The sequence below is a fragment of the Mya arenaria genome, chromosome 9 (assembly GCF_026914265.1).
Source record: "Mya arenaria isolate MELC-2E11 chromosome 9, ASM2691426v1".
Classification (NCBI taxonomy): Eukaryota; Metazoa; Mollusca; class Bivalvia; order Myida; family Myidae; genus Mya; species Mya arenaria.
In genome coordinates, this window is record NC_069130.1 from 50,532,199 (window position 1) to 50,604,287 (window position 72,089).

Below are 72,089 nucleotides of genomic sequence, written 5' to 3' on the forward strand. Positions count from 1 at the left end.
TGTGGGATTGTTGGCATTTTCGGGCATATGAACGCAGTTGGGCTTTTAAATGTACGCGTGGAGTCCTTCAAACCCTATTACCAGCACAGCCGCGATCATACCCCGATAAAAACACCAATCCCAGAATTAATTTCTTAAATATACCGGTAAATACACAAATACCCATCTATAAGAAGCAAGAGAAAGCGTTCCAGTCTTAATCCGTCTTTTGTTAGTCATGTAACCAACCTGTTTCCTACTTGTGAAAGTCGGTTAACATTCTGTCCTTTATTGCATTAAATCTATTAACCATCTTTGCATAGACGAATTATAGAGATGAATACGACTTTGGTGTCTTATTCGAAAATAACTGGCTCTGTACGTCTGATGCAAGTCAATAATTACAATAATCATGTCAGCGTTTGCAGACTAAATTGTGAATGCTATCTAATTATATATTAATCAGCATCATTCAATTCAAAACACATTTGACCGTATTCCACCTAGTGCAATACGGTTGTTTTATGACCTATCAAGTATCTTTGAACAGAGTTACTTTACGTCATTAATTTTGATTTATTTTTATTTCACCGGTCTAGCGCCTTGTGCAATCCGAATCAATATAATTTCACTCGAAATTCATTAAACCATCTGTATGCAAACGAAATATAAATTGTACTGTAATTTGTCTCACAACGTCTGATATGAGCTATGTTTATCCGCTGTAATTAATATTTCAAATTAAATTTAACCAGTTCTTGCCTGTCTTACCTGAATAACGTGTACTATTAGTTACACTGTTAGTAGCTGGGAGGGGGGGGGGGTGCTCTCGCATGGTATGAATCCACTGGGGGTGTACAACACATACCCCCCCCCTCCAGCTTCTTACAGTGTAACGAATATATCTCACCGAGTACCTTTAATAATAAGAGTATATTAAGATATAATGTATTTGTTTTGAAAATGTTCAGTAACGCTTAAATAATTATTGTCTCAAAATAATATTTTAAGAAATACAAAACGTTTATGTAATCAAGTTTATTTGGAATAAATACAGTAACAATGTAAATACAGTAATTACATTGTTTGACAACATATATATTTTCTCAGTAAGGTTAGATTAAATTATAACTGTACAATAAAGATGTATAACAGTCAATAAATGTAATACTAAGAAAAACAACAACAGTTAACTGTTTTTAAAACTTATTTTTTAACAATTTCTTGAAGGTATCCCTAAGCATATTTGCAGATTTCTTGTTGCATCGAAGCGTCTCTTCTGAATTTAATTTAATTCTAATCTTTTCTGAGAGATTCGTCACTCGTTGTGCTTTTTAACCGTTTTTAGTCGCCATTTTGTAACTATTGTCTCATGCAAACAGTCGGTTTCACACAAGAGATTGCTTGAATACAATGAATATTCACTAACGTGAATGAGTTAGCTCCCCTACGGTGAAAAGATCATTTGAGAGAGAAGTTACAAATTTTTCGGCCGCCATTTTATTATGTCTTTTGCGGAGTATCACAGTTACAGGGGTGGTATGAAACATACTGGAAATTACAGGGGCGGGAGGGGGGGGGGCGTAATGAATTATACACGTTGTGCACGTGACCGATCTAGGCCAATCGGATAGCGTCATCCATGTAGGAGGTGAGATATACATCTATACTATATATATATGTGAAGCTATTTCCAGTCATAACATCAAGAAGCCAGTCAAAATTAATAATATTGGTGGTATGTTTTATAATAATTAGAAATGCGACAGCTAGTTCTATTTTAGTATTTATTTAAGATGTTCTTATTTGACATATATTTAGAGAGTTATTTTTAAAAAAAACACGGATGGTAATACAAAGTTGGATTGTAGGTGTCGTAAAAACAGACGGGAATGTAAATCAGTTTGCCGATATTGTCTTAAAGTCTGCACGGGAAAAGAGGTATTGCTATTTTTTAATATTAATATGATGAAAATGTGAAATGAGGAGAGAAATATAATTTGACTTCACGTTGAGTTCTCGAACAAAAACATTACGTTTACTGCCGTGACTCACGTTAATCCTTACAGTGACAGGCGGAGAGATTCAAATCTTGAAAATGATGGAATTACGATGATAACGTCGAAACGACAGAGGGATGCAGCCAATGAGACAAAAACCATTGAAGCGACCGTGGACAATACCAATCAAAGTGAATACGTGGTTGTTTGTTGTTACCGTTGTTTTCTTCTTGTTGCGCTTTGTCTGGTTGGCTCATGGGGTTGTAAGCGATAAAGTTTTACCTCGTGATGTTCTGCATGCATTTTGTATTCATACTGCGAATCCTTTCATTTACGCATTCATGAACAAGTCATTTAGAGACGACATTGGATAGGTTCTAAAGTGCCAGAGCATACCCTTGGTCCGTTGAACATTCTACAAAAAATTCAGCACTTGTTTCTGCATAACAATCATGTAACATAATACATTGAAACACAAATAAACGAATATTTAAATTATTAAATTTCAATACAATATCATTAAATATCATATGCATATTATGTTTATTACTTTTTCAAACCCAGACATGATGTATTTCCATCTCAAAAGATGCCCTTCATACCTAATGCTTTTGTTTAATGGATAACTACATTGACAATTATCTGTCTTTTTAGTATATGCATATGTTTCATAACACAACCACTAAATGAAGTTTAATGTTTTTTTGCTCCAGAATTAAGGGAAATGAAGTCATCCAATATAAAACAAACTGTTCTGCATTGTTTGCGTTCACATTTTTATAGATAAAAGGGTTTAAGACAGTATAGACAATGAAATAATATTTTGACAAACTCCATGTTTATAAGAAAATATTATTTTTCTATACGGTGCTGCAAACTGCATAGACTGAACAGATTTCATGGAAGTAGACGGGTTATTCTCACGGTATTGCAAGATTTTCCATGTGTCTGAGTGTAGATTTATGTGGCTATAGCTGTAAATTGCGGCAAAGTTATTGTCTGCATTAACTGGTTCGCAGGAATAGTGGTGTTATTTAATTTCTGGACGAGGTATTTTAAAGCGCTAGATTAAGCCCAGATTTCTTCGCCGTTTATTTCGTCGTGGGGTTGAGTTTGTTGACACAGACAGGATTTTAACCTCGGTCAACAGCACTTTTGCCGTATATTGACTTTTACAAATATATCAACCGACGGCACGTGTCTTTACGCTTTTGACAGCGCGTATGAATACATTTTCTGCAATGCCGTAACCTTATTTGCCTATTTACTTCATTTGTTATAAATAAACACATATATTGCATGGGTTTTATTTCACTTCAGCGTCGTAAGTTATGTTTTAAAAGTTTTAAATAATAAATTTCCCCAACAAATCTTCAATCAAAACCTGATTCAATAATACTAGTTTTGAATGAATACACTTTGTTTAGGAGCGCATTACGTTAAAACTAAGTTAAGAGTGTTTACCCGATGCTAAATTTGCATCAGTAAGCAATATATCAGTATATACTGTTATTAAACGGATATCTCTGTGTTACAAGCGAGATGTCTGAAAGCATTTACAGCGAACGCTGATGCAGACAAAAGACTCAAGGAAGTTTATATAAAAATATCAGACAGACGTTGTTGATCTCAGATCTCAACAATGAAAATCCCGGCAATGGTTTCAGATATGGAAATGCTTTCGCTGTTTTCTATTTGAGAAACAATTATAAAATTCACTCGTTCTTTACATTTACTCGCATAAAAAAGTCGACCGCGGTCATATTCATCATGAGCCTTGCAGGAACTAACATACTAACTTGTTTGTTAGTTATGCCCTTTACAAGAGCTGTCGTTTACCTAAATTAGATGGTTCGATTTGACGTTGCCAGGAAAATTTACATGTTCTTTATAAAATGCAATGTCAAAATCGCTTTGTTCAAAACGATGGCAATTGCAATTGACAGATATGTCGTCGTTATCGTGTCGTGCATCTACATTTGGAATTATCACATCAAACTGTCATACGGTACTCCTACGCGCTGAGTGCATCTTATCAAATCCTTGCTAGCCGAAGTGCAACTATGATTTTCAAGTGAAAACTATATCCAAAACGACACATTTACTGCTGGTAAGAACCGTGTGTGTAAAAATTGCTCAATGGAATTATGGACAATCATGGGGAGGTTCATGTACATAACAACAACACAACAGACACACTGGATACAACCTTTTTCATACTGTGATAACAGAATGGGCGCGAAAGTATTACTGTAAGATTTTGTTAAAATGAGTATGTTTTAGCAATTATGAAATGAAAAGATTAACTATTGGTGAAAACAATGAGTAATGAATTGTGGGATTGTTGGCATTTTCGGGCATATGAACGCAGTTGGGCTTTTAAATGTACGCGTGGAGTCCTTCAAACACTATTACCAGCACAGCCGCGATCATACCCCGATAAAAACACCAATCCTAGAATCAATTTCTTAAATATACCGGGTAATACACAAATACCCATCTATAAGAAGCAAGAGAAAGCGTTCCAGTCTTAATCCGTCTTTTGTTAGTCGTGTAACCAACCTGTTTCCTACTTGTGAAAGTCGGTTAACATTCTGTCCTTTATTGCTTTAAATCTATTAACCATCTTTGCATAGACGAATAATAGAGATGAATACGACTTTGGTGTCTTATTCGAAAATAACTGGCTCTGTACGTCTGATGCAAGTCAATAATTACAATAATCATGTCAGAGTTTGCAGACTAAATTGTGAATGCTATCTTATTATATATTAATCAGCATCATTCAATTCAAAACACATTTGACCGTATTCCACCTAGTGCAATACGGTTGTTTTACGACCTATCAAGTATCTTTGAACAGAGTTACTTTACGTCATTAATTTTGATTTATTTTTATTTCACCGGTCTAGCGCCTTGTGCAATCCGAATCAGTATAATTTCACTCGAAATTTATTAAACCATCTGTATGCAAAATAAATATAAATTGTACTTAATTTGTCTCACAATGTCTGATATAAGCTATGTTTATCCGCTTTAATTAATATTTTAAATTATATTTAACCAGTTCTTGCCTGTCGTACCTGAATAACGTGTAATATTAGTTACACTGTTAGTAGCTGGGAGGGCTCTCGCATGGTATGAATCCACTGGGGGTGTACATCACATACCCCCCCCCCCCTCCAGCTTCTTACAGTGTAACGAATATATCTCACCGAGTACCTTTAATAATAAGAGTATATTAAGATATAATGTATTTGTTTTGAAAATATTCAGTGACGCTTAAATAATTTTGTCTCAAAATAATATTTTAAGAAATAAAAAACGTGTATGTAATCAAGTTTATTTGGAATAAATACAGTAACAATGTAAATACAGTAATAACATTGTTTGACAACATATATATTTTCTCAGTAAAGTTAGATTAAATTATGACTGTACAAGAAAGATGTATCACAGTCAATAAATGTAAAACAACAACAGTTTACTGTTTTTAAAACTTATTTTTAAACAATTTCTTGAAGGTATCCCTAAGCCCATTTGCAGATTTCTTGTTGCATCGAAGCGTCTCTTCTGAATTTAATTTAATTTTAATCTTTTCTGAGAGATTCGTCACTCGTTGTGCTTCTAAACCGTTTTTAGTCGCCATTTTGTAACCATTATCTCATGTAAACAGTCGGTTACACACAACAGAATACAATGGATATTCACTAACGTGCATGAGTTAGCTCCCCTACAGTGAAAAGATCATTTGAGAGAGAAGTTACAAATTTTTCGGCCGCCATTTTATTATGTCTTTTGCGGAGTATCACAGTTACAGGGGTGGTATGAAACATACTGGAAATTACAGGGGCGGGAGGGGGGGGGGTAATGAATTATACACGTTGTGCACGTGACCGATCTAGGCCAATCGGATAGCGTCATCCATGTAGGAGGTGAGATATACATCTATAATATATATATATATATATATATATATATGTGAAGCTATTTCCAGTCATAACATCAAGAAGCTAGTCAAAATTAATAATATTGGTGATATGTTTTATAATAATTAGAAATGCGACAGCTAGTTCTATTTTAGTATTTATTTAAGATGTTCTTATTTGACATATATTTAGAGAGTTATTTAAAAAAAAAACACGACTAGTAATACAAAGTTGGATTGTAGGTGTCGTAAAAACAGACGGGAATGTAAATCAGTTTGCCTATATTGTCTTAAAGTCTGCACGGGAAAAGAGGTATTGCTATTTTTTAATAATAATATGATGAAAATGTGAAATGAGGAGAGAAATATATTTTGACTTCACGTTGAGTTCTCGAACAAAAACATTACGTTTACTGCAGTGACTCACGTTAATCCTTACAGTGACAGGCGGAGAGATTCAAATCTTGAAAATGATGGAATTACGATGATAACGTCAATACGACCGAGGGATGCAGCCAATGAGACAAAAAACCATGGAAGCGACCGTGGACAGTACCAATCAAAGTGAATACGTGATTGACAAATATTAAGACAGCTGTCATGTTGTTTGTTGTTACCGTTGTTTTTTTCTTGTTGCGCTTTGTCTGGTTGGCTCATGGGGTTGTAAGCGATAGAGTTTTACCTCGTGATGTTCTGCATGCATTTTGTATTCATACTGCGAATCCTTTCATTTACGCATTCATGAACAAGTCATTTAGAGACGACATTGGGTAGGTTCTCGAGTGCCAGAGCATACCCTTTGTTCTTTGAACATTCTACAAAAAACTCAGCACTTGTTTCTGCATAACAATCATGTAACATAAACACAAATAAATGAATATTTAAATTATAAAATTTCAATACAATATCATTGAATATCATATGCATATTATGTTTATTACTTTTGCAAACCCAGACATGATGTATTTCCATCTCAAAAGATGTATAATGGATAACTACATTGACAATTATCTGTCTTTTTAGTATATGCATATGTTTCATAACACAACCACTAAATGAAATTTAATGTTTTTTTTGCTCCAAAATTAAGGGAAATGAAGTCATCCAATATAAAACAAACTGTTCTGCATTGTTTGCGTTCACATTTTAATAGATAAAAGGGCTTAAGACAGTATAGACAATGAAATAATATTTTGACAAACTCCATGTTTATAAGAAAATTTTATTTTTCTATACGGTGCTGCAAACTGCATAGACTGAACAGATTTCATGGAAGTAGACGGGTTATTCTCACGGTATTGCAGGATTTTCCATGTGTCTGAGTGTAGATTTATGTGGCTATAGCTGTAAATTGCGGCAAAGTTATTGTCTGCATTAACTGGTTCGCAGGAATAGTGGTGTTATTTAATTTCTGGACGAGGTATTTTAAAGCGCTAGATTAAGCCCAGATTTCTTCGCCGTTTATTTCGTCGTGGGGTTGAGTTTGTTGACACAGACAGGATTTTAACCTCGGTCAACAGCACTTTTGCCGTATATTGACTTTTACAAATATATCAACCGACGGCACGTGTCTTTACGCTTTTGACAGCGCGTATGAATACATTTTCTGCAATGCCGTAACCTTATTTGCCTATTTACTTCATTTGTTATAAATAAACACATATATTGCATGGGTTTTATTTCACTTCAGCGTCGTAAGTTATGTTTTAAAAGTTTTAAATAATAAATTTCCCCAACAAATCTTCAATCAAAACCTGATTCAATAATACTAGTTTTGAATGAATACTCTTTGTTTAGGAGAGCATTACGTTAAAACTAAGTTAAGAGTGTTTACCCGATGCTAAATTTGCATCAGTAAGCAATATATCAGTATATACTGTTATTAAACGGATATCTCTGTGTTACGTAAAACATTAATATGACTGTATCGATGGTGATAAGTCTAATTTATGATAACATATATGTGATGTATTGTAACAGAACATAAAACCTCACAAAATGTTCTGACAACTGTCAGACTTGAAGCACTACGATGTCAAAGGTCGTAAAAGATTATCACAAGAAATCACGGTAAATATCTAGTAACCTCACAGCAAGTGGCCTGGATCAAACGTTTCAAACGGTATTATTTGGGTTGTTCCATACGTTACCTTGCCTCATGGTTTGTAGAACAACTTCTTGTTATTTGTTGTATCCATCAATCTAACAAGATTTGTTCTTGTGTATTTAAGCACATGGAATGTACGAAACCGACATAAATATATTGATTGCCATCCCGGTTGAAACCCGCTAGTGGTCATCCGACATTATGTTAAGTGTTAAATGTCTTATCATTTTAAAGATACGTTTATTAAATCCACGTCGAATAAACAATGTTATCCGGAATAGAAATGAAAGTAATGCTCACTCCAACCACTACCCGAATGGTTTTAAATATGCACCGCTTGAACATTCTATGCAAGATTTATTTCACGAGGGTTGTTTGAGCAATTGCAAAATCAAGATCGATGATGCGAGAGCTTTTATTTATTGTAGCAGAACAGGTCATTTAACATTACATTCTGTCAAGTAGCAGGCTAAAAACAGTAATTGTAGTTATCGCAGAAAAATTTAATGATACGAATCTGCAGATCGTGGCCATTGCCAAGAGTGTTGGCAATAACTGTTTGAATGATTTGATAGGGCAGCATTAAAACAGATGGGATTTCTAGTTCGAATTACATTCTGTTAACGCACCTTGTACTTAAATTGCACATCAGTGTTGGAGAACAAAGAGCATGTCATTGTATTATTGAAAATATCACTGCCATTACATTATAAATACATGCATTGTGTTATGAATTCGACTGTTATGCACACACAGTGTTTTCACACCACGAGAATTATAATACACTCTGATTGTAAATCACATAAACTCTCTTCTTCTCCCTGTGCAAATATAGCATTTCACCTTCTTTCTTTGAACTTGAAGGCACAACCGTGCTTGCTTAAACTTTCATCGTGAAATAATTTTACTTAAGTTCTAATATAATCTTAAGGCCCCAATTCTACTTAATATCCAAAAATTGGAAAAACTAAAAGTCAGTATATAAATATGATAAAGCATCATATAATGTATGATGAACTCCGGGTGTTCACACGATGCTTAATGAAAATGAAATGTATGGGAAATACCAACGAAATTCTTAACAGGACCACTGACTCGATATACGTCTATGAGGTAGATCAGTGGGCGGAGCATTGCTTGAACAATGCTTGAAAAAAGACAGGATTAGACTGGAAAAAAAAACTCGGGAATTACTGAACATTTCCAAATGCTATTTCACACAAAATAAAATTTTAGGCTGATTGAAGAAGGACAATTTTTGGATTAAATACTTCACCTTTCCCCAAATCACTGATGATACAGGCAAAAAATTAGAACTTCCTAATTAACAAGGACTGTGAAATCACTTAAACAAAAATATATTAATCGCTCTCGTTAGTAAGGGTTTGTCTTTTTATTGAGTACTTGGAGTTATCCTGCTTGTCCAGTTTGATGACCACACACCAAATGCTCATCCTTCATGGCTAGGAATCCAAGGCGTCCGTGTCATGCAAAAACTTTATACATAGAAAGTAATATAAGGATTAATAATTGAAAGAAATGTTACAAACGTAATTGAATTTAGGAATATAAAATAAAGATATTCGTCCTCCATGATATTTCAGGAATGTGATTCTTATTAAACAAATTTCATGATATATTTAATAATACCAGATACATTTACGTCATTGAATTGTTTATTTATTTTAAATCGCTCCCGGATGTTCATTAACTATTTCGAAAACAATACGACCTGCATGTAAGTCAATGTTAATCATATCATCTTACTTCAATTCAATGCATTCATTTACTAAACTATATCTAAATTACAATTATACTTTGGCCTTTTCATGTTCGTGTTTTTTTATAGCGTTAAAGTCTCTTTAATAACCATTCATACAGGAGAAATAAGCATATGCCATATAAGGTTGTTTGCGTAGAGTTTTGTTTCCGCAAGTAGTATGCATAACCAGCATAACAATGAATGATAAACATATATAGCAACTTTTGTATTCATTCCAAAAGCGTTAACTTTTTATATTTCTTCAAGCGAAAAACATACTCGATAGCGCCACCACTAGGGCAACAGCGCCACCACTTTTATAAATATGTGCGTTTTTCTTTTTAAGAAGTGCTTATCAGTTTTGTTGTGTTCGGCATAGGTACTATACATAACAGTTGTGTTTGCATGCGTGAGAATGTTCTTACGGGGTGTGAAAGCACCGAAATGTACTTGCTTTGCAATCAGATCTCAAAATATGCACAAGTCCGATTCGGGAGAAAAGCTGCTGGCACCACAGTTTGCACAATGTTTAAACGAAATAGTAACCAGCCTGCAGTAGAAGTGTTTTTACACGGTACCACATTCTCCGATTGTCGAAATATGTCCGTTAAATGAAATTATCAAATAAAATATAAATCATACTCACGTTTGTTCATGTAAACATAGGGCACAGCTCCACCACGGAAGTGTCGACAGCTCTTTTTCTTTGCACCACCGTTAGGTGGTGGAGCTGGCGTTTAGAGGCCGTGCACCAAGCTGGACAACTGAATTTCCTCCCTGTATTTTGTTCCCCTACAGCACATGACCACATTCTAGCAATTAATATAATGTTTTATTAAGTTTTTTAAACAATCTTTTTAAAATATATTAATATCAACTGAACTGTTTTGGTGAAATGCGAACACATAACTCAAATAAATTGGATTATAAAAATAAAAACAACACTTGTTATATAGTTCGTAATTGTATGCGCTGCGCCGATAGTGAAAGGGAGGAAGACTGCGTATATATGTTTGACAAAAGTTTTACTTTGTTCCAAACCTCTAAGTCTTTGATTTGTTATTAAAACTTTAGTGGTTTAGACAATTTGCCAGATTTAATTTTATGTGCAATATGTGATTGATGAAAACCGTATTTCAAGACATAATATAATATGATATAATTTAATTTAAAATGTATCGATTTATTTCAGAGTCTGACAAGCGAAATGTCTGAAAGCATTCACAGCGCTCGCTGATGCAAACAAACGTCTCAGGGAAGTTTATATATATATATATATATTAAGCAAACGTTATTGATCGCACATCTCAACATTGAACGAACCTGCAATGGTAACAGTTATGATGATGTTTTCTATTTGCGGAACACTCGGAAAATCACTCGTTTATTACATCTACTCGCATAAAAAAGAGAAGTCGACCGCGGGGATATTCATTATGAGCCTTGCAGGAACGGACAGGTTCACTTGTTTGTTAGTTATGTCCTTTACAGAAACTGTTGTGTTACCTGAATTAAATGGATTGATATAGCGATGCCTGCAAAATTTACATGTTCTTTATAAAATACAATATCCCAATCGCTGCGTTCATAATGATGGCAATTACAATTGACAGTTACTTGTGCATATGACATCCATTTCTACACGTGGTCAATGTATTTCGGCCAAAAGTTATCGTGTTTTGCTTACTGCTGTTTGCATCAACATTTGGAGTATCTCTGTCATATGTTGTTAACACCTACGAGTGCATCCTCAAGAAAACCAAGCTAGCGAAGTGCAACTAACGACACAATTGTAGCTGGTGAAAACCGTGTGCGTACAAATTGCTCAAAGGTATTATGAACAATGGATGATGCGGGGGAGGGGGGGGGGGTCAGGTATATAACGTCAACACAGTAGACAGGCACACTGGATACAACCTTTATTATAGAGGGATATACGCTCTAATGATGCACGCAATTTCCTCGTATATGTTTGGCTCGCGGGTCATCACATACCAATATACTTGTAATTTGAAAATTGTTGATCTTGTTATTAACTGAACTGTGTTAGTTGCTCCGAAAAAAAATTAACATGTTAAACTGTTGATCTATCATATCTTAAATGTATTGTTGTCATTAGTGGCTCAATTTGATATATAACAGATATTTGAAATGATTGATTTTCCGCGTTTTTTTTACGTCATTTGATAAACTGTTATCGGTTATAGTCCTTTTGTTCATTTGCAAAAATGGGTGAAAAAAAATTACTGTACGTTTTTTTAAATGAAATGAAGTATATATTTTAACGATTTTGGAATGAAAAAATAAACTACTGGTGAAAATATAAGTAATGAATTGTGGTATTGATGTCATTATCGGGGATCTGAACGCAGTTGGACTGGTTTAAGTACGCGTGGAGTCCTTCAAACACTATTACCAGCACAACTGCATTCATACCCCGATAATAATATCAATCCCAGAATTTATTCCGGAAGTATACCGATCTATACACAAACACCCATCTATAAGAAGTAAGAGAAAACGTTCCAGTCTTTATCAGTCTGGTGTTAGTCATGTAATTAGTCTGTTTCCCACTTGTGAAAGTCGGTTAACATTCTATCGTTAATTGCTTTAGATTTATTAACCAGCTTTGCATAGACGAATAATAGGGTTGAATACGACTTGAGTGTCTTATTCTAATTTTACTGGCTCTGTACGACTAATGGAAGTAAATAATTACAATAATCATGTCAGCGTTTGCAGACGAAATTGTGAATGCTTCGTATTATATATTACTCATCAATCAATTCAAAAAACAATAGACCGTATTCCATCTAGTGCAATACTGTTGTTTTACGCCCTATCAATACCATTGAACAGAGTTAATTTACGTCATTAATTTTGATTCATTTTTATTTCACTGGTCTAGGGCCTTGTGCAATCCGAATTCGTATGATTTCACTCGAAATTTATTAAACCATCTGTATGCAAACGCAATATAAATTCTACTAAATAATTGTCAGAAGCCATTCGTATATGGGTATATATGTACCAATATCCTTTAGTTTTATACATACTTTCACGAAAATATTCACTTATGTGCCATGCAAGTAGGATATATGAACGCTGACATTTTAAAGAGCAAAGTATGAGCACAAATATGAAAGGTAAATACAAGATAGTGTTGTTTTCAATTTAGTGTGTTGGGCATAATCGAATATGTATTTGTGTGGACATATAACAAAGAACGATATATTTTGCGAAGATTCAGCAGGTTAATTTTGGTTAATGGTAAAGGTAAACGTGTTTATCATGTTAACCTATCGAAGTCATATTCACTGTCAGATATTACTGTTGTAATGATCCAGTTAAGGTCAATGCAATAAAAACCAACCTAAATGTCTATCTACTGGTCATGGCCAATCCGATTCACAAATTATTGCAATTAATTGGTCGAAAACCGTTGGACAGACGGATAGATTGTCCGATATAAATATGGCAAAAAATGCCTCCCTTTGTTGACATAAATATAAGAAACTTTCGTTCAAACCTCTCGGGAACTAAAAAGAACTAAAAAGAATAAATAATAATAAACGAACCATGCGAAGCGTCATGAAATTTGCATTCCAACATATAATTATGATAACAATAACAATGATAACAATGATAACAATAATAATAATAATAATAATAATAATAATCATAATAATAATAATAATAATAATAATAATAATAATATTAATAATAAGATTAATAACAAAGATAATAATAATAATAATAATAATAATAATAATAATAATAATAATAATAATTATAATAATAATAATAATAATAATAATAATAATAATAATAATAATTATAATAATAAAAATAATAATAATAATAATAATAATAATGATAATAATAATAATAATAATAATAATTATAATAATAAAAATAATAAAAAATAATAAAAAATACAATATTAATAATAATATTAGTTATAAAATAATAAGGACAAAAAATAATAAGGATTTTAATGATAAAATAATTTTTATTAATTTCTGATACTTTCATAATTGAATCGACTTGAACTTTAAAAAATACAAAGCTTTTTGGGTTTTTTAAAGACCTAAAATATAGCAAAAAATCGCATATTTATAATTTTGCAAACTGTTTGGTAGTACAGGTTTAGAAAACATACGCATACGTTATACTAACATATACGTATAAGGCATGAGTTATTTAAGTGGGAAAAGGAATTCGTAATATATTTTGCGACCCCTATATCGTAAAAAATCTTGCAGGGCTTTTCATGTATTTTGTAATTAGCTAAAACGATAATTTTTTGAATCAAGTAAATGTTTCCCCCGACATATGTTTCGAATCTTATTAATCATTTTATGCATTTCTTTATAAGCTTAATGTTTGTTATAATGTTTGGAATCCAGTAAATATTGATCCTCTGACATATGTTACAAATGCATTAGTACCGCCCCTGTGTTTGTTTCATCAGCAAGTGCTTGTTAATGGATATACCAACATAAACTTATAACAAAGTTTCAGCTTTAGTGTTATTTGTCTGAGGCATACTGTGGCGTTGTGTGTCTCGTAACTTGTTTGATATTTAACTGTTAAAATCATCACTGTTGTTCCGATTGGTCTATATATAGTTTTGCTTGAATATGTATACATTTTGCACACGACACTTTGTTAAAACTAGTTTCGTTTGCCAGTTGGCCTGTCCTTAAACCTACATCATTGCATTTTACTTGTAGTCCTTTGGTATTGAAAGTAATCTTTTTGCTCTGAGTTGTATAGTGATTTTTTCACTGTATTACATATTTCATACCTATTGAAGTGTGCATTGTTTCCTGACCTACTGGTTTTAATTATGCCCTTCGTTTAATCTTTGTTTTAATCTTCAAATGTCTACAGGCGTGCGTTAGCCCAACTGGAAAGTTCACAGGCAGTGAATTTGATTTATCTGTTTCATTGCTTATTAATGTTGTTTTCTGTATTAATCCTTGTGTGATCATCAGACAATGAGATAAGTAATATAAACACGAACTAACGGATGTTATACTTTATAACTTTATCCAAAGAGCATAATAGAAACATTAGCATTTTGAGGTTATTTCTTTTTTTAAATTGATAATGATACCAATTGGTATGGTCACGTAATCGTGTGTAAATGAAACTACGCTTTTAACCTTTTGTTTCGTTTAATATTTGAACAACGCATTAGATTGCTAATTCACATATTTGTATTTGGGTCTAAGTGTTCATGACTTTGTCTGAGCTTTATTTGTTTTGTTTTTTAAATTTATTTTCTTATAAACATATCATGTAATAAGGGATTTTAACAACCCAGAAATACATTCGATATGATCTTCGGAAGAAACGTGTTGTTGGAAAATATGCCCAACAACAAATACCAGGTTTCAATATCGGTCGGGATATGCATTTGGCCGATGAAAAACGAAAACATAGAAAATACAAATATAACATCAATTTACTAATACATATAAATGCCTTTACATTATATTAGAAAAAAACCTCTATTTATGGAAGTAACACAATGACATGAGTGCATCGTTCAAAAAGCTTTATGCAGCCATCAACTTTGTCTTAATCCCTAAACATAAGCGAATTAGCAAACCGAGAGTGTGGTTTTTTTTTGTATATTTTCAAATTGATGTTGACATTGATTAAGCTTCTTCTGTCTCTGTACTTCTTCAATAAAAAGACAGTGGATGCACGTGAACATTTTGGTCTTTAAACAAAGTAGTTTTCCAAGGTACCTCATTTAATGGACTATATTATACTACCATCGAGTTCCACATAACCAAATTTATTTTCTTATATGAGTGCGAAGAAATGTTAAAGCAAATTGGATTATTCGAGCAAGCTGTAAGCAATAACCAAACAAAATAAGCCAAAGCTAGCATCCAAGTTCAAAGCATTCAACATGATAATTCCTAAGATGGTGGACATCCCTGTAAATTCACATAGAACCCGTTTGTTGGACAAACACATTTTTGCCGAAGATTGTTTTAATACTTATGTACATGTTAGACATTATTTCGGGAGATTACAGTTGACTGTTGGCACTTCGTTGTATTGCAGGTATTTGGCATTGAATACTTGTAGCAGAACGAAGACTTTTAAAAAGCCTGGACTACTGTGGTGCAACTCAAAACGGATGAGTTTGTGATTTAACAAGTAAATAAAATAAGTATATGAGAGTATGCAAGTCCTCCAATTGACGCTGTTGTACCTTTAATTCAAACAAACGCTTGACGTAAGCAAACATCGCATTCGGGAAAAAGGTTAACAAACAGTGTGTAGAAAAGTATTGATTATTACTGAGTGCTTAGTTTAAAGTTTATTTGGCTTATTTTCGGACTGTGTAAATACCCCTTCTCGACTAGTCAAGGGCTTATGGCCTATCACCATGGTTAAACAAGCAATCAGCAAGTAAATGACTGATTTGCAAACTCATTACAAAATATCAAATATTAATATCATTCATTTCAATATAATTATATTTTGTCACGAATTGCCCTTTCAGTAGTATCAGACCTGGAAAATGATTGATCATGTATTCACTTAACATAATATAAGCATCCTATCATGCGAAATGAAACTGAATATTATTTACTGAATTTGACTACCGTTCAACAGAAATGGCACGTACGCACTTAATAAAAGTTGAATGTAAAGGTATGTATGTGTTATATATGATATTCATACCCTTAGGTACATTGTGTTTTGCATTGTACATGAGACTAACGACACGCATGGATGAATATGTTTTTCAGACATAACACACAAATATACAAAATACCCAGTGAAAAATATATTGTACGAGTAATAATCGCCTGGCAGCAAGTACAGTGCAAAAACGAACTGACGCGAAATATCGAGCCACCCGTCGTATTTCATCGATGTTCTGTGGGATTCATTCTGTAAACAACTTGGTTTCTGCAATGAGTCCCGAGACAAACATTACGTCCAGTTCATCCTGAGAGGTGCATTTTAATAACCCGTATTGTATTTAAAACTAGGCGCACTCCGATGTGGTATGATCTTGGAAGTGGCAATTGAAAAGAGCCACGAAATATATGCGTATCTTTTCCAGTTTTTGCAAAAGTTTGACCATAGAGTGATTTATACCTAGACAAAAAAATAACAGCAGACCTTTGAAATATATTGTCATGATCAAGAATAAAAATACTAACTACACATATGCAATGAACTTGACCTGATAATCTGCCCCTTTTCAGGTACAAATATACATCCTGACCATCCAGGAGACAGGTATTCTGATAAAAGAGTTGGTAAGAAGCAGATTTGTTTAATTTTTAGCTTCTCATGCGCTGTAAAATTAAACGACAGCAAAAGAATCACGTAACGATCAAAAGGCGATTTACATGTTGTGTAACACATTTTCTCATGCAATGAGTAAAGTATTGTTTTTCCGCGTTTTCACTAAGTAAATGAGTAACTTCAAATTAATATTAAATTCGTGGCACATCTGGGTTTGCTGCTGTACTTTTTTATGCGCTGACGAATGCTGAAAGTACTATGTGTTAATCTATGGTAACAATTCCAAGACTAATCGCTCGTTCTATCGTTCTATTACTGGAAACAATCATAATTAACAAACAAACAAAAAACAGCAACATAACGTCGTCTAATAAAAGAATTATAGAAGGTTACAGAAACGGGAAGTAGTATAAGCAGGGAAATATAGGCGCTCCGATGTTTTACCCATTATATATCCAAACGTACATAGCTTATCCACTAGCTCTTTGATATTCATGCCCAGCAAAAAATGGTGGTCGTTCAAGTAAATTTATATTCTCGAAGACAGATGGTATAAAGACTTCAAGTAAACAGGTGCAAAAGTTGAAATATAATGTAAAAGAAACGTATGTTTGACGTAATTTTCTGTTGTGTTCCCAAATTGTACAAATTTGGTAGCACGCGTGCTTGTTTGCACCATGTTGTTGTGGGTTTTTTGTGTACTGCCTAGCTTGATCCTTTACAAATTTTGACATGTTTGAGACACTACCCAAGTATAATTTTGATTCAGATACTTTTGTGAAAAACTACAGAATCAAGCTCAGTAGCCTAAAGATTAAACATAAACCCTGTTTAATGGCACAGGGTAAACGCGAAAGACACAAAAACAAAAAGTCAGAGACAATAAACATGGAACAACAGCACAAATCTCCACAAATAACACAGTGCAAATATACTATATAAAAATCAAGGTATGTTAATCAAGGATTGTTAGGTACCGCCGTCACAGTTGTTGTTTCTCAGTTTGTTCGTTAACCACATTTCGGTAATTATACTCGTATTTGGTGGTTGATTATTTTCAATTCTTTTTTTCAAATTATTTGAAGAAATACGAGGCAATCGAATACGAGCCAACGCGAATGTACTTTATTGCCGTGTACAGTTTTGTCTAAAAATGAAAAAAAAAATATTGTTTTTTTTTATAAATATAAGTAAGGAGTGTATCGTTTTGCATCATGTTTACCAATACTCAACATAAAGGTATACATTTTAAATATTGAAAGATTCATAAAGTTATGCAAAGCTTAGATAAATATTGTTCTTGGAAATAATTCGTATATTTCATATAAATCTAGACAAAGGCATCAGTATTGAATGCAATATCTGATATCAATAAGCGTTGGTAAAATTATGCAAATTTCCTATATAACCATTTCTCACAATCTTCAAACTACACTCTCGAACACAAAAATCTTTAAAATGACAAATGAACTTTTTTAAGAAAATTAAACAGAAATGGGCTCTGAGAGCAAAGTGTTATCGGCAATAAATTAAAGGTTTTTAAATACAGCGTAAATAGTGGTACCTTTGCTGTGAAAAGAACTGTTCAATGTAAAAGATAAGATAAGCCGTACTGACCTTCTTGTTACCATTACCACGGTTAAGCATGTAAAATTGAATGTGTTTTATCGGTATTGATAATGTTTTTATGACTGTTTTACAAATGCAACGTAAACTCTTACATCATAGTTTTTGAATATTCAACTTTACTATCATACTGGATGTTTGTGTGTTTTGACAGATTGGTACTTCTGAAACAGTTACGTTTGTTGGTGCAATATAAATGTTATTTGGATTACCGCGCAATTTAGATATATTAAACTTAGATAAATATAATCGTTAATGTTGAAAACTGTAGCTTTACTTTATAGCTCGTTTTCAAATGATTTGGAAATATATTTCTTTAAATGCATACAAATCTCGATATTCTTAGAATAATCAAGCTAGATTCAGTATTTTTAAAAATCTTCTTCTTAAACGACAAAGCAGTATTTTTTATTCTGATGTCTTATCTTCGCGAGTTTTGTTGTTTTATATTTGATTTGATTTTCTCACGAAAAATGGTCAAATTAACTGCGAGACAATAACAATAAATCTTTTGTATGATTATTTACAAGCTGTACACATACGTGAAAGAAATGCAAAAAAATCGATCATTAAACATTTGTAAGTTGGGTATATTTGATATTAAGGAAAACAATTATGTGCGATATTTTAGTCATATTGATAACAACCACACCAACCATGTATATTGTAGCCCATTGGCAAAGATATAACCAGGTAGCTAATTCAACAGTGTAATTAACTTCATCTTAACTAAAATTTAATTAATATATGTCAAATATCTAACAAATTATCATTATAGTGGGGTACTAATTGACGTAAAATATGTACTTAGAATAGCTGTTGATATTGTATTACGTTATTTTTTGTTATAAAACGGAATTAAACACTATGCAATAAATAGTTGAGGTTTCCAATCCTTAAATAATAAAACAATCGTAAGCTGTTGTTTTTCCGTTTTAACGTAAATTTATCCGATAACGTTTGGAATAAAATAAATGATCTTAATCTGACATATATTTTTAAATGTACAAGTTAGGCCCCTGTTTTTGCTGCATCATCAGACGCTAATTCATGTATAGGTCAAATTAATTTAATGTTTAATTTTATATGCATGTGTCATGTTGTTTTGTTGTGTGTCTCCCGACTCGTTTACTTTGTGACCGCCAGACGTCGTAAAGCTTGTATCATGTTGTGACCTTTGGATATATTTGCATCTAAGACATTATTTTGTCTTAAAACCATGCTGTACTTTTGCTCTATAGTTTGTCACTACACATTCCTTTAAGACTATAATCTAGTGGTCCTTTTGTGTTGAAGCTGGTCTTTACTTGGTGACCTTGGCATAAGGATTTCTAGATTTCTTTACTTGTTTCATAATTTGTTTTAATTATCTATTTTGCCTGCACTTCTGTTTTCATTACGACGTTCATTAATATTCTAATGAATACGAACGTTCACTATCTCCACAGGGATTTTACATGCCGTGCATTGCATTGCTTGTTTATTTGATCGTTGAATGAATCTCTTTGTTGTAAGCAGACTGTAAAGTTGTTACCAGAAACAAGATCTAATTTGTTTGTTATGTGCAAAATTGATTACTAAGGACCGAAACCATCGCAAAATGATCATCGTAATGAAAGGTTGAGCGACGGAAGATTTTATCCAATGTTGACTCATTATTAACATTCTTTCTGAAAATAATGTCGTCAATATAAAAAAGTTTTAAAGTTTAAGAACAGAATTCATATGTCACTGTTTTTATCCTGTACCTTGCATACCAAGCGATTAATTAAAAACGCTGTGTTAAATTTGCTTCAAGAGAATAGTTGACAACGTGTTATTTATCTAAAATTAGTTGGTCACATGTCCGCGAAAACGGACTTCTTGTCTATTCCGAAATGTCAGAGAAAAAGCGCAAAACGTCCTGCTGAATCGTATCAATAGTTCATAAACAATCGACATTAACAGTCACTCGCCAAGTACGTCCTATCACTTTTCATGAAAATGACACTCACAAAGAAAATATGCATAGAAATATGCATGTGTACCTACCCCTACCAAATACTGAACATATTGCCGCATTCAACGAAAGTTAATTCCATTTATCTAGTGAATGACAACATCTCACTTGCAACATAATTGAACAAAAGCTCTACCAGTGTAGTTTTGAGCATTCATCACGTTATTCTCATATGAACCCGAATAAAATATACTGAAAAAGTCGATTGTTTGTAAATATACTCGTGTCCTTGAACTTGAACCATGTCCCTGACCTGCGGAAGGATTGATACACGAATAAATTATTTAAATTTAATTAAATTAAAATCGATCAACATCGGTTAACAATAGTGTTTGAAACACTACAGCGGATTAAAGATACTATAGCTTATCGCAGTTACTTTCGCCAATTGAAAAGAAAATGTATTACACTCAAATCTTTAAATAATTTCTAACAATTAATTAATTTTCTTTATTTTGGATGAAAATTGACCATTGTATTTTTGAATCCATATTCACAAAAAAACAAATAATCAAATAGTTTGAAGGCAAACTCCAATATTTCATTGATAACGATTTTTGGTGTATGTAACCTATTCTGTGTGTTATAATAATGAATCGGGCGTCTCGTTGAATGCTTTGTTCCTCAAGTACGCAAGAAACCTCAAAGGTTACAGCATTTGCTTCTTCCCTGTAGTTTCAATGGTTGTTGAATTCAAAGCGGAACAAAGATACATAGCAACTTAGTTGTACCTTTATTGTCTCTTTTAAAGATATTTCGTTATAACACATGTTGCTTCTTTGTAACTTGTATGATCTACAACTGACCGATTTGTTTTATGGTGAAGGTAACTACAAGGTTTGCAAACAGTGCAATATTCATTATTATATGAACATCTCTAGTTTATCATGGTTTAGTGCTTATTTACTTTTTGATGCCATTTCAAAGCAAATTCTCTGTAAATAACCGCACTTGGATAGGATTTTAGCGCATTTATTTGGGTTTTTTGTAACATACCTCAAATGTTAGTATTTGTTAAGTTGGTTTTCATATATTTATACTCATGCATTGTTTAATATTGAATTGCTATTCTGTTGATATGTCATATTTACCAACTGATACTCTTGATTTGCTTATTGTTATACAAATGAATTTCTCTATTTGTATATCTTTTCAATGAGAACCCGTAAGGGCTTAAGTCGAACAAATTGCGAGTAGGCTTATAAATACAACCGCTATCGAGGGTTAGATTTTTAAGGAAACCTTTGTATAGTAATTTGTAATTCGATTATTCTGACGGCACAATAGTTAAATGGTGTTCTAATTATTGTGTGGCCGGAAATGACTCACTGATTTATCAATTAATAATATCAGAGTGTCTTTTCAATTAATACAAAATTGCTTTTGAAGATATTTGGAAGTTATTTTTATCTTTCTTACCACCATATGAACTTAAATAAAGAACAGCTTTTGACTTATACATGTGGGTTTTAGGCTTCTTTATGAATGTAATTGTTTATTGAGTAAGCAGACAATATACTCCAACATAAATGTCCCTTATGGACCACATCTCTGATAGCCCAAGGAAAAACCAGCTGCGGTAAATGTCACAACACTATAAGTGTAAACCATTGCAACATTTACAGCCACCGTCCAATGTCCTCAAACCAAAAAGTATATATTTTTTGGTATTAGTCTAGTGGGTACAACAGACCGGCTATTTATTTATTAAGAATAACATACATGTATATTCTGTCAAGTTCATGAACATTGCAAACACATAAAATGAACTAACTATATTTATTTTGTATGAATAACAGCTTATCTTAAGCAAACATGACACAACATGTTTAATAAACTTGATATATACATGTTATACAAACATGAATACCAGTATGTTGAACATTTATGAAAAATAACTTTGTACAACAAAAAGAAGAGAATGTAGTATGCCAAATTACATATATTAAAATGCAAGTCATATTCTCAAATCTTTCACTCGGCATTAGCAACTACAGGACAACTAATGACAAATATCTACTAAACTTATAAAGGGAACAACATTTTTTTTTACATCAAGATACATCTTCATTATAAGATTTTACATTTATAATGATAAAATACACAATACAGGTGAAACCACTCGTCTTTTAACTTAAAATTTAAGAAATAAATAATTAACGTCTGTATACGGCTGTACCCAAAGGCTGAATGGAGATAACACGCTACAAATGCACGAAATCCTCGTGCTTTTCCTGTATAAAACTAGCGACACATATCAGAGGCATACAAACAAGGGAAATAAATTTTTGTCTAATTCGTAAACTTAAACGACAAAAATTACATTTTCCTTATGGACCACACCTCTGATAGCCCAAGGACAAACCAGCTGCGGTAAATGTCACAACACTATAAGTGTAAACCATTGCAACATTTACCGCCACCGTCCAATGTCCTCAAACCAAAAACAAAACAAAAAAAGTATATATTTTTTGGTATTAGCCTAGTGGGTGCAACAGATCGGCTGAACATAAAAGAACGGGCAAATGTAGTATGAATGAATCAAACTATATGTAATACTAAAAATCTTTGCCCTTATAGTCCTAATGACTTAGACACTATTACGGCATTCTCAGACCGCCATCTGCCATGGCGCTTAAACAATCTATCAGGTATACCACGATTAGAAGCAGATGTAGCACCTGCACTCCTTAGAGAATGTAAACAATATTGACTTGTATCCTTAACATGAGGTCTTAATGCATATAAAAATAAACTTCTAAGGTTACTGTATGGCAAATGTTTACTATCATTTCTAACTTTGTAACCCGATTTAGTTGCTGTTAAGTGACAAAAAATAAACGTATCGGAATCACAATGAATGTTCGCCCATGAAAAATATCTTTCTAGATTCATAACTGGGCACAAAATAGTATCAGTTCTAGCAATAAGAATACACGCACCATCGTGATATTCATCGGTTTTACTAGACTCTATGAACAAACTCATGTAAACAGGATTAAACACAACATCGTGTCTACGTAACTGTAACAGCGCTACGTAAAATGCCAGCATACGCTAAAAGAAATGCACAAATTGTCCTCTGATTTTAACATTGCCCTCCACAAATAATGTTTCATAAATCTTAGTTAACAAATCAATAGTAACCGGCTCTTTTTTAATAACTGGTTTAGCAAGCTTCCTCTTTGCTGCTTCTAGGATGTTTTTTACTAAGCTAGAATCCGTTGGAGAATGGAAATCAAACAGATCATGAAACCATTTTATACTATAGTATGCTTGAACAATCGGACTAGGTGTATTTGCTTACTGAACTAAAGAAGCTAAATACAAAGCCACATGAAACGTCTTAGCAGGCAAGGTCTTCTTACTGTTAAGTCCGTTACTCAAAGCCCATTTTGTCCAGCGTTTAAAACCTCTAGTGTAATGGGAACACGTATTTCTTGCTCGAGACTCTTTGAATAAATCCGCCAGCAAGGATATCTTGTCCACCAAGACGTCAGGTAACCCTTCAATATCTTCCGCATAACACTGAAAAAATAAATGTAAAAAAGAAAAGAAACAAATTAGTATTTCATAGACGAAATTAAGAGTTATACATTATGTGTACAAAAGGTAATAATATCAAATTAAACAACTGTTTCGCTTTATTACATTCATTACTTTATGAATAATTCATTATCTCAATACAATGCATAGATACCCACTCATAATAACCAATGTGCCGATACCAGCTCATGGTAATAATTTAGCAAACGCCCTGATTTATAAAACGAATTGATTCATACATCTCATAAAAAGTATATACATGTACATCTCAGCATATAATAATCCAACAAAATACACTAGATTCACACTATGTGCAGATACCCGCTCATAGTAAACCAATGTGCCGATACCAGCTCATTGCGAAAAATTCGACATACATCTTTCAGAAAAGTTCACTAAACTGTATTGCATCTATAAAAGCCAGAGCAGCCTTACAAGTCACGTTAAAACTGGTAACTGATCACGTGAATTTAATTCTCAGGGCCAACATATTGAACTTTAGGTTTTCATTCCCGAAAATACCTACTCCGTTTCTACAAGGAGTATAATATGTCTTATCAGTGGGCAAGAACATCCAATGCTGGACAATTGACCTGAAAATCCCGGACTTATCACATATCAAAGGCCAGTAACTTGCCGATTTCCATGCAGGGACAATCAGAAAACCACTTGCTTTGTAACTGCGCATTTTTATAAGCACCCTGGCAAGAATTATGACAGGTAGAACAAATAAGCCAAAAACCGAGCCCCAGTCATAAGTAAATGCATCAACACCTGATGATTTATAACACCCAAATCTAGAATAAAAGACTGGCAACTTAGCAATGTATTCCGAGGCGAACAAATCTACATCTAACATTCCCCACCTAGCCTGAATCATAGATAAAATGGTATAACTGATACCCCAATCATCTTTCTCGATAACCCTTGACAATAATCGGCCCTTTCATTCTCATTACGGGGAATCCATTCTAATTCTAAGTGAATAGAATGCCTTGAAGTGATGTTAAAAATCTTCATTGCCAAATCTTGCAAATCTTCTTTCATGGTTCCCTTCTGAACTATACTGCAAACGCTAGTATCATCAGTGAGCCATTTAATTCTCTGATTACTAAAATTATGTGCCCTTGATCTAAGCACCCTGTAAACAGCACACAATTCTTTCCATGTCGAAGATCGAACACTCTCCTCTACAGACCATGTACCATGGGATACCCCATTTACTGTGCCAACTTCAAAACCGGCATAACCTGTTCCTGACGAATCACTATATACAATTTTCGAACATACACCCGAATGATCAAGACTTTTAGTATTCAAAACCTTAATGATATTCTCCCAAAATTCTAACTGTAAAATGCTATCCAGCGATAATTTGATGTATGAATTCCAGGTTCGAGCTTGCAAAACATCCATGCTTAAATACCTGGTCATAATTTGAGACACCGGACCAATAACTATGGTCATGGAAATTATCTGGCCTATAAAACTAGCAACAGTCCGAACAGGGACACGTGACCGATGATTAATCTCATTTAGTGTGACCAAGGCATTATCTATTCTCCGCTGCGGAACACAGATTGTATATTCAATCATGTTGAAAATTGCATCTAACCATTCAAGAATCTGCACTGGTTCCCAGATCGACTTATCAAATCTGGGCACAAGGCCGGAGTCCAGCAGATCTTGTTTTATATCAAAAGCTAACTGTCTAGTACTACCCAAATTACCTGAAGTTCCAAAACCGTCATCTAAGAACATAATCACCTTTTTTCCCTCGCCCCGCCATTTTGCTATTAGGGGACGAGTAAATTTTGTATATGAATAGGGTGCCACACCTAATCCAAATGGTAAAACTAAAAATTGTAGTTTGAGGTATCACCATTTTCATCGGTGAATGAAAATCCTAAATATTCTGTATGCTCAGAATAAATATCTAAAAAGTGATATGCAGAATGTATATCAAATTTAATCATCCAGCTACCCTTTTCTAAATACATCAAAGCAAGCCTGAGATCTTCATATTTGATAGATTGTTTCCATACATGTTTATTCACCATTCTTAAATCAAGAATTAAACGTTTTTTACCGTTATTTTGAACGGATACAGAAAGAGGGTTTACAACAGTAGGTACATGCAAGGATTTTTTAATCAAATTCCTATTCAATCAATCATTAATTGCTTGTGCAACAAACGCACTCTCTTTCAATGCCGACGCATTATTTCTCATTATTGATTTTATAGGTAAAGAACAAATGGAATTTTGTGACCAAACAATATAGTGTCTAGAATAAACTGGCTTGCTCCTATACTCTCCCATAATTTAAAATGCTCTTTTAACCTATTTCTAACTATGATTTCTTTTTGACCTTTCTCGTAAACAAAAAAGTCATCCGTAATACGGTCCCGATCATAAGTAAAAGTTCTTAAAATAGAATACTCATCTTGAATCTCACTGTCAGGATTTCTTGGTATATGGGACGTCTCACTTTCTAGCGGGTAGTTCAGGTTGGCTGCTCCTATTGGTGTATGGACAATTTCGTCTTATGTGGTTGGCTTCTCCGCAAGCGAAACAGGGTCCGTAGGAGCATCGAAATGAATAAGGCTTCCCCCCGTACTGCTGTGTAGACTGTTGAAGAAACGGAAGCCCGGTTCCGGTGACCTGTGAACCAAGCACTCTACTAGACCCAGTGCTATCAGAATAACCATAAGCAACAGCAGGTTTGGATTTAATCTTCTTGATGGACTTGTTCTTCCTCTTTTTGATGGCTTCCGTGTCACTTGCGAGAGGGTGCTACTCGTATTCACACACGGTCGTCCAACCGCCCTCACTTCCGTCGACAATGCGAATGTGTTTGTTCCGGACACGAAGCTTCTCAAGTACCTCAGAAAGGAGTTCCGAAGCATATTCGAGTTAAATATTTTTAACAGACCAATCCAACTGCTTAATGTAATCGTCAATTGCCGAGTTAGATTCGTACTGCAAACGGTTTCCTTCAAACCTCCAATTAATGTCTTTTTCGGTTTTCAACTTTTTTAAATCACTTGCTGAGACATGATTTTCACGAACCTCGTCTTTCAATGACGAAAGGTCCCTTTTAAGTCCTCGCAACTCTATCAAAATTCCGTGTGAACTATCGTTTCTACCACGTGTTGGAGTTTCACCACCGTCTTGCTCCATTATCGATAAGCAAAACATTAACGTCTGTATACGGCTGTACCCAAAGGGTGAATGGAGATAACACGCTACAAATGCACGAAATTCTCGTGTTTTTCCTGTACAAAACTAGCGACACCTATCAGAGGCATACAAACAAGGGATATAAATTTTTGTCTAATTCGTAAACTTAAACGACAAAAAATTTCATTATGTATATGTGTGTATGTGACATCAGATAAGTATGTTTGCGAACTGCTCTTTGTTATTAGTCAATATGTCAGAAAATCAATTATGGCGTCATTGTTTAAAGATACTGTCAATAGTATAACCAATTGAGGAAAGTCAACATGGTTTTTCTAGCACGATTTCATGAAACACAGATGAGATTTCCTAGTTTATTGTGTATTACGGCATTTTTCTTTACAACATGTTTACATAACATAATCATATTTCAGTTTTCAGAGAAACGTGTCAGGTTTAATTGCAACAACTTGGTTTAATACAGGTTACCAAATGTAAGTGCCAGTTTGCTTTATAGTCTACTTCATTTTTTGAAGAAGATAGCATAATGAATATAACTTAAAGAACTGTGCTTTCTTAATGGAATACTGCATTATTTATGTAAAGATGTGCAATCTACTGTTTCTCAAACAGCATGATTTGGAAAACAACATCATCTAGCAATAAAAAAAAATCAAATGAGTAGCCTGCTAACTCACTGCTGAGTGCACGCCTAAAGTCATAAGAATATTAAATGAAGGATATAATGAACAACAATAACTTCCTGACGTTTTGCATTAATCGTTTAATTTCATTATAGTTATTGTTTGTCCTGTTTTAACGATGCTATTATATGAATTGTTTTGTACGCGACGGTATGATTATACATCCCAAGGGAGGTATATATTAACCTAACCGTCTGTCCGTATCACCAAAGGTTTATTTTTTAAGCAGTCCAGTCATGACAAACAGGTTCACCCTTTTGAGTTTGCGGTCATTTTGTCAAACTTCAAGGTCGTGGGACCTTGATATGAAAAGCCGTTTTCGATAACAAAAATGAAGAACGCTGCGGACGTGGAACACAAACTTCGTAGGCATGTTGGTTTTGACCATCATATAAACTGTATTGACTTTGGGAGCAGTTGTCCAACGGTTGATGTCAACTGATGAACGCTTGGCCTTTAGCTTACTTCGTACGCAGTCTTGACACTGCAAGCTGATGAAAACTTCCCAATAATTCTGAGGAAAGCAAACGGAGCCTTCATTGTCTTCTTAAAACAGTTGCCTTAATTTGCAATTTAATAGGATCATCACAACAGTCATACTTGATTTAATGCTTAGTACAATGTACTTATATTTCAATACGGTATACATGATCAAAGTAGTTTACCTACATTATTCACTTATGATTTATCAAGTGCAGGATTTCTGCAGATACATACCTAATATAGGGTAAAATGTCCACGTAAATGAATAATCAGTTATGTCAAACAATCGCATATAATAGTTCATGAATTAACATCCACTACATTATGTGGTCATTTGATATATTCGTTTTCATACTTTGCTCTTTAAAATTCTAAGCTATCGATATGTCCAACATGCATGGCACCTTAGGGAAGGTTGTCGTAAACACATGTAATATACCAGAGGCTGAATGACCATATCCGTCCAAATACGAATTGTTATCTGTCCAACGAGGCCTTTCAAATTCTCCTATGATATATCAAATACCAAATTTATGTTCCTAAATGAATCATGGATGGAATCAGCAATAAAGGCAACAAAAAAACATCCAATCGCGGCTGTTTAGCGGCTTCAATTGAAATACAAGACGTAATAAATATTCAATAATTTCCACACCATTTCATTTTTTCAATTAAATTTGAAATAAATAGTTGTAACATATTATATGAAGAATTAGTCGGCTCTTCAGGGATGCACTTTAATTGCAATATCATCCGGGCGAATATTTCAACATCAAACTTTAATGTCATACTATTTCTCCAGTTGATAAGTCCTGCGATTGATTTTCATATATTTTAATATTACATTTGATCTCGTACTTCTAAATTTACCATTTTGTATGTTGGTCATTTGGAATCGAAGAATAGTAATGGCGCTCCCCTTTCTTTGATCAAATATGTGGAAATGCGTTTACGGATGAACGTTCGTTTTCAATTGTAAATATTTCCCTAAATACTGAGCGTATCACATCTATAACTGTATTCCTATACATCATTAGAAAAAGTAGAAACTGTGTTTTGACTTTATTCTGTTGTAAGTGAAAACATTCAGTTTAACAAGTTTCAATTTAGGTATAAAATTTGTTCTATTGCAATATTGGTTTAAATACATTGATTTTGAGTACTCAAAAAGTATCATTTAAAATTAAAAACAAATCTCAGCTGGTTGTGATTAAAGATATTTTCATTCTGCATGAGGATTGTAAGACGCTGAATTTTATTTTGTAGTTATCTATTGTATCGACTCTGATTTCTTTCTGATAAAATTTCACAAGCCTCTGAGTTTCTCACGAAGGTATCCTGTTAAAAGCGTCACAGTGGGTAATAACTGCATCAGAGGGATCATCATCAATGACAATGACAAACAAACGTACCAAATATATGGGTTACTTTTGGAAATAAACAATAAACTAATACATAAAGTAAAACTAACAAGTGACATAGAATTATAAACTGAATGATGAAATGTAAATACTCTCATGGGCCTGCCTATGCAATTCTAGACAAAAAACTTACTTCTGGAACCAACCAGTCATACCAAAAAGCTATTTAACTCGTTTAAAGAATAATATGAATACAACAAAAGTATGGCGAATTGTGTATTCCAGAAAATAAATAACTACAGTGCATTTTGATTGGCGAAAGAAGGTGTTAGAATTAACAAATGTTGTAAAGTATGAATAAAGTTTCAAAACATTTAAATGGCAAGAGCACTATAGAGATTCAACAAACAAATTCATAAAATGACCACTATTTTACTATTGACATTAAATTGATTTTAAAACGATATTGTCCATAATTGAGTCACTTGTTGTACTTGTTATTATGCATGGCTTCGAAGTATTGAAGTATCTGACAAAGTTAATATGCTGCACTAAAGTGTTTGAAAATTGCTCTTAGGTTCGCCCCAGACGTGCATCTGTTTTGGTCGAGCTGGGTTGATTCCCATGATTTTGTATATGTAAAGAAGGGTTTTGAGCAGATAATAAAAAAAACGCAATATTTACTTATGTACAGCAATAACATTGAATAATGCAATTTGTATAAGGAAATATAAAACATTGTCATTGACGACCGTTGGGGTTTTACCGCTACATTCATCACATCAAGTCAAGTCAACATTTGTTAATTGTTGGATGTCAAATAAACAACATAATACGCATATGCATTGTGGTTTAAACCCTTTAACCGAAACGAGTGCATACTATAGTGAAGCGAATATCACATTTGTCCAACTATACTACGTACAATTAATGATTTAAAAAACCCCAACTAAAACACAGTAGTTTTATTACCGATACAATAAAAACAATGCCAATTAAATTGTTTGAAATAAAAAACATTTTTAAGTCAACATTTTACATTGGTTTGCATCGCATCTCGTATAATTATGTTTAAGGAATAAACATATCAGTTTTATAAGATAATATTTCCAAATACCACACATAATAGTATATATACTCTTTAATCAATTCCGAAATTATCAGTTTTCTACCGGTTCCTTGTATACCACATTGAATCGCTATCATATTATGAGACAACCCTGATATTGTCTATAATTAAATAACAAACAACAAACTCTCGAAACTCTGACATCAGGATAAATGTAAAGGCGTCGTCGTTTCTGTGGATAATGCTTAAAAGCTTTCGTAAAAAGTGTTATTTGAAAGAATAAGACACATAAAAAATATGGATAATTACATTACCTTACTAAATTGATACGTTGTATAGCGTGATTCCTTTGAAACAGCTGTAGCAATAGTGAAATACAATCATTAATTCTAAGGTCTACTAGAAACAGCACAAAGAAATTTACCAGACTGCTGTTACTGAAAACAGAACCTTTATTTCGAGAGACATAGCAAATGAGAAACTTGCTGAAATAATACAATACCGTGTGGTTGACACATTTAAAGAAAATCACGCTGTCAGTCTGCATCTTGGCTATTCTTTAGTATTGACACTTAGTGCTTAAACAATACGAAACAAATAGAACAGCATCACTAACCTTTATTATTGAATACCTTAAAAGGATAATTGATTATAATAATATCATCACATACACACAATAGATCGGCCACACAATACATACAGGCAAGGTCGAATGATTGCTATTCGTGCATACACATGGTTACAGTAGGACAACATTATTATTTTTCCTTGGTACGAATATATGGATACCATTTTATCTTGATAGCTTGAAGGAAATATAACAAATATATGAGTCAAGTGTTTTGTGTGATGTTACAATAAGCACATTTGAAATATATCTGATCGTCGTGTATATAGGAGTTTCTTGTTTTAAAATCAAGTAAGTTTGGTCATTGGGTAATTCTGATGCAACAAAAAACGGCACAAAAAACTAGGATTGCACAAACGAGGACATCTAGACATATGGTTGATCACACATATTGCGTATATTCTAAATGTTGACTTTTGGAGAAACAATTGATAAAATTTGTGTACTTTTTTGACAAAATTGCACATTGACCATCTCACAGATGTCAAAATAAAAATAAAACTTACTGCAATACACCATTACCCTAATATTCTGAAATGTTCAAATATTAAAGCAAATAGCATTAGCACCTAACACGTGCAAAAGTTGCTTTCAAATCACGATTAAAATTGAATTGGAATTTGTGAAAAGCTCCAACAGTATCACAGAATAATTAGGATGTTTCAAAATACTTTCTCATACACTTTCTATTTTCCAGATTTTACTCAAAAAACATAAATGAATTATATCCAGAATTGTTGTATGCCATTGTAGTTAATCTGTTTTATTTATTTTTTATTTCATTATATTCTCAGAAGTCAATTGTTTGTGCGAACACTTTCACCTGGTAAAGCAAACAAACTGTTTCTTTCTGTCGATATATCCAATGAATATCAAGACATTAAGACGGTTATTGCGAGTCCTTTGAAACCGAATACACTAAAGACCTTAACTCGTTTTCTGATTAACGTTTAAATGAGTTAAGTATGATGCATATTACAAAAGTGTATTCATTTGACTTTAAAGGCGAGAATACTGCTCAGTTTGTATTGCATTCATCACTGGAATAGATATGTTTCTGAATTTGCTAAAGATATTATGTTCCTTAGCTCCCGTTTTGTTTTGCAAAATGCATTCCTGTAGCGAAATGTTGAAATAACGTGTTTTATAGATCTAAAATGAATATTGGTAGATTTGAGCAGAGTATGAACTTTCCGGTAGTTTATATGTTGATCTTTCTCAAGGGATTCTATTCAGCCTTGTTTCGAGAGCTGTGTGAAACTTGCATATAATTCGCTGTTTAAGTTTTACATATTTCTCAAGGAAATTGCTAGTATTGGTTATATGCTGATTATGTTTAAACTTTCGGTTGCTGTGCTTGCTTGGTGAGTTTATTTTTATATAATATTGATCAATCATTCGACAAGCAAGCGATATTTTAAAATAATAGCGTGTTCATTATTTTAAATGCTACAGTCTGTTGTTTCTGCTTCATTACATACATACGTTCAGTTTTTTACTGTTTTTGTTACCAGCGTACGAGTGCAAAGCTTGTTCTTGTTGAAGACTGTGAGTTGTATCGATTCCGGACAATATTAAAACCAGAATGACTTAATCCACTGTGTATAGGTAGTTTACGCCATTTACCTTTTTTTTTTGGCTCCACATTCAGAGGCCTGTTTGAATATTTGTGATTTGTCATAGCATGGAAAATAAAATGCACCTCTTGTTGACCCACCTACATTGAATTGCATTTTTTGTTTTTTTAGTTGGTTTTTAAAATAAAATAGTGTTAGAGACTGAATATATTATGTTTGGTATAAAAGAAATAAAATCAACAGCATAACATTATTAAGGCTTTATGTAACCAAATTAATTTTCATCTAACTAAACGTCGTTTTACAACATTGTAGACTGATTCATTGCTTAATGGTTTAAGGTCTAGCGGAATATGATGAGACTTAATTTTAATAATTATTTTAAGACTTATTTTGAAATACCAATCATTCTAAAGATTCTTGTGGAACTTGATATTTTGTTTGATAAAAGGTTGTTTGAAGATATTATATTACATTGTTCTAAGATACAGCGCAGATGTAACATCAAACACATTCGTTGACAACTTAGTGTCGGCTTCTCCCAGAAAATGTAAAATACTATTTGCGTTATATTGCGACAACAAATTCAGTAATAAATAAAGTCGCGTTAACAACGTTATATTTTAGCCTAATACAAAGACAAAAAGGTAGCAACACAGTTCCCAAAGTTTTCATATAAAGAAAATATAAATCCTAGAAAGGCTACGAGACATAATGGCGGCTGTATGGAATCCTTATTCTTAACAATCAGGGCAGGCCTGCTCTCCATGTCTCAGTCGAGGTATAACAAATGCACGCTTTATCGTAGCTGACACTATCTGAATTACTAATGTACTTAAAATTGTTAAAACAAAAGTTTTCATACGTTAAGGCAGAAATCAGAAAAAGTAGAAAAATGAAAATATTTCACATAATACAATACTTATATGTCAAAAACACAAATGATGCATTAAATGCTTATTTGAGAAACAGCCCTGTGAATATATGAAATACTCTTACTAAGTTAAAGTTCCGTTCTTTTGAATTTGAACTCTGAGATATAATTAATAAGGACATGCCTGACTCGGTTAAGTTCTGATCATATTGATTCAGAGTTGAATGAAATAATTTCAATAGGATGAGATCATCATGTTAACACGCAGAAAGTACTTATACAATTTAAAACATAGTTATACACGAATAAACGACATAAAAGTGCAATTATCTGCACCAGGCCTCCCATAGTGCTTGCGCGCACATGAAGCTTTCCCGTTGTCCCCTTCAAGTAATCGGACCTTATCATACGAACATCTGTATAGTACAGCTGCTCCTCCACTTTACCGCAAACAATATTATAGTGTATGTGTACAATGAAAAGTCAACGTTCCTGTCAAATTGTTTGCCCTCCTGTTATCAGTATTAGGACTTTAAATGTCAGGTTGAATGTTTCAGTATGAGTTATGCAAACGCATATTCGGTGTAATGGTTTTTGTCATGGCTTTAAATGAGATATGAAACGTGAATAGGGACACTAAATTGAGTTTCAATATCTTCCAAATCTAACTTCCTGATTCAGAGACAGAAATTGCAAATAGCATGTATGTATTATTTATTTTCTCTCGACAAGTTCAACACTTGTTTCTTCTTTGTTGATGTTCGGCACCTTGCATATGCATTATGAGAGCAACCAGCGTTTTTCTTCATTCCTTCATGGTCATTCCTTGCAAACTGAAATATTTCATCCATACTCTCTTTTTTAGCACGTTCAGTAAACGTCAATCTTATTGTACTTTATTATTTCGTTTGATTGGGTTAACATTCGCAAATGATATGAGTCTAATCCGGTAACACAAACTCATTCACAGTTTGGAAGTTAAGCGCCGATGTGTATGCGAAATGTTATGGAGACATTTGTTTTGTTTTTCAGTTTACGACTTGATTATTGAGCTGTTATGGAAGCTACCTATTAATCATTGATATGACATAAAGGCATTTGATTAGCAATATTGAAATGGATTACGGTGTAAAGAAGCGATTATCACCTATCAATGTTCTTGAAATCGACGTGTCTCGTAATCGATGTTATCAGGACCATTACCTTTGTACATATGGACAATCAGAAAACGGGTGTGCAACATCTGTAAAACGATGAAAACGGGATTATTTGACAGTGATTAATAGTACGGATTATAATCAGTATCATTGATGTTAAACTCAACTCATGGCAGAGCAGGAACAATGCATATCTATAAAATTCAATATATATCAAGAGGTTGCTTAACTGTATTGTATTAGTTCAATACTACTCAGGCATGACCAGTAGGCGAACACACAAACTAATGACTTGATTAAACTTCATTAAACCGGATCACACTAATGCGTATGCCAAAAGCTGTAAAAGTGTATCAATAAAGCATTCTACATGGAAAGTACTTCTTCTGACTCGGATGCAAAAGTTAACACTCGCTTGAACTAGTTTAAAATCGTTGTGTAATTTTGCTATGGAAGTATCATAAGTTGTATATCATTGTGATTGGATGTTTTTATAAAATGTTTAATTATTAGTTTTGTGTTGGAAGACCTCAATTAAAATAACGTTTCTCTAACAAAACTGTAGTATATACGAATAATTACTGAGTTAAACACATTGTCACTGTCTTCAAAATCGAATGAAATAAATTTAAATGAACCTAAACTCTGAATTCTAAACCAGACCTTCAGATGGAGCTGATTTTGCGTGTATTTATGTTTGTAGGACTAATCGAAAGTGTTTTGCATACAAAATGAAAGGACGGGTTTACTTGACTGGTTTCTCAAAATCAAATCACCGAAAGTGCTGATAAATTAGAAAAATGGTAATGGTGTCGAGACTGATCCCGCATGGCATTGAATAGGTTCGAAAACGGTTTTTAATACATACATGATATCCAATTAATTTCATTCGATGTGGTTATATAACTAATTGCTCTGAATTAAATTTTGTAATGAATAGTACTTCACATTCTGGAAGTGAAACGGTGACAATAAATTCTCGTTAACGATTTGGTTATTGATTTGAATTGGAATATACATATTAATATTTTATATCAAGAGACAATCACCTGATAAGCAGTCGTGTAGTGCATTTAAGTGTTAATAGACGATACATTGATATTACATGTTTTTGAAGTTGGCGTGTTTTGAAATCGATGTTGTCAGTGCCAAGGGCTAGCTCTTTACATATTCGCGACTGTTCTCCAGAAATAAAAACACTAGAAGTGCGCAGAGACATAGGAAATGGTAAAGGACTTGTCGAGACTGACTTTGATGACGCAAAACATTGATTGCGTGATGCAAGTGCTTTCCACTGACAAAATGTGCTAAGGAGATGCTAAAGTGCATAGCGATCATATCAACATTAAACCAAAAAAATAAATGTACAAATCGACGCGAAAAACCGTTGCTCGTGAGAGTCATTGTGGTTTCGCGACTAGGACAGAAACTTTACTGTTACTATAATTGCAGAGCATCTCTATTTAATATCAAGACAACAACAAAACACAAAAATCAACCGTTAAAGACACGTTTATTCAATAACATCAAGCATAAAGCACAACATTTATAAGCGAATGATATGTATTAGAATACATCACCTACTGTTTCTAAATACAAAATTAGTAAAGTTTGTTATATTATACACAGTACTTATATATAAAACGTTAAGTAAATTTGAATTGGATCAGTACGTACGTGAAAAGAAATTTGGATATTTTTATTATAAATACGTATCATACATAACACTTATGATAACTTGTGCCAATATATAATAGTAATATGGAAAACCAGGAATGAATTAATTCACGATGTTCAAACCGACCTTGATACGTATAATCTTCCATTTACCGTTTGCCTTTTGCCTTTGGTTTGCAATATATAAACCTTTTATATCAAATCACATTGAATACAAAGTACATTCATTATTTCGGGCATTTATTTTATGAGAAAGAAAGACAATGTTGAAAGAGTAATAAACAAGATGTGTATTTCTCAGTTATTGAAAATGTGTTGAATGTTTATAACAATATATATGCGTTATCGCTTGTTCTTTGTGTATTCTATCAAAGTCGATAGCAGATTGCAGAAAACGTGTAAAAAAGATTAAAAAAATGTTTACCGAACAAGAGGTATACTCTGGCACTTGAGAACTTTTCCAAGGTCGTCTCGAAAAGACTTGTTCATGAATGCGTAAATGAAAGGATTTGCAGTATGATATACAAAATACATGTAGAAAATCACGGCGTTAAACTCCATTGCTTGTAATCCCATAAGCCAAGCAGGCAAAAATGCAATCAGAAAAACAACTGTAACAACAAACAACATGACAGCTGTTCGAATATTGGCCAATAATGTTTTCTCCTTGATTGATATTGCCCGCGGTCCCTTTCTCGGCTTTGGTCTCATTGGCTGCAGCTCAACATTCGTTTCGACGTCAAAGTCATCATTTTCACCATTTTCAAGATTTAAATCTCTCCGTCGGCCAATGTGAGGATTAACGTGTGTCACCGCTGTAAATTGGGTTTCAACATTCGAGAACTCAATCTGAAGATAAATTAGAAAAAAAATAAAAGATACTAAATTACATGAAATGATGCGAAATATAACGAAGCTATATCCAGACATTCAGCTCATTACTAAATGGCTTACAGTGACAAATTAGCATTGGCAGTTTATAACCAATCCCATCTTTTCAGTTATTTTACCGATAGTCCTATAATATGCAAGGAAGGTTATGTAAATCAGGACGCTGTTGGGCGAACGCCAACGCACGTATTTTGTATTAATTTTGAGAAGTACTTAGTATATTTCAATACATATGTTGTTTTCAAAAATGGCCATGGTTCACATTGCACTTTGACGACACCGATGACGTCACCGACGAAACCATAAAAACACAAAGGTAATGACAATACATGGATTTCTCCTGAAAACCAGAAGACCTAAAAAATGAATTTTAATTATAACTGTTTCAATGAGACACTTCTCTCATGTTTCGCTCATGTTTCTGCTACTACCTTATGATAGAGGAATACTCATATTCTAAAATATCACTATTGATTAAAATATAATGGCACATGTATTATACTTAGCCTTATTTTGATATGCTTTAACACGTTTGTTTCAGCTGCCGGTTATTGTAATACGTATGAAACATTTAACTGGCATTGTAAACGTTGCCTTGCTTTTTGATATAATGATGAAGATTGGACACGCCTCTACTTGAACTATTTTCTTGCGTTGTATAAGTATACCAGCTTTATAAGAGACAGTCACGAATGGGTAACTTTTAATTTAACAGATAAATAACACGGGTAAACACCTATATAAACAACCCACTTAAATCGAAATCTTCGATAACATCTGCAAACGTCGAAGTTTACATTCTTGATCAAATTGCAACACTATTATTCTGTTTAATCGGTAACAATTATTTGGGAAAAACGTACTTACATTGATGTATTATTGCTATTTCGTTTTATGAACTTTTATTAACATTTCTTAATGATAATTGAATACAACCGTATTGTATTAAGTTTACTTAAGACAATTTCTTTGGCAATTTGAATTGATTACTAATTCGTATGCAATCAAATAGCTTACACAATTTAATCGTCATAATTTTACTTAGGAAATGATTTCTTTTCAATGATGATATACCTTTAGTATTTTACAATGGACGGAGCCAGTTATATTTGACTCAGTCAAGCAAGACGGTTTGATCCCTTTGTCCATACCAAGCTGTTTAGAATACTTGAAGCAGTAAGATACAGAATGTTCACCGACTTACACAAGGTTGATCGAGATTGGTAACATGACTTACGCCAGACGGATAAAGACTGGAACGTTTTCTCTTGCTTCTTTTCGCTCGATGCTTGTATATTGACCGGTAAATTAGGCCATATAGAACGAACACGATGACAAAAGATAGCAGGTATGTCCCAGCGTACACACGTTGATAGATATTTAGAAACTGAGGGCCAGTCAGAATATAACTTGGAGCGCATAGACCTGTATACAGTAGGTCGTATCCAGCGTGCACTTCTGTTTTGTTGTTGTATACATGAAGCTTCCCTAATAATTCCTTTGAGCAATTTGCACACACGCGGTGGCCGACGGCAATAAATGTTACATTTTGGCCATAGTTTTCACTTTCGTTATACATCATTGTTTCACTTAGACTGGCAAGGGTTTTATTAGTAGGCACTATCTGTTCGTAGGAGTAAACACCGTATGACAGAGATGTGATAACTCCAAATGTAGATGCAACCAGCAGTAAGCACACCACGATAACTTTTGCCCGAAATATATTGAGCAAATGTAGAAATGGATGGCAAATACAAAAGTACCTGTCAATTGCAATTGCCACCATTATAAACGCGGCGAACGGTACATTGCATGTGATGAAGAACATATAAATCTTGCAGACAACGTCATATCTAACCATGTAATTCAGGTACACTACAGCCTCTGTGAAGGGCATAACTAACACACAGGTGAAAAGGTCAGTTTCTGCAAGGCTCATAATGAAAATTCCCGCGGTCGACTTTTCCTTTTTATGTGAATAGATGTAAAGAACGAGTGAATTTCCGATTGTTCCGCAAATAGAAAACAGTGATAGCATCATCATAACGGTAACTACTGCCGGATCTTCCATTGTTGAGATTCTAAGATTATGGCCGTCTGTCTGATATTGTTATATCTTTTTTCTTGCGTCGGTTGTCTGCATTAGCGATAACTTTCAATTATTTAAGATACCTCGCTTTTCAGACTCTGAAAATAAATAAATGCGACCGTTATGCATTGAATAACAGTTTATTTTACAAACTATCATCCATCAAGTATTTAACATTTAATTCCTTTCTTGCAAATTGTGTAAATTACTCAAGGCGGTAGACGAATATCCCGGAAGATTTAATAAAAGCAATTCAGTACAATTCAAACACGCTGATATTTTGCAACCAGACGCACTTAGTAATACGATAACAACATATTTTCATTTTCAGAACGAAGTAAAGCTTTTGTCAGTAATTAAATCCCCCAGCCCACCTCTCTCTCACCCTCGTCGCAACGCATGCAATAATTAAATATTTTTATTAGTGTGTTTCTACTCTTAAAATTAATTAAATCGAACTTTGTCTCCGACTCTCGCCAGAACAATTGCTGCTTTGATCCCATCCAGGGGTACTTCCTTATGATGTATCTAATGGGTGACCAGTACTGGTCTTTACTCAAGACACGCATTCATGACTGATTCATATCAGCGCCCGGGCATACTCACAATGGAGCTTACATAAAGTAGTAAATGAATTGAACGCAAATCATTCACTCCATGGCGTTATTTTGCTGGTAAATGTATAAGTCTAGCCAATGGTTTCAATCTCTAACTTTACACCTTCTGTGAAGTTTGTTATAGAACGATGTTTTAATAATATTCTTTGACATTTGCAATTTTTTCCTCATATTTTTAAATATGGATAGTATGCATGATATTTCGACTTACATTTGTTCTTTTGTAAGACCATTCAAATCTCATTATTTCAACAATTGACAGAGCTAAAGAAACAATATATCAGAAAAAATATTTTCTAAGGCAAACCAGTAGCCATACAAATAATAATTGCTGTAGGAACCTCAAGGAAAATTATCCGCACTTTATCTAGTGCACAATACACTTGGCTACTGTTCTGATATGAAAATAAAGAGAAAAGAAATATACGTAAAATATATATATAGCATTGCTGTTGTTATGTAAAATAAACACTATGGATTATCGGCCATCAGATAGGATTGTGTTCTACATCTAAAAAATAATTAATAAAGAAAAAATAAAATTACTCCTTTTGAATTAATAGCTGTAGAAATATCACCAACATATTATTTGAGATTAAATCCAACAGCTAATTAATAAAGCAAAGATCAAATTACTTCTTTAGACTTAATAGCTGTAGAAATATCACCAACAGATTATTAGAGATTATATCCAACAAAGTATGCACGTAATTACAAGCTATTAAATAAACACATTATACATGGCCTAAATATCTGATGACATGTAAGGCAGTTATTAATCGCTGATTAAATGATAACAAATAATGATATGCTCCATGATAAGATACGTTAACAAATATGTACATAATATATTCGTTTTCAGGATGTTATAGGTCCAAGAATGTTAAATAATAGTTGAAACCGGCAAATGTAAGATTTTACTGACTGTCGTAAAGGTTGTCACATTAACAATAAATATCGAGGCACCATTTGTCCTCCAGTTACGCAGACAATAGAAATATAAAGCAGAATAAAAAAAACTGAATTACTTGAAAACGTTACAAGCACATCTACGGATCGTTTTGCATGTAGAAAATCATGTTTTCTATGTATGTAAATATGTACATATGTTATATGAAGCAATAAAAGAACCAACTAAATTTGCTATTTTGTTGTGTTATGTCACTTGCGTAATATCAAATGTCTTGTTAAACTGTTTTTCTTTCTTGCAACACATTCTAATTAAGTTTTACAGTTTGCCCGTAACTGTTTGCAAATGAAGTCACTTCATTGCGTTAATTGACTTTTCATAAAATACCCAGACGCTTTGATGTGGGGGAAAATAAGTCATTTTATTATTTAAGTTATTTTCCTGTATACGGTCTACATGTTCAGACTCATTTGCGTATGTGATGAAATATGTCAAACTGTAAATTTCTCATCGTCAATTGTTTTAGTTCTATTAAACATAACACGGCGCTAGCTACGCTATTGATATACACGAACACTGAAAACTTATGAAAAGACCCCTATTTTTTAGATAGTTTAGAAACAGAATCCATAAAACTTAAATATATCATTAACTGTACTTTTACCATTCTGAAGGCCATGGTATTATCGAACACGTGTGCGGACATCTTGGAATGTGTTTGCATAACCAATTTAATGAAGAAATTGTATATGGCATTTACTAAAATAACATAAAATGTAGTTAATTAGGAAAATACATTCCTGAAATATTATGAGTTGGTGCAGATCCATATTTTCTTTTCTATAATCAATTTTCATCGGTTACGCTTGCAATTATTGTGTCTGTTTTCATCTTTTTATGTGTATTTATGTTATATGTCGTCCACAGTCACGGACGGCTTCGATTCCTAACCTTCAATGTTGTTTTGCCTAATAAATAATGTTGCAATAACGTTTTTACAATCGTTGTAAAAATACAAAAAAATAATAAATCTTTGTCGGTACCATCAGTGGTTCGAGTTTAGGTGAACAATTTAGGGCTTAAATAGTTCTTTTGAAATCAGCCTTTAATCCAATTTTTATATACAGTGACACATAATTCATTACTATGAAGGCATTGTCATAGACACAACATGGGATTGATTGAGTCATATATAACCAAACACTTTACATATATTGAGGTTTCGTATACTTTTGGACAGCGTCTAATAATGTATTATTTCAATGGGAATGCATCTGTAGATGCTATTTAGGTTTTAAAACGTATAAACTACTAATTTAGACTTTTCCAGGAGTCAATTTAGGCCTTTATTTGCTGTGTCCTATCTTCCAATCACTTTCTTTTACAGAACGTTAAGACTAATGGTTCAACGTGTATAAATACTCCTCAAAAGTTGTTTTTAATATACAGTAAACATCATCATTACAATTAAATTTAATTTTAACATTCACTTGAATTTTTTGTTTTAAATAAATGCAGATTTAACTAAAAAGTCCACATTCTTGTATCGGCCTTGCTAAAACGGCAATCGTCTCACCTGACGACTTTGATCTCCACACCTTTGCAATACCATTTTATGAAATATCCTGACCTCTGAAGGTTCTCATTTGTAGTTGGTGTTTCCAAGCAACAGGTTATCAGCTAACGCACATTTTATATTTGTCATTACTTGTTGAAGAATAATTCAGTGCTTGATTTGGTCGCCTTCTCAAGCTGCAAAATAATTTAAAAAACATGGCCGACAACCACTTCTCGCATACCTTCTAAATATATTTTGGACAGTCCTTAACACACACACCCCGCAATTTGTTCCTTAGGAATATTTTATATTCTAGATTCAAATTCCACAAGGACCTTAATATCTAGAACAAGACTAAAGTATGAAATATATAATGCAGTAATGTTGTTGTTTCTGGCCTGTCAGAATTATTCAAATAAAAAATGTTATTGACATCTCGCCTATTTTACACGCGAGTAATGACACCGCTTTAAAACGTTTATTTTGTTCATTTCCATATTAATATGAAAACTTTAGATAGTGAAACAGATGCTATTGTAGCGACTATTTTTGTGATGTTGCGGCAATAGAGTAATTGTTACAATGTATTGATAGCTTCTAATGTTATGTATGTGTTGTATTTAGTCTGTCTAATAGAAAGACAGTAAACAGTAACCAAACTATGTATCGTTTGCAATGCAAAGTATATAATCAGATTCCTTGGAATGTAATAAAGCGTACCAGTGTTTCGATTGCAAGACTGCAAATATAATATTTTCAACGTGAGGATTTTATTTTAATGAGCATTTATTTATTGTTCTTATTATCCTTAACAACGTTAGATATTTTTTTTTTAAATATTTCAATTTATTAAGTAACTGTCCTAAACATATTTGTTTATTCATACATTTTTTGAACTTGTTAATTTTTAGTGATTTTATATAGCGTTCATACTTATAAACATTTTCACCATGTTCAAATAAATTAAACCAAATATTAGCACATAATTTACAAAAATAATTCCTACGAAAACGTATAAATTTGAAAACGAACATGTTATTTATATAATACACACGTTTTGCGATTTCTAATTAATAAATACAAATGAAATTTGTGTTACCGTCATAAATTAATCCAAGGCAAAATCCATAAGCTCTCTGAAATTGACGGCATATAGCCACAGTTATTAAACCCAAGTGTTGAAGCATTCCACGTCACTGCTGTGCATTTATCCGACAACAACTAGAACAGTAAAACATGCTTGTTCCCAGGCACTGCTAGGAACCGATTTTCAATATCTGCCAACCGCAACGCTGTCGCGCTAGGTAAATGATTCTGGTCCAATACAGAAAACACTACATTGTGACTGCAAGGAATTTTCAAAAAGGTTAGTCTCTAAATGATATTAGTAATGATATTATCGGAATGAAACAAACATTTCTTTGTATCATTTCAAAAAAGGATTGCTTTAGCTAAGATTTTGTATTTAACTGTAAAAATCAAGCCAATACAAACAGAATCGCAAAAGTATTTTGGCTGCTATCCATTTTTTTACATTGCGTAATTGTTATTCATTAGCTAAAGGAAATAATGGTCCTTAACGAATCAATATCGTTAATCAAATGCAATATACTCTCAGATAGATTAATTTAATTCTAAACTAATACCGGTTTAATCTAAAACAAAGTAGTTCATGAACAATAACATTACATACATATGCGAATTGAAATAGTTTAGATGTGGGATGCCTGTCTTGCTGTGTATGTTGTGGGTTGTGCGATTAAATCAAGCACCAACATTGGGATTTTAGAGCTGTGGCAAATGTGTACATCAGTATGTAGCTACAAATATATCATATAGAATTTCATTTGAACTTAAAATTCGTGTCCAAAACAATGCTTTTATAACGTGTACGTTAAGGCGTAATACTATTTGCAGAGAAACTTGCTCACGTGCTTTTGAACATATCTTTTGATACATGAACAATCTTCAAGTAAATTAATTATGTATTGCTTACCAAACCCTCTTTCTCTCTCTCTTTTTCTCTTAGAAGTGTTGGTCCCGGCTCCATTTAAGGCCTTCCACAATACTGAGTGAGCGGTTAACGGAAATATTTTCAATAAAGCATTTTAATTTTTGGGCTTAGGGTTAATCCTCTTCTTTGCCTCATGCTTCGAAGTATTTAGAAGTTTAGCTACATTACGAAGACATTAAGCATAACTGAATTGACTGTATCTGCATTCAAAGCTAAATATCGACACTTGTAACATTTCGGCACCTGCATGTATAACTAATTTTGTATCATCCTGCGTTCGTATGCAACTACTTTTGGAACCAACTTATATTAATTTGTCTATATATTTTCAAATGTGTTTTTTTTTACTTAAAACGTTGCAAATAAGTATAAATCCTTTGACTATTTGGCTCACAGGAAATGACGAAGGAAAGGGATAAAACGTTTACATGACTGCTTTGATTATCGTTAAAGATACAGAAAATCAATGATATGCACTTTATTTCTCGTCAAAACAGGTAAGCATTTTGATTTTAATTTGAAACATTATTGTTCTATCAAAAACTGCGTCTCAAAAACTGTATTTTAGCCAACGTCCCATTATCATAGTTGGTTTAAGACTTTAAATAGTTCTCTTTTCTATGGTGTTGAATTGGCTTTTTTAGATTATGCAAGGCCACAAAAGTCCATTTGTAAATAGGCAGTAAATACAAATATTGAGGGATTTATACTGACAGCGTTTTGTACAACTGACACAATTGTTAATACATATGTTAACGGTTAAATTCCAGAAGCCTTCCGAAGACACCTTGAAGATGTAAATCACGTAGTTTAGACAGGATATAATTATAATTGTAATTAAAGTCTTTGAAAATAAGAAAGTTCTTTACAACTGAGACAAAATAACACCTTTCCGTTAAGCGTCGAATTATTTCTCCAATGAATAAGTAATAGATTTGCGAAATGAGTAATAAATTTAATTATTTTACGATTTTCCGGACATGACAAAATTGGTAGGAATTTAGAAGCAACACAGTAAACAGACGCTGCGGGCGGCAAAAACAGACAAACAGTCACATACTTCGACAACAAAGGCGCATGGATCCACTGGTTCAGCAGAAAAAAATGTTAGTAGTTACCATAGCATCATACTGTCATCATGGCTCAGCGACCCAAGCATGTTTGTCATAACAACATATCTAGTCGTCACTCTCGGACAAGAAGTGACGTGTGCGGTACACGTGACAAGCGCAAATCGTCTAAATACCAAACACAGTGTATACTAAAATCAGTTTCAGAGCTCTGCTATATAAGGTGCTCATTCTTGGAAAGAAAAGTGTACTGAAGGATTTCGAACGGTACACAATTGTGTGCATTAATAGTTGCAAATCCCATGCCGAGCGCCTCTTACAACGAAACGCCAGAACGCTCCTATGTCAATTTTTGCAAGGTAGTAACGATAACTTGATGCCTATAGCACGGACCGGGCATGCTGCAGCCTGCAGCGACTTTATAGAATAAATTTTACACTAGTACAATACCTTCAGAGTAGCTCAGATCAATAAACTGCATTCTCTAACGCGGATAGTTAATAATAGAGGATAAAGCATTATTATTGTATGCACTCCGATAGTCTATAGATATCTACCAGTGAAATAAAAAAAAATGATATTCAATTGTTTCAAACATTTTTATTATTTTTATTTTTTTTATTTAGCCCGCTTTCAATTCCAAATCAAACGTCAGTGCTTGGACACATAACGAACAATGCAATTTTCGAAATGACGTTACGTTCGCATATTATTATACGCGTTTCTTTTAAAAAACTACGACAACATGTCGTTTCATTTAAAATCTGTTATCACATATAATTAAAGAATGAAAATCAAAAAAATAATGGGTAAATAACATTTTTCTAATTAGTTCTGCTGCACACACTTAGCTCTTGATGTGTGCTTGCCTTAATTATCAGACCCAGAACGTATGAGCGTTATCTAACAAAGATTTTGAGGACAACATTGGACGTTATCCTTAACTTGATTATCAATCTAAATAAGTTAAATGCAGCCTTTAGTTTGTTTTGTTAATTCCCTTTATTTGTTCCAATTTGACTTCCATGACTTAAACAAGACTGTTGAGAAGCATTGTCTACTTGGATTGTCGGTATTCTTTCGATTAAACTTTAACTTTACTGCGACGCCTGCTATATTTCTGCCGTTTATGTATTTTTAGACAGTAAAACGATTCGTTAGACGACTTAGAAATTACAGGGTTAGCGATATTTCCGTCTTTCATACTGCCAACAACTGTTGTAAAGCTGTCATTATTGTGTCTCTGTTTTCGATAGCAAATGCTTTTGCCATCGTTCGAACGAGGTCATTATGTACACTGTTAGTATATTAAATGTATTTCCAACATAGCTTATTATTCCGCTAAAAACAGAGAACTTGTTGTTTTAGTAAATACGGTTTGACCGTAAAACTGCACGGGGATTTGAAATGTAGCCAAATAACATTTCGAGAAGAACTAAATCGCTCTGTGATATTAACCGTAGTGGTGGCTGTGACGAACATAAATAGATATATCAAGCTAAATTTTAATTTATGTATACATAGCTTTTTAGTGTCTGTTTGTTCAAACACGTATGTAAAATACTTTAAGTTTAATTTGTTTTTTTATAAACGGGAATTTAACATTGGCATGTCACATGAGGTTTAGTAACATTATGTTTTTAGTGTTCGTTGCTAACGCCGCAGCAGACATACACATTCCCGGGTTAACATTATATGCCATCACCCCATACGGCATCTGGTATTTTAATACCGTTTCTAGGTTTGTTCACACTTCACTATATGTTGACAAAAATAATGTTGATGTCACAAAGTAAAATGTTCCATTATATTAAGTATTAAATGCAATCAAACATTCCGAAAACACACGAGTTTTCATAAAGAATGATGATGCAAGATTACTAAATAAGACTTAATTAGCGATATCAAAGTTACTAAATTGCCGAGCTCCAGTAATTCAATAATATATAAAGCATACTGTTTCAGAATAATTATGTGCTATCCAAGTTGTTAATAATTCATGTTACAGAAATCCACTAACTTGTTTACACTGTATACTCTGAATATTAGACATTTATCTAAGTAGATAAATCCTTGTTTAAAGATGCTGCATATTTTTTTTTATTGCACACAAATCTGTCAGACGATTTGAAAATTCATAATTTTGTAACCCCGATAAAAGCATTGACTCATGATTTAAGCCCCCTTAAGCCGTAATTCTGCATAAACATGGCAACTGTAATAGAGAAGACGCGCTCACTGCGGATACCTCCACTATTTTCTGAAAGGTTTACAGCCAATCGAGGCTTGTGACACTGCAATATGTTTAAGACACAATAGCAACTATAGCAATTGTTTTCCCTAATCGTTTTATTTTAAATGGAGGAGATTGAGATAAAATGCATCAGGAATATGCAGAATGTAATAGAACAACTCGATTAAGTCTCCGATGAGAGGATGGACAAAATTAAAGGGTTTAAGACTAAATTTTTTTTTTTTAAATCAGCTTCGTTCAAATCACTTGACACACCCTAGCAATCTCTCTTACCGTTCTATCGATGCAAAACATGTCCCAATGGGGAATGTAGCAAAACATATCTATGATTGATATGTCTTCATTGTATCCGTCACGTTCGTCCGTTACTTTTGTTTTTATTATTTGAAGAAAAAGGAATTGAAGTTTTTTTTTGTCTTGGCATCACGAATTGTTACAAATCAAGCGTGCCGTTTTTTGCGAATGTACAAAGCAATGTGTAATGCACATTGTAAAATTTCTTTATATCAGCTATAATAAAACATAACATAGCGTAGCAAACATTGCATATATATATATATATATATAAGATGAAGGTCGTATTTTCGTTTTATATTCATTTTCATCATATATTGCAAAGAGCTGAGGCCGAGCCAAAGTAGCCTCAGGACAGTATTACTAATTGTGTTACCTGCAAATAATTTGGTTGGAGTTTTCATGGCGACGCGATAAATTTGCAGCAATACGATTTATTACGTAGCAAAATATAGTGTACAATGGGTGTTGCATAGCATAGCATGGCAAAAATAGCATAACGTATATAATAACAAAACAAGTCTTGAAGCTTTCATTCCTTAAGATTTCTGAAGGTCATGTATATGGTAACAGTTGTTAAAGACCATCACTGTGTAGTTAAGAGACTTTGTATTTCATTGGTTGTCCAATATGCTTTTACATGCTTTTTATTGTGGTTGTTTATATTTCTTGCACAAAAGTGTTTCACAACAAGGCACTTCAAAGTAAAATAGTTGAAGTTTGGTTCTAATAGAAATATATGAAGCTGGCGTGACAGTCAGTTATTTGCAAAACGCAATGGAATATATGTGGAAGTTGAAATGCCCGCGCCGTATTATGCAAATTAATATAAGTTATTTGGACTTATTTGGTACACTAATGATTAGTATTGTTTCAACCAGTTTTATTAAAATGTTACATTCATATTGTTTTGTGAAGGCGTTCAGCCGTGCAGTTTTTAGTATTACTGTTTAAAGAAGTTTAAGTTAAACATAAAACGGTCAATGAAAATAAACACAACACAATACAAGAATATTTTAACAAACAGAGCAATCTTTTATCAAATATATATTGCAGCATAGAATAGTGTAAGTTTTCTTTAAGATACATTTTGCGTTAACTTGCTGTACCGTTATGTGAATGGTTGATGTATATCCTTTGAGAGACAAATACATACAACGCTTGTTAATTGTTTAAGAAGATGCAGAGAAAATCGTTATTACAAATCGTGTCATTTTTAAACTTCATAGGTCGAAGCAATTTAGAGATGTTGCTTTTATATCCATGCAAAATGGTATTTGAATTTGACTAGACAACAGACTGAAGACACAGAGCGATTTTGTTGCATCAACAATATGGCACGCCCCTGCTCGGGATGTGGTGGAGGCAAACCGTCACGTGAAAAACGTGGGCTAAAAATAATCGAAATTTTGTTTCTTCTTTCAAATCGATAAATTAAAGATTCGATTCGAACTGGTCGATGATTTGATCTTCTGTGATGAACATCAGTGTTAACCCTGTAATGCGATGCTATGAGACTCAGTATATTACTTTATCATTTTCTCGGTCGCTTTGGAAAGTATAATTCGGATGCAGATATATTCAGTATATCAATAATGACAAAAAAACTGTCTTACACAATGCAAACCAGTTTATAATGTGGATACACCAATTAAGTTTTTTTGCAGACAAACTAGTTAACCAAGAGAACGATCATACATTTCGATATGTCTACAGTTAATTGGCATCGTCAACAATTCCGAATAATGCAACAAATGTATATGTTGAAAGAAATGTAGCTTCTTCATATGTTCATATCCTTTAATCTTCCTTCATCCCTCAATTCCGATTTCTGCTTTAACGGCTACCTTAATTATTGCAATTGCATTCCACTACCCCTAAAAATGTTTAGTTGTGTTTTTGAACCTATTCTGATACAGTGTACATTATCCACTGTTTGTTGAAACTCTAGACCACTGTCCTGAAATACAACAACAGTGTTTCAGAACTATATTTAATCATTTTTAAGAGTACATAATTATTGGCATTGTATTACTATGTATAGGTTTCGAGGATGTATTGCTAATTTTGGATTCTCTTCGCATTACAATGCCATTTAAACAGGCCGACATTCTGGTATTGCTAGAGATTAGTTATTTTGTTTATATTGTAATATCCTTGTAAAGGATTTATTCCATTATGTTGTCAAATATATCGTACATTGTATAAGGATTTGCGAGAAGATTATTCATCAATAAATATTGTGCAAGTCCTTGTTTACTTTTGCTTACTGCATCTGAGAATGAGACAACTGTTAAGAAATTGTACATGTACTTGTTATATATGCTGTTAAAATTAGACAAACGTATGTGAATAGCTACTAGCAGTATCCATGTAAACATTGTTATTGCTAAATGCAAATTACGTATTTGTTGTAAAACATGTCATATTTGCCTTATTTGTCAACACTCTATACGTGCGTGTATGCATATGTGTATATGGGCTGGAAACCGTCATGCAATAAATAGTTAAATTTGAATTTAATACTGGGTGATCGTGTATGTATTGCATGTTTGTTTATTATATCGCTTCGTTCAAGCGAATGAGGTTTTACAGTACATTAAACTTTACACAGTATTGCTATTAACGTGTGCATGTTAAGCTTAATATCAATAATTGAGTTAATTACGTATAAGCAAAATGTATGTTGCAAATTTAGGTATACTTTTGTATCACGTTCTTAGACCATTTCAGTATGTACGCCAAACGAATGCAGAAATTTAGACGAATGCCAACATATTTTCTTTTATTTGTGAAAATGATCACATTGAAATGAAAAATGTACTTATATTGTAGTGAAAATAGATGCTTTGAATATTATGATTTACAGTAGTGAAAAGAAAACTTTTTAAAAAAACACAAGAAAGCAAGAACAAAGAGGTTGGCGTCCTCATTTAACACACTATATATACATGAACTTTGCAATATACTAACGTTCCCCAAACAAATGAAAGTCTACTCCATTATAAAGTACAAAAACGGAATTTTTCCAATTAATTCCTGATATATATTCCCCTCAAGAAATTAATTGTTTGTCAAGTAAGTTAACTTTCTTTCGGCGCCAGACGGTATAATTAATTGAATTTCGTGTGCTGGGTTCAAAGCTAAACATATTAACATATATCCGTGACGATTAGCATGATGAAGTTATACAATAAGTAATGCTGGTTTGTCGTGACGGAGTCTTCTCATATTCTCTTGTAGTACACGAATGCTTATCTTAGGTAGTTAAGAGTGCTTTACCTTATTTTATATGACAATGCTTTATTTTTACATCATTCGCCTAGAAATATTTAGTTTTTTAAATTACTTCATTGAAGTTGTAGTTGCATGTCGGTGAATAATTTCAGTATATAATGCAGTGTCATAAATTGCCAACAAGAATGTGCATCACTACAAATGATCGACATTGAAATAAAGCAATAAAGTAATAAAGTCTTATAATACGGTTTATACAATTTTAAGATAAATTAAACCTATGTTTTTACTGCAAAACTAACAAATGTTAGACTTTTATGTTTTGATTATTTTATTCCATTCTCATAGTCAATCCTCCCCTAAAAAGAACTGTTGCAAATTGATTTAAACTCATTTAAGGGTTTCATTCAACCATACAACTCAGACATTGATTTTATTCATTCTTTATGACATTTTATCCCGTTCAGCTGTTGGTAGTCGAATGCAATCGCAATAACTGAATAAGAGGAATTAACAATATCAAACACATTTTTAAATTTAATCTCGGAAGTACAAAAACTATGTTCAGACAATCAATCTGATCGAGTATGGAAACAATAAGTTCACTTATTGTGTAATGGCTGATCGACAAATTGTAAAATATTAAAGTGATATCATTGCATAATGGTTTATTTTTTATATGTGAAACAAAATAATGGGACTGACTGAAAATATAAATATTATTACAACTAATTGAAACTAAAGGTTCATGGGCATGCTAATCAACAAATATTATCTCGAGCGACCCATCCCAAGTCAATAATATGGATTACCTTTTCCAAGCCCATCCTATGGAAAGTTCTCATTCCCTATCTCACGCATCATGGCATCGGTCACAACTAAATTAAGCTCATGGAAGATGCAATTTTGTAACGTTTATGTTTGTATCCCTGTGAAAGGAACGTTTCACCTCAGGAATTCTTGCAACAATATTCCCGGGGCGGAATCTTAGAGCAGAATAAACGTTCCGGATGGACTTGGCACAAAACAAAAGATGACCCGGCGCTTCGTTCCTTGTCTGTAAAGTGACGGTCAACTGTTCTCGCAAATAAAGCAGCGTTGTTGTTACAAACCGTTTCCTATAAACTTAGAGCTCTCCGGGGTACCTGTATTTGACACACTGTTAAAGAGAGACCGGCGTTCGGAAAAAGCTTCCTCACTTTCGCTGTGTTTGCTCTTGTCGATCTCGACTATGTAATTAAGTAACGAAACCTCTGCATTTTTCACATCGGCGAGTGGAGAAACATGTAAAATAAATAATTTGCTGCAGTTAAAGTAAGGCGGGGTTGGCAATGCTAATCTACTTTCGGCAGCATTATTACCAAAAAATGCTGAAGTAGTTAGTTTAAATTGTTCTCTTGTCTGTTTAAAGTTAATAGTTCCTTACTTTCGATAGGCATTATAATTAGTTCCTGTGGCAACTAGCAAAATGCTGACAAAAACTTCCGTTTTTATTTTTATCATATTAAGCAATGCGATTGGCACACCTTGTTGGCGTTTTATTTCAAAACATGATACACTTTTTAAAGTAAGGCCAAAAAAGAAAGGTTCTAGTATTACCGGATATTCCCCCAAATCCAGTTTTTACGCAAAAACAGGATTTCAGGCGAAAGTACTCAGTATTAATTCAAGGAGATACTCTTGAAGCAGGTTGATTCTGAGATGTTAGCTATAGCATTTGCTACTCTGACTGAAAACAATACTCAGTTGTCAGTTTTCATCTGCATAGGAAAATACTCTCTCTGGCGGTTTTTGTTATATTGCGAGTAGCCAGTATTAAACATCGGGCTGCTACAATGTAGATATGACAGGTTTCTTAACCTAGTTTACACGTGAAATATTATAAATATATTCCATGCTAATATATGTGTATCGATACATACCTAATTCCCGTTCTGTTCTACGCATTTTTCCATGTGTAATTATTTAAGGACAGAGCATAATTCTCACGACCGACAAATATTCGCAAAACTGGCAGTTTCAGATTATACAGAACTGGCGTGTTGATGAGTTGCTGTTTTCAATTGATCTTGAACCGGTATGAAAATGCCAATCAACATAAATCATACAGAATATTTACCTTTTGTTTGTTTGGCATTTTCACAAAGGGTTGTTGATGCGTCAGCTTATTAGTGATGCATATCAGGTATTCGTGATGCATGCTGTGATGTATGCTCTCGTTTCATCCTTGTCGCTAATGGTTATGTATAAAATGCACGTACAAATTATGGGTGGTATGTAAAGGACAAATCTTTGAATTAACGCACATTGGTTGCTTTTACGCAATGGAGACAGACATTGTCGACACATTAATGATAGCCTGACTACGTTAAATACATACTACAGAGACATTCCGGTCAGAGCTCAGACAACGAGAAAAAGTACTTAAGAACAAAACACACTTTTATATTTAATTGTACGTTTCGCAGGCCACATAAATAAAAGTTGCAGTTGACAACTACGGGTATCACTACTAAAAAACCGCTGTAGTTGTTTTATCCAACCGTTAAAAATTCTACACGACGGCTCACTCAAAACGTAAGCCTTACGAAGGAAGAGGATGAGGACCGTTCCGTTACCACTTTATTTTTAAAGGGAATTCTGGTTAACGAATTGATACTAAAAGTTAAGCATATTAATCTTTCTGCGAATTGTTCCCATGTGTTTCTCGTTATTCTGAAAAAACGTTTTAAAACGTGCATCATATACAATTTTATGGCCAATATTGAACGAGAGGATTTTTTTTAATTCAGTGCATACTAAAACCAGCATCATCACATTATTATCGAGAATTGATAATTAAATAAATAATGATGCCTTTTCATTATATATATTGTACGTTAATGCTAAACAAATGTAAATTGGAATCTTCTAAATAAAGATGGTACTTGTTGAACTTTTGAAATTCACAACATTTTAACATAAAATAATGACCTGTCGAGATTTCTTCTATCATTTTTAAAAGAAGAGCTTCATAAATTAAACAAAAACACAACAAAACATATGCCAATTAATTTAAGTCAACCAATTAAACAATAGGAGCAATGCCATACCAGCGTGGCATCGTTAGTAAATCACATGAGTGTTCACATGTAATTTGTGGTTGAAATTTGAAGAGCGTTAGTCAGCGTCACAGTCGATTTAAATAATGCATATTCCCTTTGAAACTGGAATATTACAGCATGGATTTATGTCATTTTTCTCAGTTTGCACATGGATATTACCTCCTTAATATTAAGCACTAAACATGTTGTAAAGTCCCCAAGAGAAAGTGACATTTGATGTAGAATCAGTTCCTTTTTAAACTTTAATATTGCTGGCGAACTGCATAGGCATGATATTTTATCTAGAGTACACCATTTTGGATATGTCCCTGTGTCGATTTGCATTCATGTGGCAAACTGCATAGACTAAGCATTTTGCATGGAATTAGACATGGTACTTTCTCTAGAGAACAATAGTTTTTATATGTCCTTGTTTCGATAATCATTCATGTGGCTGTATTGTTTATATACGCAATGTGCTTGTGTCCGGGTTTTTGCATAATTTGGTTTGCAGGAACAGTCTTGTCGTTCAATTGTTGACAATGTATTTTCTAGCGCTGTCTTCAGGAAGTCGATTGTCTGGATTCAGCCTTGTCTTCGTCACGATTCGTTTCATCGATCGTGCAGACGCGTCTGTCGACAAGGACAGGCTTTCTTTTGAAACGTCGTTTATGATGCTTGTTTAGGGTTTTAAAAAGCGCATATGAATACTTGTGTTCTGTGATGCGGTAACTGTATTTATATAGTTATTACACTTTTGTGTATTGCATTACTCCTGCGCCGTAAGTTGTGTCAAAAGTGTTCATAAGTATTTATCAGTAAACAAAGTGGTTCGACCCCAAACGTGAATATTATATTACGAAATAGTCTGCCGAATGCAAACAGAAGTTAACCAGATATTATCTCATCTATATATATTACCAGATGGACATATATGCACTGTGTTATACAAATGTTAAACTCTACCCAAGCGCCATTCAGGAAAAAAACACAAATTTACGTTGGTTTTAACAGTTTGTATTCATATTTACAAGTATACAGGGTAAAGGATTAAAGAGATAGCTTAGAGCTAATATTAAAACTTCTCACCTTATTTTTATCATTGATACATCGATCTGATATAAACAACTTATAGCAATATAGAAAAATACATGTGGTAAGGCTGTCGGAAGTCACAAATGTATCGTTATGTATAAAAATAGCGTAGATAGTAAAGTATGTTTTATTCAGAAGTGGAATTAAAAAATCGGCAGAATGGATAAAAGGGAGAAAAGGAGTAAGTATGAAGATGCGGAGTTTTGACCGGTTGTGGCAGAGAAAGAGAGGGCAGGAGAGAAAGAGGTAGTAAGAAGTAGGGTATGTGAACTGGTTGGGGCTCGTCTTTCGGGGACCCTCCCGTATAATAGATTACGAAACTCTTTTCGAGGCAAATTTACATTACACATTCATCTGATTGATATTGCAAACGCATGCGTACACATCTGCATCATTGTCCTATACAAGTGCAAACCTTTCAATGTGTTGATGATATTATCTTTGATTTGATAATATTGATTGCAAGAACCACAAAGAAGTTTTCATACAGGGCTAAATCTTGCCTATTAACAATATGTTCTAACGCATGTGTGCGTGCTGACAAAAAAGTACGAATGTTTGGAATGAGAAGGTACTCCTACAGCGATGACTGAGACAGCATAATGTTTCAATTACATTGTTCGCCTTTCAAAAATGTACTGGATTGATGAATATACAACATGCTGGAAAATCCAATTTCCTGTTATACCTTATTTGTCCCATGGATTGACTGATTGGATTCAGCTATATGAAAGAGGTAATGTACCCTAGGAAGCTGCTTGAATGTAACGTAATTATAACTGGTATACGTGTAATGAACTAAAATATTACGGTTCAAAGTGTTGTCTGCTGATAATTAAACTGAAATCGGGCATCAACTATTATTATTTGGACCATAAAAAAAAACACTCATGAAGATTTATTGATGATATTTAATGAAACGTTCGAACGGAAACAAGAGTAAATAATAAACTTTAAAAGAACATGTGAATTATTTATCCATAAGGGGTTTAATAACGACAGTTTATGCCTCGGCGATCCAAACTGTGCGTTGAGGTGTATTCCAGAAATAAAGTTATTTAGACAAATGAGTTAAATTTAATATTATAACCATAAAAGAAACTTGTGATCATTGAAATTCTTTATTGTTCGCCACTCGTTGAAATTTACTTTTCTACATCATTCGTAAAATGAAAACGATCAACACTAAATTGAACAAATATTCTCTATTTATATCGATATATAGGTTCATATTCAAATATGTCAGTGTTTAATTAATTTTGCACTTTGATTTCAGTCTTACAACGTCATTGTATGCCCTACGGTAAACGTTGTTCTACATAGTTACATAATGCGAAATGTCCTAAAGCAGACATACTGAAAAAACAAATTAAATATCTAGTTAAAGTTTATTCCTTATTGTTTAGCAATCAAACAGTAGGACGACTTTTGAGCGACCTTGCATATTGCTTCAGAAGTATGCTACACTATGATTTCCCAGATGTCAAAATCAATTTTTCTGCACTTCCGAATCAAATCAATTTGCTTTTTGAAGCATAAAAATAGCTGTAATTGGAAGCTTGTTTTGTGATGCTTGTCATATTGTGTAATCAGACTGAAACTAACTTAGAGAAAGTCGTTTGGTTCATCCCTTAAGGCAGAGGTGACGTATGAAACAAATTGGAGAACTTTTGATGTGAAGCATGTGTTCATTTTCAATTATTATAACCAAACACAAAATTTCTACATTTTGGATAACACTCACGCTAGTGTTAACGATAGAATACGAGTTGTACAGCTTCCAATTGAATCACTAATCTATAGATATGACATCGTTTGTCTTACTCAGTTTACCGATTAAAAATGATAATAAATATAATTGAAACGAGTGTATCATCCAGTTAAATTAGTATTTTAGTATGTCAACAACAATTCATATAAACGTTTTTACAATTACTATGATATTATCGCAAAACCACCCTATTCAGATTATGCAGGACCTAACGTTTCCAGAACTTGTCGTGGTTTTCAATATTAAGAGTCTCTCACCTGAATTCGATGTTGATAATATACTTACAAAGCGTTGTTTATGCGTCAGTATATTAGTAACATATGCAAAGTTTTCGTGACGCATGCTGTAATGGATTTATTTTTAGTTACGTTGTCGTCCTTTATACAGTAAACGGTAATTTATCTGGGAAATTTAAATGGGCAATTTCTTAAATGAACTCAATTACTTCTGATGTTATTAGCGTTGACGCGATGGAAATTGATATCCTCGCAACATAAGTGATACTTTGAAAATTGTAAATATATACCAGAGACATTCAGGTCAGAGCTCGGGCAAGGCATGCTTATACTGGTGGACGAATATAGATCTTCCAAAAACGAACGAATAAACGAACAAGACATCGAACATTGGTGTTATTTTTGTTGCCGTGATTGTTAAGTTTATGAAAAAGGGCTCAAATTTAAAACAAAAGTATCTGCATCTTTTTGGCGAGTACTGAAAATTTCAGCCCGCAAAATATGAAGTTGATTCGAAAATTGTATTCAACCTTTTGTGTGTTTATCATAAAAAAACTGGTTGCATAACATGACCTAGCAAGTACGTGATGCGGTATCCACAAAATATCGTGCATCGTCGTCTGTATCAACATAAGATATATGTTTAGTCCCTTCTCACATTTAGTTTTGATTGACAGTTCTGTTAATGTTAGCCTCTTTGTCGGATTAGATTGATCATCGCTAACAGACCCCGTCGATTTTAAATCTCAATTCGCAAAAAAACAACTTGCTTCGTATATACTTTGCCTCAAATCGATACAAATTTAGGCAAATACTGCCGCCTATATCTGAACACTAAACACCAGCATACAATGTGGGCTTAACGTAGCATGCTCATAGCTACAGGGGCAACTAGGCGTGATGAATCCATCTACAATTTCAAGTCCATGGTTGTGCTGTACTTCAACCATGTACTCAAATTAAAATGATGCATATGCTCTGTGGGACAATCGATTTTTAAACTTTTAAAGAATATATCAAACATGAAGATACCAAACTTTAATATATTGGGTTATATTGTTACTCTTAAAGCGTGTGAATAGTTAGTTATCAAAACGCTAATATTAACATTGTGTCAATCAGATGTCCGGTTGTCAGGCGAAGATCGGTTCAACTTAAAGTCGTTCAAATATAAATGATTGAATTCGAAATAAATTGCATGCATCTAAGTTAAACTCACATTGACAAGAGATAACCCAACTTCCTGTTATCCGCTGCAAAAACATAACATAGCGTCCAGTCTTCACTTCATCTTTTTGCATAAATATTTTGTTTTAGCGATATCTTGTGACCTCCAAAGTAACATTAATACTTTTAAACAAAAAACACGTTTGCTTCATACTTTAATGTGCAGTTATAAATCATACATTGCAAACAAAAGCTGAACTATACTCGATGCATATGCAAAAATATATATTTATTAAAAGTAATGATCTAAAATTGTACATGCACCTCGGGTATTTTACGCGGTTATGTTCATTGATATACTGTTGTCTGACCCCGCCAAGAACATGTCCTTTTTTCCGGCATACACGCGCCATATATGAGCTTTTTTGCATCCCATTAGCTGAAACAAACAAACCAGGGATATCATACCAGAAGTGAATGGAAGTAGTCCCTTTCGAATATAAACCCTATAACTTGATGGCAGCGCTGCGCTCTGACTTCTAGCCCGTGGTTATTGCATGAATTAAAAGAATCATTGAAATGAACCGTCAATGATGTTACATTTTGTTGGGCAAAAAAAGTTAATTACAAGGGTGTAAGAACACATTCTTTGTACAGCGTTTAGCTTTATTTTTCTCACTCATGAGCATTTTGGGTTTCACTAGCCATGTTATACCTATAAATATTTTAACTATTAAAGCTATTTTGAATCATTTAGTTAACTTACTTATATTCATTTCATATCATTATTCCAAAAACAACGGCAAAATTGAAGTAGTTCTTTCATATTTTTATACCCATTTGCGATTAAGAATATGTAACGCAATAATTTCAATTAAAATTAAGTAGAATATTAAAAAAGCAAGTATCGCAACATATCTCTGTATCATATCAACTGGCAATACCCAGGCCTTGGAATAATCATAACAGTTGAAGAGCTACATTATGTATATCATGACCATAATACACAATATAAATGCAAAAAGCTACAGAAACATGCTCAGTTGCAAAAGGTTTAAACATAAACCCGGTTTAGTGGCAATGGGCAACGCCAATGACATATAACTCATATTCACAAACAAGAAACATAGAACAGCACACAACTCTACAAACAACACAGTGCATAAATAATATATTTATAATTGGTATGTTTATCAATAATTGTTAGGTACCGCCTTGGAACGGTCAGTTAAATGTAAATTTACAGGGGGTTTAAACCAGTTTATGTGCACAAACCTCACTCTTATCCCAACAATTCTTAATAAAGATAAAACGCAAAAGATAAATCTTATCAAAGTATGCATTAACTTGAGGAAACTTATCAATAAAACAAATAATAATAAAAAACGAATAGGTAAACCTCAAGTACTTCAATGATTAGATATCCCAATAAGTTTCTTTAAATAGTAACATTTTACTATAGAAATTCGTTCCCGCAATAATGAGTATCGTCTCCGCCCTTGAAATTATCACGGCAATTCAGGGTGATTATGGCATAATTGCCCAACGAAGACGAGAACGTGCACACTGACGTCATTTTCACGAAAATAAAAAAGGCCGGGTCAATACCAAACAAGCACTATATGGGTAACTACCATCACAATAACACACATAACGTAGAAACCTATTTTATATCGTTATATTAAGTTCATGCCCTGATACGCTTTAAATATTTATCCTCGATGTCATAGAATAACGGTGGTTTATTTGTGCCATTCATTCAACATATTACCCTCGTTTCATTAAACACGCCCTTCGTAAGACTGGTTAAAGTGTCAATGCATTTAGATATCTGAGCGAATTTACGAGTAGTTTTCGTTCTTTTGGGATCGCATTCTATTACGAAATGGTATTGCGTTGTTTGTTTCAGTAACGAAAACATTTATCAAAAAGAATCCATTTGTCGGCATAAATTGCTTTCAGAAATTCCAAATGAGAACATTGCATTGATTACACTTCATATTCCATTCTGTATTTCTCCTCTGGTTATTTACCTCTCGTTTTTTTGACGCGTTTGTTTTAATTAAAAATTAAAAATGTAATGTGAATTAGACAAATGACGTTAAACCCAGATTTCACTGATTGTTCCATAATGGTTGCCTCAATACAGGCTCGGCCGGTCTTGCTGTAAAATGCACACAAGGTCAATACTTTTGTAAAAGTGACCTGAAAAATATAGTTTTCCATAACATATTAGTATTTCAAACAGCAATGCATACGATTATAAATATGAGATTCTTACTGTTGAAGTATATCAATTTTATGATGATATGGTTCGAGGGTTACCTCGTATTGTATCATGTTTTGCAATGATTAGAGTTTTAACGAAATAAATTATGTCAATTATTTACGGAAATGTGTTTGCGAAGTTCTATCTTTAAGAATTTTAAATATATATTCAAATAAATAACATTAATTTAAACTGTACAATTTGCTTATGTAACAAACTGACCTACATTCTGATAAAGTCACTGTACATTTATTCTAAAATGTAGATCGGTGTGTCAATATATCATCTGTAATAAAGCAAACACCTAAAGCTACATATTCCAACGGGAACTAAGAGTTAAGATGCTTATCGCTAAAATCTGTTATTTTATTGAGCTTGCAGACTTTCGAATATCCACCAGTAAGTAAATATTTTCGTCGCTTAATTTTGGGACTGCATTTTCTGCAGCAAGGGCCTGTGAAAGTGCTTTGTCGTCACCCGAACCTATCTCAATATTTTCGGCAATCATTGATGGCTTATATCTTATAAATTAGTTGTCCAATGTTTGCCATCTACATATCACGCACATTATTGAGTTTTGCCGTATATACATGAACATATATATATGTCAACCAATAATTGTATTGAAATAGAAGTGCATTTAAGTTAAATACTTAGTACACTATAACAGTTATGCCGTATAATTTAAACCGGTTGAACATTGAACTATAAAAACAAATGCTGACAAGAAAATACTAATATACTGATTTCCCTCCATTGAAGGGGCAACATAGTGCCCATGCTTTAAAAGTATTATGTTTGGAAACTGTTCCTCAAATTAGGACCAGCCGATCATTTAAGAAGAACTCAACTTGAGTGATTTAACAATTATGTGTTAATACGAATGAAATAACAGGGAAGACATCGACACTTAAATAATGCTGTCTGGAGTAAGGTTTTTGACGATTCATTCGTTTCTTGCAAAGATAACTAATTTTGCTATAATTGAACAGAAGAGTACAAATAAAGATAGTGTTTACGTGGGGTAAAATGTATTTCATAATAAGGTTACAAGCTGAACCCCATACAGAGTGCTATTTAGCCCTTACATGATTATTATTACAGTGCATAATTATTCCATGATTCTGCAAAGGATGTCTTAATGATGACAAGGAAATTTGACGTCGAAAGCAAGGAACAATTTACAACAATTGTTAGCATTAGGAAAGACTTAAGTATTGGCAAACATTGTAATTTCCATGGCATCATATGCTTCTTTCTTCCTCTTACAAGTACCCCCGATGGAGGCCTTACCGTACTTTAATTGAATTGAGACAATTGACATGGCTACACATTCATAGTTTTACTTAACCGACTTTCTATAAATGTGTTTAAGATTACAAACTTGAATCCGAATTAAACTATATCTAGTTGAAATGCAAACATAATTAATAGGACAAGCACAAAAAAAGGGAAGACAATCACAATTGTATCTTGCTCTTGCTAGACACTTCTAAACAACAACAAAGTGTGTCAAAGATCTTTTTGTAGCAAACCCAGGGTCAAAATCATTCATTCGGAATCCATTCTTCGTGTGTCCTCTTATTATGGTTCAAAGAGTCAAATTGTTTTGTTACATTCTGTGTTTGATGTTTATCTTAATGTAGTGTATTTAAAATGAGAGTACTAGATAATAACATTTTATTTTACGTTTATTTTATTGTGTCTTTAAAGTGGCTAGTGTTTCTAGCCTCCGTACATTCGTAACCTGTCACAAACTTGTTGAGCTGTCTGAAGATTGCCCATCTACGTTAAAATAATTGAACTAAATGATAACTTTTTGTATCGTCTGAAATAGTGGGCAATATAAATTATATTCATGCAACATCTCTAAACAAGAATGCATAGAGCGAATTAAACCAGGAAGCTATTAATGTCACACGAATATGGATATCAGGTGTAATGTTTTTCCTTGACAGGACGTTCATCTATGTTATAGATCATTGGGGCACTGCAAGTAAGACATTTCCATGTAGCTTGTTTAACGTCAATGATATTGTTGTTGTTTGCGCCGCATCACATACAGTGTTTATAATTTAATGTAACTCCACATTTCTTGTTTAAGCTGAAGTTAATGATTTTCGGAGTAGATGATTATATAATTAGCTTAACATTATAGTACATTATTCTTTGCAATATTTACCGTATATTTTTCTTGTCCATGAATACCTTTTGAAATACCTGCTGAGTAGCATTATATATTGCACGTTGCTTGTGTATCAACCATCATATATACTAATATAGGGGTAACATGGATGACGTTTACTTTTCTTTTTTGTAGTATTATCTAAAAGCTGTATATACTACAAACATCATTTAAAACGCATTATAGTGTTATTATGTATGCATTGATTGTGTGTGCGTGCGTGCGTGCGTGCGTGCGTGCGTGCGTGCGTGTGTGTGATAATTGTATTTTATATGTGTGTAATGTGATAATGAGCTGTTTATGCTTACGTCTAAAAAAATATTCTGTTGTATTCTGTTCTGTTAATTGGTATGCATATATATATATATATATATGTTTTTTAGTCTACATACTATTGTTTAAGACCTATTGAGCAATGTAATACGTCTACCTCATTTCATTGCGGCAGAATAAAACAAGTGATAAGTATCATATCCTTTTGGAATACACAAACATTCAATATTCCTATAAACACAATTTGTTGATGAGTTAATTTAATTTCCGACCATCATTTCTTTTTTATAGTCATATCTTTATATCCAGTATTATTTGATAAATGGCACTACATGTCGATATTTCATTCCCAACAAACCATTTAATCAGTGTATTACTTGATGCGAAGGTAGATCGTATGAAATATGATTTGTTGCGATTTGATATATTTATGACTTTTATGTTATGTATCTGTTTAAGGTCTTTGCTTTACAGCAATCTCAAAATTAACTATTGACATTGATAAAACTCCATCAAAACTTCTCAATCGACATATTGATGGGCACATTTCAAACTTAAAGCTTCATGCCAGGTTTAAATATAATAGTTGTACTCGAAATTACAAGTACAAGAAAAATACCAAAAATACCATCAAATAAGTACGAACTGTGTGTACTGCAGTAAATAAAAAAATAGAAGAGTGTTATCGTATATTCAATTGCTTAGTCAGCATTCAGATATAATTGTTAGACTAATATATTGTTAGATTTCAAATACCGAGCTATCAGTAATGTTAAGGAATGGTGAATATAGAGGATCTGACATGAGTTGTCATTTAATACCAATTTTTATTAAACGAGTTCAGGAAAACTGTTAGTTAGCGAGCTTACTAACAGTTTTCCTGGACGAGTTTAATAAAAATTGGTATTAAATGACAACTCATGTCAGATTCTTTTTATCACATGCTTTTTCCGGTATAAAATGGCAAAAAAACCTACCTATTTCACCTGCGAGGCTGATGAGCCGAATATCACCAAGTGTTGTCATTTCCCGCGCTTCATGCATTACAGGAATGTAGTACCAGGATTTATTTAAAACAGCATATATATACCCGATCGTTTTAATTCCGTTTATTTAAGAATGCATTCTCAGATGAAATCCAGTAAAAATCACACTGTAAACACTTTAATTTTAACGAAATATTTATTTCTGTTATACCGGAAGTGAACATAACATCATGACGTCATCTAGTAGATGTGACGTCATAATGTTTATGTTCATTTTCGGTTAAAATAAGCTAAATTTTGGACGCTTTTAAATTTGCTTTTTCAAGATATCAAGACGACATAGTTTGTTATCCTCTTAATATTTAGAAAGAAATTCAACTACTCTAACAAAATAAATATTTATTATAGAAATAAAATAAAAATTGAAGGTTTGGTATACAGGAATATTACCAATTAGCAGTTCCTTTTTGCCAATTAACTTTTTATATAAATGCGGAGCGATATTTTCTGACCAATAGATGAAGAGCAATGTTATATTGCACATGTGTAATATAAAAAATACGTGATGGTTATATTAAACCGGAAACAAGGTGTTGCATGTGATAAAAATTGTTTCGTATAGGTAAACGGCGGGGTCATTGCCGCCACAACATTTTGCAATGTGTTTAACATGCTCATAAAGGTTATAAACGATACTCAAAATCTGATCGTCATGATCTTGGATTACTTGGAATTGTTCCAATCCGGATTTTCATGAACAAATGTTATCATTCTTTTGTTTGGTTACGCAATTTCTTCACATACGTATATAAAATTACTGACAAACAATTGCCCATTTACAAATATTAGATTAGTATTTATACTTTTGCTGTAGTGATTTTTATTGTATAAATCAGTTTTGTTAAGATGCAGTTTATTATGTGTAGGTTTTTCTTTAAGGTGTTCGTCATTGTAAACTGTCCGTGAAAGTTTAATAATATAAGGCTTCACTTCATAATGTTCTACTACGGAGTGTTGGAAGCATATAATATTATATCCCGAAAACCACGCCAGTAAGTATCTTTACATACCTTTTTAACCATTTTGGGACTACAACTAAATCACAAAGTAACAATTTATTTCATGCCTGTGATATATTCTTTATGTATCCATCTCCATACATATAGAAGCAAAACGACTTTCTACAATCTTCCGAAAACAACGGAACACTGGAAACTAACAAGTTCATTACAGACTCGCATAGCGACGGTTCAATGTATTGCATTGATATGTGTATAAATTTCATTACGGGGGTTCTATTACAATGTTAGCAACATTAGATTAGGTACACGCGTTCAGAAGAATAGCGATAACTGTATACAACAAGACGGAATTTTCCATTTCCTGACAAAATTGATATGTCCCGTGGAGTGACCAATTGAATTCAAATCTATAAGAGCAATAATTTACACCGGAGGTCTGCCAGAATAGTAAATTAATTAAACCAACACTGGTAAACAGGCATTCTTTTATCACTCAACACACAATGCATTTAGGGAGTGTTTTTTTTCTTTTTGAGGTCTCGAGGACCCCTTTTATTTGCCCCGTAATAGGGACCATGGGGTCGGGGCCATCCCCATGGGCCCTTACAACATTCAAAAACAGTAATATTCAAAGTGCTTGCAGTGATCAAGTTACAGTTTTAACAAAAATGTTTAGATATTTAAAATAGCAGTACTATATATTGCATATGTTTAATAAATCTGAGTTTGAAATGTTTTTACCTTCGAAAGCAAAAGTGGTAAAAGCATAGCAGCAGATACAATGCACTTCAAAAGTGCATTTTTAATGATTGAGATCAATATAAAATTGTACATTGTACTCGTATGATTTTGTTTTTCTTATCCGAAATAGGATATTATTTTACTCTCGAAAGCAAAATGAGTAAAATAAGGCAACGGATGTTTATCAACAAATTACAAATAAGTAACAGCTAAAGCTTAATAGTAGAGCTGGTAAACACTTATACAAGATTACACATGACAACAGTCCTTAATGTGTCTGAAGTGTCATACATTCTGAAAAAATGAGCCAAAATGCGACATCAAATAATAAAGTACTCTTTAACTAATTCTACTGACCGGTTATTGTCAGACCATTTTAATTGGTCTATAGTAGATAGTTTAATGTCCAGTAACATCAGCTTAATATCTGTGTATTTCTGTTTATAGTTTATGCAGTTTCTACTTTTCCACATACGCCACTTTGTTTGTAACAGTATAGTGTTTATTATTTTGCATTTTGTTGGAAAAATAAAGAGTCCAAGCAAGGCTGTTGATAGTTGGTTTGTTATTTCTATTTGTAATGTGTTTAAGGCTATATTTTCGACAATCGGAATTATTTGTTGCCAAAAGTTTTGCGCGTGCTTACATTTCCAGAACAGATGAGTTAAATTTTCTTGTTCACTGTTGCAGATTTTACATAGTCCGTCTGAATAATTCATTTTGCTAAGTTTTTGCTGCGTGAAAATCGTTTGGTGTAATATTTTGAATTGCAACTGTTTTGCTTTTAATGACGCTTTTGATTTGTATAGACAACTCCAAATTTTGGACCACGGAAGGGAAATATTTAAAATATTATCCCATTTTCGTTCACTTCCTAACGTTGAAGTTTTACTATTAAACAGTTGGTGGATATCTTTTAATTTTAAATCGTAGTAGTCTATATCTTTGCCTGTTTTTCGGCGTAGTTGGATGTTGTCAGCTATTTTTATTTGTATGTTTGTAGTATGTTTAGCTTTATCGGCTTGTAAACATTTTGTAACTGCCGTTTTAATTGTGGTCCATTCTGATATCCAGTTTCGTTTGTATTTTAATTGCGTGTATAAATCTTTATCATCTAGAATTTTTTCCTGTTCAGTACTCCAGATATGTTCGAGATTTATTAATTTACTCTTTGTGAAGGATGAGAAAAATAACGGATTATTGCGAAAGGTTATTAAATGATTTCCGAACAGCCGTGTATTCATGTTTGATTCATTATTTGTCAATAGGTGGACAAAATTACACCAGCCACTAATAGCCTTTATATAGAGGGATTATTTCCGAGTGACAATCTCATGTTTTTTAATGACGAGCATTTACATCAAAAATAGTTTTCTTCGTATCTGTCATCTTCTGATTGCAGATAAAATTTGCCTATTGTGTTCCAGTTTTGTGGTTAAGATTGAATTAATCTGTAAATAGATTTAACATTTAATGCCTTGCAAATTACGGTTATACTTGGCATGTTCAAGCCGCCATGATCGCGTTGTAATTGACAAGTAGTTTTGTTTATTAACGGTTGTTTATTTTCCCATATAAAATCCGAAATAATTTTATCGATCATTTGCGAATACTTGTCCGGTATACCGTTTATTTCGATTTCATAAAGAAGCTGAGATATAACAAACGTTTTTACTATCAATACTTTCCCTTGCAGCGTTAAGTTGCGTGATTTCCAAATGTTAATACAAGATTTTATTTTAGCGATGAAAGAATCATAAATAAGATCGTGGTTAATGTTATATCCATGGTGAATTCCAAGGGTTTTAACGTTGTTTTTTGTCCACGATATGTCCTTAAACTTCGGTGAGTTTTTTTTAATCTACCTATAAGCAGACCGGTTGTTTTCGATTTATTTAGTTTAGATCCGGTAGCCTTTTTTCAATTCTGCAAAAAAGTTGAGTACCATCTACAAATTGGCTGATTCGCGCTTCTCTGTTATCAGTATTGCGGGAGGGAAGTTTTATACCCTCAATATTGTTATCCTGGCGGATCGCAGTTGCCATGGCTTCCGCTTGGAGGATATAGATCAGGGGGGCGATCGGGCACCCCTGCTTAATAGAACGAGACAGACTGAAAAACTCGGAAATGAAACCGTTGGTTTTTATTGCAGCTTTGGAGCCGTATAGCATCATTCTGATGTATGACCTAAAATTTTCGCCAAAATTGAATTTTTCCAGGCATTTTTCCACCCATGACCACTCAACCCGGTCGAAGGCTTTGGTTTGATCGATAAAGATTATAATGCCTTCTTCAATAGATTCATCGACGTATTTTATTACATCTTGTATAAATATGTTCGCCTCACTAATATACCTGCCTTTTACATAACCTTTCTGATCGGTGTGAATAAGTTTTGGAAGCATCGGCTTAAGGCGCTCTGAAAGACATTTTGAAATTATTTTATAGTCAACGTTAAGCAATGTTATCGGCCGCCAATTTTTAAGCAAGTCTCTATCGCCGTTTTTATAAATTAATGATATAATACCTTTATATTGAGAGTCAGTAAGTTTTTTATTATCACATATTTCATTAACTACCATCAGGAAATCTTCTCTTATAATATCCCAGAAAAATTGGTACCATTCGGCAGTGATTCCATCCTCCCCGGGGGATTTCCCACGTTTAAAAGTTTTAAAAACGTTGTCAAGCTCAGTTATGTTTAAATTTGATTCTAGTTTATCATTATCTGATTCAGAAAGTTTTTTGGTAATTTGTTTATAAGTCTGCCCATTGAGACGGAATCAGTGCCTTCAGAATTTAATAGCTTTTTATAGTATTTTGTTTGTGCTTCTAATATCGATACTATACCATATTTAATCGTCCCCGAGTCTGTTTTAATGTGATGCCATAGTTTATTTTTGCCGCGTTGTTTCTCTAAACTAAAAAAGAAGTCTGACGACTTTTCGTTGTGCTGAATTAAATTAGCCTTCGAGCGTAATTTATGGGCTTCTAACTTTGAATCATAATAGTCCGCTATGAGCTGCTTAATGTTTGATATTTTCTCAATTATTTCGGGAGTGAGGTCTTCAGATAGTAATTCCGAGAGTTTTTGTTCTAGTTTTTTAATATTTGTTTTGGAGCGGCTTTTTGACTGGGAATATTCTAAAGTGATAGCATTTAGGGAGTTAATGTTTTTGCATTATATCGGTTAACGACGTTGTGAGGTCTGAACTTGACCAGGCCCCAATATCACGAAAATACTTAAGTCAAATCTCAATCTCAGTCTCAACTTATTTTTCCACATTACAGTATGACATTGTTAAAAATTACTAATGTTTTATTATTTTTAAAAGCACATTCTCACAAGCATTATGTTGATTAACATTATTGTTCAATATTCTGAAAACAATTATTTCTTCAGCACAAAATATACTTGAGTCAAACTCAAAAATAATAAATTTGACTCAAGTACAATTTTTGCTCTCAAATATTTTTTTCTTTAAAATATTTATCAATTTTTTAATCAGCATAATGAATGAGAGAATGCGATTTTAAAAAAGGTAAAACATTTACAATTTTGAATCATATGATGCTGTTATTTGATAAAAAGAGTTGAGACTGAGATTGAGATTTGACTTGAGTATTTTCGTGATATTGGGGCCAGAAATTATATTGCTTTACGAAACACTGATTTATGATAAAGTATCCGAAATACAATTATTTCATTTATGGATGACTGATGACCAAATATTGATTTGATTAATTTCAAGAGGTGTCTCAGGTTGGGAAGAATAACTAACAACAATAAAGAACGAATATTAACAAACGCGCATTTAAGGACTTGGACAATAGCATATTGATCATTTCGCGTCCTTTTTAAATTAAAATAAGGAACAAAAAAACACCAATAATGAATCAGTAAAAATGAGCTTTTTGAGTATGTGTTCAAATATAAGTGGTATTATTCAGTAACAATGACCTTTTGAATGATAGCAATGCTAAATACGGTCACAAGGCATCTTGATTTAACATTTATATTTTTACATTAAATGTTTACATGAAGCGAAAAGGGTATGAACACGATGGATTTCCCAAATATGCTCTTTCATAGATAGTAATATGTTGACATTAATCTTGTGAAGGTAGGTCAGTGAGCACGTTCATGCATATGTGATAAGAATACCATAGAGCCCTTATTGAAACAGAAAGGTTGTACAATTAAAATACTTTGAACATATGGACAGTACAAGTAGCATAGAATAACGACCCGGTTTTAAGTCGTACATTGATATGCATGTGCATTCAGAACGTTTTGTTTAATCATCTGTTTCCAATGTAAGATGACATAGATTAGAGTCATACTCTCCATTTGTAACCATGTAGTTGCATTCCCGGTTTCTGCAAAAAAAATGTTCGTGACATTCTGATATTGCTCCTTTTATTCCAAGATGGACAAAAAAAATGTAGGTGGTCGCAAGTTGGATGAATGTGAAAATACATGACCATAATAATCACCACTGTCAACCAGGTTAAGAGCGCCTGTCTGGAAAACGATAAGATTGTACGAAATAAATAATGGGTACTCCCGACCTCTATCGTAGCATATTTCGAAGTTACCCTTACAAGGAAAACTGTTTATAATGAGCTGACAAAGTGTTGGAACGTGTTTTCGCGTGATTATTGCTTTATTAAGGTAGTCAGTATGAATAACAGTTTAATTCATTGTAGGAAAACTAGGTACATAGTCTGATCTTAATTGCTCTAAATAATTACAATGTACTTTCTAATACAAACACAAATATCTTTTCGCTTGATATGTTGATATATGTGCATTCTAATTGCGGTATTTAGCAAAGCTATGTTAAATAAGTTGTATTTAACATCGATGGCTGTATTCAATGAAATTAGAGGAACATATATTACAAAACAAATATATATTTTCAAACATAACGATTCTTTACCAAATATAAATGGCAGCATAAAAGATATTTAAATTTCGGGCTAAACCGCGCTACTTATTGTTAAGCAGATGTAGAGAAAATCGTAATGACATATTCTGTCAATTTCAAACATTATAGGATGTAACATTTTCGAAATAGTTATTTACATCCTTAAAAATATATTTCATACCATACGAAATTGTCTTTTATCTGGTAGTTCCTACGGAATATAACGATAACAATATCCATATGTTAACAAGTGAATACTTGACGGAATTCCAAAATACATGAATCAACGAAGAACTCCAGAAAAATTCATTTTTAAAATTATTAAATTGAAGTAGGTAGAATATCTGACATATTCACATTTTCATAGTATGCTCAGATGAATTGTTTAATGTGAATAACACCATTGAAACTACTAGAGACTCGCGTTTAAGCCACAACTTTAGCAAA

The 72,089-nt window shown here is 33.2% G+C and overlaps 1 protein-coding gene across 3 annotated transcripts; it reads right to left on the reverse strand.

Moving 5' to 3' along the window:
• Positions 1 to 36,778: 36,778 nt before the first annotated feature.
• On the reverse strand, positions 36,779 to 44,220 carry LOC128203619 (cholecystokinin receptor-like). Of its 3 annotated transcripts, none has more exons than XM_052905113.1 (3): positions 44,114 to 44,220; positions 39,078 to 40,027; positions 36,779 to 37,798 (listed from the first exon to the last, which is right to left on the reverse strand). In XM_052905113.1, exons 2-3 carry the CDS (start codon positions 39,909 to 39,911, stop codon positions 37,370 to 37,372), a joined length of 1,263 nt encoding a protein of 420 aa, XP_052761073.1. In that variant the 5' UTR covers positions 39,912 to 40,027; positions 44,114 to 44,220; the 3' UTR covers positions 36,779 to 37,369. The 3 variants fall into 3 exon arrangements, with proteins under 3 accessions (XP_052761073.1, XP_052761072.1, XP_052761074.1); XM_052905112.1 differs by having other exon boundaries at positions 39,045 to 40,027; XM_052905114.1 differs by lacking the exon at positions 39,078 to 40,027 and having other exon boundaries at positions 44,114 to 44,211.
• Positions 44,221 to 72,089: the final 27,869 nt, after the last annotated feature.

Excerpts from the sequence above, each read along its gene's own strand:
- LOC128203619 (XM_052905112.1), bottom strand. The coding sequence starts at position 39,911 with ATGGAAGATCCGGCAGTAGTTACCGTTATGATGATGCTATCACTGTTT. Across the intron at positions 37,799-39,044 it reads CCAATCTCGATCAACCTTGT|ATTGAGTTCTCGAATGTTGA; the intron begins GTAAGTCGGTGA and ends ATTTATCTTCAG.